General features: G+C 53.9%; 2 protein-coding genes, 1 long non-coding RNA gene and 1 pseudogene across 5 annotated transcripts; 2 read left to right on the forward strand and 2 right to left on the reverse strand.

Moving 5' to 3' along the window:
• The first annotated feature begins 5,372 nt into the window (after nucleotides 1-5,372).
• Nucleotides 5,373-20,649, forward strand: LRRC15 (leucine rich repeat containing 15). Its single transcript, XM_077930893.1, has 5 exons — nucleotides 5,373-5,582; nucleotides 10,920-12,688; nucleotides 15,344-15,462; nucleotides 16,810-16,948; nucleotides 18,616-20,649. The coding sequence occupies exons 2-5, from the start codon at nucleotides 10,925-10,927 to the stop codon at nucleotides 20,284-20,286; spliced, it is 3,693 nt and encodes a 1,230-aa protein (XP_077787019.1). The 5' UTR covers nucleotides 5,373-5,582; nucleotides 10,920-10,924; the 3' UTR covers nucleotides 20,287-20,649.
• Nucleotides 16,794-31,510, forward strand: LOC114598173 (uncharacterized). 3 transcript variants are annotated; one of them, XM_077929569.1, is made up of 2 exons: nucleotides 16,794-17,065; nucleotides 27,238-31,510. In XM_077929569.1, the coding sequence occupies exon 2, from the start codon at nucleotides 27,239-27,241 to the stop codon at nucleotides 29,852-29,854; it is 2,616 nt and encodes an 871-aa protein (XP_077785695.1). In that variant the 5' UTR covers nucleotides 16,794-17,065; nucleotide 27,238; the 3' UTR covers nucleotides 29,855-31,510. The 3 variants fall into 3 exon arrangements, with proteins under 3 accessions (XP_077785695.1, XP_077785696.1, XP_077785694.1); XM_077929570.1 differs by lacking the exon at nucleotides 16,794-17,065 and adding an exon at nucleotides 21,640-21,764; XM_077929568.1 differs by lacking the exon at nucleotides 16,794-17,065 and adding an exon at nucleotides 23,423-23,544.
• Nucleotides 31,511-34,532: 3,022 nt separating this feature from the next.
• On the reverse strand, nucleotides 34,533-37,872 carry LOC114596768 (uncharacterized). Its single transcript, XR_013393082.1, has 2 exons — nucleotides 36,100-37,872; nucleotides 34,533-35,118 (listed from the first exon to the last, which is right to left on the reverse strand). It is a non-coding gene; the product is annotated as an uncharacterized LOC114596768 (long non-coding RNA).
• Nucleotides 37,873-56,526: 18,654 nt separating this feature from the next.
• Nucleotides 56,527-56,839, reverse strand: LOC144328110 (protein S100-A6 pseudogene; annotated as a pseudogene).
• Nucleotides 56,840-68,900: the final 12,061 nt, after the last annotated feature.

A 68,900-nucleotide genomic window follows, 5' to 3' on the forward strand; every position in this document is an offset into this window, starting at 1 on the left:
TTGTTTCCACTCTCGGCGATGAATAAGCCACTGGGGGCTGTTTTTGAAAGGGAAGGGAAGTCTGCTGTGTGTGTGTGTTGAGAAGTTTGAGGAATGTGACCCCAAGAAAGAGACTGGCTCTGAACTGGAGCTGGGAGTCTCTGGGAGTCTTGTCTCCTTTCTTCCCGGCTGCCAAGAAGAGAGAGGAGCACATCCACCCTGAGGGTCAGCCAGGACTCGCTGCTCTCCAGGACCAGAAATTGGCAGCCACAGGGAGCTCCCTTGTTCACAGGGACTCTTGGCACGCAGAGCCTGTGTTGGGAGGCGAGCCCCTCCTCTGGTCCAGGGACACTCCCCTTGCTGGCCAGAGCAAGCCAGTCTTTTGGATGGGTGGGGGGTTTTCTCTGGAAGTGGGGTGGGGCTGGCTGTCAGAATTCAGGGGGAGAAGGGGAGAGGGACAGGGTCTCTCTCTCACACATCCAGATTTGGACAGCCTTGCGACCATCCTCCCACTTCCAGCTTGTTGGAACAGGGCTGATTCCTCCAATTTGTCCCCCAACCCCTGCTGTTCTCCCCTCCAGCCCATGGAGGGGGGGGGACCAGATGACCCTTTGGGTCTTTTCCAACTCTACAGGGTTGCATTTTAACTCTCTCACATCACTGCTGGAAGATGAAGGGGGAGAACGAGGCCACCTGGATCCGCACTCTGGTTTATACTACATTTGCTCTTGTAAGCAAAACCCAAGTGCAAAAATGTCCCATCTATTTATTCAGCTGCGGCAATGGAGGCAGAGAGAGATGGAGATGGGAAGACTGGGCCCTTCAGCTGAAGGAGCAAGGGCTGGGCAATGGGACCAGCTGGGCCCTAGAGAGGGGGGGGGGGGAGGAGATGCTCTGCTTCCTCTCACAGGGCGGTAGGAAGAAATGCCACCATGAGTTTTGGGAGCAAAAGTTCAACTGACTGCTGTGAGAAGTGCACAGCAAGCTCAAGTGCACAGCAACCCCTTAGCAAAACGGGGAGCTCAGAACATAGACGAACTGTGGAACTCCCTGCCACAGGAGGCGGTGATGATCACCAACTGAGATGACTTTCAAGGAGGGTTGTGTGGGAATGTTAAGGAAGGTAGGGGAGGATATATTGTTTTGATATGATCCCTCCTCACTCAATGCTAGTGAGTAAACAGCTGAGCACATTCCCTTTGCAACTTATCGGAAGCAAGTTGATGATTCGTTACATTCCTTTAATTGAGCCACCCAGCCTGGCTTGTCCTGTCTGGATCATTCCTGGTAAGTTTCTCCTTTTATTTCCCTCTTAAAATAATAACAACACAACACAACACAACACAACACAGTCTTCTTTAAAAATAAGAATAGAGTTTTGTACACATTCAGTTCACAGCAGTAATCTGAAGGCAGGTTTTATCTTGTGGTTAAAGTGAAAAGAAGTGTGAGCTACATCTCCGGCTTTCTGCTTGTGGGCTCCATCCTGTGTGAAGGTTGAGCCATGCGCTGGCTAAGAGGCAGGAGAGTCCAAGAGGAAGAGTGTCAGAGGCCAAGAGGGAGATTGTTAACAAATGAAACTGATCTGTAGAAAATGTAACATGAAAAAAGAGACATACTTTTGTAAACCAAGAAATCTTGAATAAAAATACATTTAAAAAAAAAGAGGGAGGTGGTTGTGTGGCCAGTCCTTTTACCTGGTCAGCTAGGGTCACGCCCACCTACCTGGTCACACACAGGGGGAGGTGACGCACAAGAAGTCCCCCCTGTCTGGAGCCACATTCCCCTAAGTGTCCACTCTAGGCAACAGGAAAAAGGTTGCACTTGACTGCTCTAGTCATAATACATCCCACAGATTGGACAAGATAATGGAGGAGGAGAAGAGGGCTGTGGTGGCTACCAGTCATGGTGGCTGTGCTCTTCCTTCAGCCGGAGGCAGGGATGCTTCTGAACACCAGTTGCTGGAAGCCACCAGAGGGGAAAGATGCTCTTGTGTTGGAATCCTGCTTGCAGGTTCCTCACAGGATGAGACCAGGAGGCTGGACTAGGTGGGCCATTGGCCTGATCCAGCGAGCTCTGCTCGGCTTCTTCTAGGCGCTCTGCAGCTTGCTTTCAGGCAGCCTCCTCCTCCTCCGCAGGAGGGCACTGCCCCCCACCCAGAGAAACTCAATAGAAGGTTGCTGTCCTTGCAGAGGAATGGTCCCATAATCTGCAAGATGGATCAGCCCACACATTGGGGTCCTTTGCTCTTCCCTCTCTGTGGGAGCTGGTGCATTGCACAGGACTGGTGGGGGTGGGGGTGCAGGGGCTGCCCCTCTCTCTTTCCTCTCCTCTTCCCAATCTCCTCTTCCGCTGCCCCTCCCATTCCCCTACTCCTAACCCAAGACCAGCCGTGGTGTTGTGCAAGGTTTGCTGTGCACCCACAATTCTCCAGGCAGGGAGCCTGGCACCAAACCAGCAACGGGTTTGAGTGTTGGACTAGGACCAGGGGGAGACCAGGGGATGAACCCCCCACTCACTGGGTGACTTTGGGTGCCAGTCTCTCTTCCGAACCTACCACACAGGCAAGGGGCTAGGGTCGCACAAGCCCCCGGGAGCATGTGGGGGGGGGGTCCTGGTGCCTGGCTCCATGCTCTCCCTAAAATTTTTTCCCTTACTGGCTTTCACTGGAATCCGGAAGTCAGTTCTGTCCCTGGACGGGGGACAGATAGTCGTAACCAATGCCTAAGCAACCACTCACATTATGTATTTCAATAAAGTTGTGGCCAAAATTATGCCAAAAACCTTAAACAACTTTTTTTGTGTGAATTGTGATTTATTTAGGGGGGTGTTGTTTCCCCCCCACAGGGGGTGGAAGGAGTTAAAGGTCTGATCCATTCACCCACCTCTGAGGCAGACCATACACAATCAGTTTTAAGCCATTAGCTCCAGAGCTGCCATTTTTCCCAAGCTAAAAATTTCTTTTTATTGTTACTTGACTGAACTAGAGGGGCCCCTTTAATCTGCATCCCAGGAGATTTGCCTTTGCCCTCAGAATGCCTGGAACTTCCTTCCCACATTGTAGGAACATCAGAGCAGGAGAGCAGCTCTGGAGCCCAGCATCCTGTTCTCACAGTGGCTGCCCAGCTGCCTGTGGGAATCCCCCAAGCAGGATTCGAACACAAGATCAATACTCTCCCCTCCTGTGGTTCCCAGCAACGGGGATTCAGAAGCATCACTGTCTCAGGCTGTGGAAGCAGAGCATCCCAAGGGTGGCCAGCAGTCATGGGCAGCCCTCTCCTCCTCCATGAATTTGTCAAATCCCTCATTTAAAGCTGCCCAGGTTGGTGACCCTGCTGCCTCTTGTGGGAGAGAGTTCCACTGTTTAACTCTGTTCTGCATGAAGAAGGACTTTCTTTTCTATGTCCTGAATCTTCCAACAGCTTCCAGCTTCCTTGGATGTCTGAGGTTTCTGCTGTTAGGAGAGTGGAAGACTTTTCTCCATGACAGGCATGATTTGCACACACCTCTCCAATTCCAGGGTTCCTTGGATGAAATGAATAATAATAATAATAAGTTTATTATTATTATTGATATCCCGTCCATCTGGCTGGGTTTCCCCAGCCACTCTGGGCGGCTCCCAACAGTATATTACAAACACAATAAAACATTAAACATTCAAAACTTCCCTAAACAGGGCTGCCTTCAGATGTCTTCTAAAAGTCAGAGAGCTGTTTCTTTCCTTGACATCTGACGGAAGGGCTTGCTGTCCTTCTGCCGACACCATAATAGTTTCTTGTTCCAACAGGCCTTTGGGGAGCGGAAGGGTTTTGTTTTTTTTTAACGCAAATGGCTTTAAAATAGTGCTGTGTTGTTGCCATTATCTATATTTTAAGTGTGTGTGTGTGTGTGTGTGTGTGTGTGTGTGTATTCTCTTTCATTCTAACCCTTTCTACACCTTTTCCAGCTTCACAATATCCTTCTCACAGAATCATAGATTTGCCATCTAGTCCAACGAACGCCTTGCAATGTCCAGCCTCCTGCAATGGGACAGCAAGACCAGGACAGGATACTCCTTTGGCTCTTTCATGATCTACACCAGGGGGAGGCAGCCTAAGGCCCGGGGGCAGGATCCGGCCCAATCACCTTCTCAATCTGGCCCACGGTCAGTCCAGGAATCAGTGCATTTTTAAATGAGTAGAAGATGCCCTTTTATTTAAAATGCATCTCTGGGTTATTTGTGGGGCATAGGGATTTGTTTGTGTGTTTTTTCAAATGATCGTCTGGCCCCCCACAAGGTCTGAGGGATGGTGGACTGGCCCCCAGCTGGAAAAGGTTGCTGACCCCTGATCTGAACCTTTCACCTGTTCGCCTACTTCCAAACTTCTGCTCACAGACACACTTCCAGCCCCTTCCCAGAGGACCACCATTCCTTGGGCGCTATGGGAGTTGTCGTTGTTGTTGCTGCTGTTGTTAATAACTACAGCCACACAAGTCCTGGGGGTGGCTATGGGTACAAAGTCACCCTCAGAAGAGCAAACAACACTCCAACTCATGCACATCCAGTGAAGGGTGGAAGATTGAGAAGGGGGGAGGGGTGTTATTGGGTTGTTGTTGTTTTTATTTTGATTATGTATTTTGTGGTTTTATATTCTGATTTTATTATGAGACCTGCAGGTATAGAGCGGTATATAAACTAGAAGAAGAAGAAGAGGAGGAGGAGGAGGAGGAGGAGGAGGAGGAGGAGGAGGAGGAGGAGGAGGAGGAGAAAGGACTTTTCCATGCAGCACTTAGTTAACCTCTGGAACTCCCTCCCACCAGAGGCAGGGGGGGGCCATTAACCTAGATGGCTTGAAAAGAGGATTGGGCAAATTCATGGGAGGTTAAAGGCTCTCTGTGGCCCCCAGTCCCAATGGCTGCGCTTGTCTCCACAGCTGGAGGCAGCGATGCTTCTGAGACCGCGGGAGAGGAGAGCTGCTCTTCTGCCTGAATCCTGTTTATGGGTTTCCCATTGAGGCCTCTGCTTGGCCTCTGGGAGAACAGGATGCTGGACTGGGGTGTGGATGGGCCTGATCCAGCAGCAGCCTCTTTGTCCGTCCTTCTGTCTTTGAGGGTGGCCTGTGGTCAGGGCTGCGCTGGGGAAAGTCTGCTCGGATCAGGCCGGTGGCCCCTCGCCGCCTCCTCTTTCTCTCTCTCTCCCAGAGCTGGGTTTGAGCTGGTCCCTCGACTTCATCCCTCTTTGCTCTTAAGCGAAGGCGGCCCTCGGGGGGGAGGAGATCAAGGACGGCGTCCCGGAGCCCAGCAGGCGGGGTGTGGGGCTCAGGGAGGCGGCAGCCCCCTCCTCAGTCGCTCCCACCCACCCAGCCAGCCCCCAAACGCCCACTCTCCTCCTCCTCCTCCTCCTCCTCCCTCCGTCCTTCTCTTTCTGTTCCAGAAAGGCGAATTCAGGAACCTGTGACGCTTCCCCCCTTTGCTGATTCATTGGTTTGGGAAGTTTAAATACAGGGAGGAGAGCGCCCGAGAGGCGGAGAAGCAGCCCCAGCCCGGGACGGGGAGCGCATCCTGCTCAGCCTCTGCAGCCGCCTGAGGAACCACCGCCGGACTCCGCCCTCCTCCTCCAGCAGGTAAGTGTCGCCTCCCCTCCGTCAGGGGAGCTGCTGCCTCCTCGGCCCCCGCGGGGAAGGGGACTGTCCCGAGATGGAACCTGCTGGATTCTGTAGCTGCGACTCCTGCGTCGCAGGGGGTTGGACTGGATGACCCCTGGGGTCCCCTTCCCGCTCTGCGATTCCACTCTGCACCTGGCAAATGGAAGGGCGCAAAGAGAAGCGAGAGGACCGGGAATATCCGCGGAGCTCTAGGTGTCTGAATACTCGGAGCGCCCTCGGGCTGGACAAGCTGCGAAATTCCTGTCTGCAGCGCTGCTTCTCCTGGGATGCTCCGAGGCCCCTTCCCAAGAGAGAGCCGCTGCCTTTTGAAGTTTTCCTCCCCGGGGAGGGCTCGGCTCGCTTTGCAAGCCCTTTCTCTGTAAACAAGGCTCTTCTGCAGGGAAAACCGTTTCCAGATGTGCCAGGGAAAGGGAGCCTGCGGTGGGGCGGGGGGGGGGAGCCGGGGGGGGGCTGACTCTGCAGAGATTCCTTCCTCCTGAAGCCACTGTTTGCTCTGGCAGAGGAGCCGCGGAGCAGGAGTCGGCAGCAGCAAGTGCCCCCCATTTCCGCCCCCTTCTCCTCGCTCTGGGGAGCTCAGAGGCGGCGTGGGCGACGTGCAGGATCCCACCCGGGCAGGATGCCGTGGAGTTGGAGAAGGTTCAGAAAGGAGGGCAGTGGGGATGGAGCAACTCCCCGAGGAAGAAAGGGGGCAGAGGCTGGAGGTGTTTAGTTTGCAGGAAAGGCGAGCGAAAGAGGAGGCGACAGAATCATGGAATCGTAGAGTTCGAAGGACCCACCAGGGTCATCTAGTCCAACCCTCTGCGATGCAGGAATCTCGAACCCACGACCCTGAGATTAAGAGCCCCAAGCTCCACCAACTGAGCTATCACCGTGGAAGTTTGTAAAACGTTGCCTGCCAAGGAGGAAGCGGATGGAGAGAAGTTTTTCTCCCACCCTCATAACGTGAGAAACTCCCCTGGAAGCTGGAAGATATAGGATAGAAGGATGCACAGAGTTAAACTGTGGAACTCCCTCCCACAGGAGACAGGGATGGCCACCAACCGAGGTGGTTTTAAAAGAGGATGAGACAAGTTCCAGAGGTTGCATTGCAGGGGGTTGGACTAGATGAACCTGGAGGGCCCTTCCAGCTGTGATTCATGGAGGAGGAGAAGGCCAGCCCCAAGGGCCAGGCTCCTGCTTCTGAGCAGCAGCTCTTGGGCTCGGATCCTGCTTGTGGGCTCCACTTTGGGGCAGAGAATCCTAGAAAGGGAGAGTTGGAAGGGACCCCAAGGGCCATCTAGTCCAACCCCTTGCCATGCAGGAATGGGTGCCCATTGGGGGAACAGGATGTTGGGCCAGGTGGTTCTCCCATTCATATGCCTCTCTAACCACTTCAGGGTGCGGGGGGGGGGGGGGACAACAGCCCAGAAAAGGCACTTCCAGGTCAAGACGCCCCTCCATTCACTCTCCAACTTGGGTCTCCAAATGTTGGACTACAACTCCCATCATCCCTAGCTAGTGGTCAGGAATGATGGGGGTTGTAGTCCAGCAACAGCTGGGGACCCAAGTTGGAGAAACACTGCCCCACACCGTCAGTCCAGAAGAGGGAGGGAGGGGGGTCCTTGGTGCTGCAGCCCCTGTGGGGAAACTGCAGCTGCCCTGCCTGGTAAGCTGAGCTGCCCCACGGCAGAGAGAAAAGGCTGGGGCCACAGATGCCTGCAAGTGGGGTGGGGGCCCCACCAGCAGGCAGCAGCCCCACCCACTGCAATGGCACCAGCTGCGCCCACCAGGCTGTCTGCCAGCCCAAGGGGATCCTGCAGGCTTTTCTTTCCAAGCTGGCAGGCGGCCACATAAAACTGTCGGCTCTGGCCTGGCTGAGTTTGCAGCCCTTCCTTCTGACAAGCGCCTGCCTTGAAATGGTCTGTTGCAAGGAGAAAAGCGCTGCTGCCGCGCCCCCCCCCCCCCAGCATGAGAGCCCTTCGCAGAATGGCAGGGTAGGGTGCCTCACTGGAAGGCCTGCAAGAGGGATTTGAACACAAGAGCAACCCTCTCCCCTCCTGCAGTTTCCAGCAACTGCCTCTGACCGTGGAGACAGAGCACAGCCCTCCATGAATTTCTCTAATCCTCTTTTAAGGCCATCTAGGTTTGCAGGCACCACTGTGTCCTGCAGCAGGGAGTTCCAGAGTTTAACTAGGCGCTGTGTGAGGGAGCCCTTCCTTTTAGCTGTCCTGAAATCTTCCAACATTCAACTTCCTTGGCTGCCCATGAATTCTAGCCTTGAGGAAAACTCTCCTTTCTGCCTTTTCTTTTTTTAAAGTCCCAGGTGCTGCAATCTTTTTTCACAGGGGCTTCACCCCCTTGATCATTTTGGCTGCTCTTTTCTGAACCTTCCCCGTGTCTGCGATATCCTTTCTGAGGTGAGGCAACCAGAACCGTACACCATATTTACCCTGCCCTTCCCAGCTCTCTCCTGCAGGCCTGGGGCTGGCTGGCTACTGCTGGTGCTCCTGTGATGGGGTATCTCTTGCATCATGCGCTACTCCTGGCCAGCAAAGATGAGCTCCTGGGCCCTGAACGTAGGGCGGCAGCCCATGCGCTTGCCAAGACGCAGCGCTCAGTACCGCCTCCAGAGCATGCCTTGGCTGTGTGCAATTACTGCAGCCACAAAGCCTTCTCTGACCACCAGCCTCGCTCAGAGTTTCCAGCCAGGAGCCTCACCAGCGAATATTATTCTGCTCCGAGCCCTCAAGCGCGCCAGACACTCTGGGGAACATTTTGGCCTCAGGCGCTAATGAGGAGCACATTCGGGCCCAACCAAGGCAGGCAGCCTCGTAATTTTCTCATCTTGGAAGCGCTGAGCTCCGGCGGACTTCCTGGCGGATCATTTGTGGAAATGTCCAGGTTGGCAGGAGAGGAGATATTGTTTATTAATATCCTTCCTTGCACTTGCCTTTACTCAGCAGAGTTTACATTCCCCTTTTTACATGCACAGCAGATAGCTGGCTGCAGGCTCGTGTGAGCCTCTCACTATTATACAATTCAGTCTGTCTCAGATTGAATTGTACGTTCCTGGTAAGTTCCCTTGAATCCCTCCTAGAAGAATAAAGACATGACAAACTAAGTCAATAAAAGAAGTTTACTCACATCAGTTCACAGTTGGATTCCTGAAGACAGACTTAGTTACAAATATGTACATGTGAATCTACCCCATATGGGGGAATAATCCCAGTGCTTCTGCTAGCTGAGAGCATAGCAGTCCCAAGCTAAAAAGCTGGTCCTACAAAGAAGGAAGTCAAAGAGAGAGAGAGTGCTGCTTGACTCCTTCTTTTATTACCTGGACAGGTAAGGTCACGCCCACCTTTTATCACATGCAAAAGGAAGGGTGCTCTAGCCAGGAGGAACAGGAAGTTTTGACCGGCTGGACCAACGTCCCCTTGCATGTCCACTCTAGGAAAACAAGGAATGTTGTATTTGACTGCTCCCAGTGGGTTACATCTTTGCCTCCGGCACCAAGGAAGGCTGAAGCAGTGCTGGGCGGATGGAGGTCTTCCACTCTGCCCTAAGGCACCACAATGGTGGGCTCTCCGCCCCGGGAGGTTTTTAAGCAGGGGCCAAACCTGTCAGGACACGGATCTGCAAAGTTCAGGCCTGTGCCTGGAAAGCATGGGACAAAAGCTACATGTGGATGAGCCCACAATTTTCCTCTCTCGCAACAACCCTGTGAGGTAGGTTAGGCAGAGAGGAAGCGACTGAGTCACGCCCAGTGAACTTCATGGCCCAGTGGGGGATTTGAACACAGGTCTCTCCCCGGTCCTGGTGTGAGACTGTCACCACCACTGCTCTCTGGCTCTCAGATCCAGGCCCAGGGAGGGGGAAGGGGCCTTTTCCAGGGAGGGGAAGAGTTCAGTGGCAGCAGCTCCGCCCGGCTGCTCTGAAGCGTGTGGACTGCAGGATTTCTTGCCCATTTCCTTTCCTTACTCTTTTATCAGCGTTTTTCCTTACCAAAACCCCTCTGCAAAAGCCCATAAGCAGGATTTGAGTGCAAGAGGAATTCTCTCCCCTCGCAACACCCAGCAACTGGGACTCAGAAGCATCTCTGCCTCTTGACAGGGGAGGGCAGAGCCGAGCCCCCCTGGCTAGGAGCCCCCCATAGCCCTCTCCTCCTTAGTGAATTTCCCCAGTCCTCTTTTACAGCCATCCAAGTTGGCGGCCATCACTGCCTCTTGTGGCAAGGAGTTCCACAAGTTCCTCTCTGCACTGCATGAAGTAGGGACTTTCCTTCATCTGCCCTGAATCTTTCAGCATTCAGCTTCCGTGGATGTCCAGGAGTTCTTGTGTGGGGAGAGAGGGAGAGGGGCTAGGGGACCCCCGCATCTCCTTTCTGCACTGTCCTCTGCTCTTTCCATGAATTAATACGCCTGAGCTGTCCCCACCCCCTTTCCAACCACTGGCCAAGAGACACAGAAGATCAGGCATCAAAAAAATGTAAAATTTATTAACGATTGGAACAAATTTATTACATACATGGAAACAAATTTAGGAAACATTAAAATCACAGTAGGTGTAACATAAAACCTGCGATGTATAGATAAAGGTTGTAAAAAGATACCGCAGAAGATAATGTGGGGATATAGCTCAAATCGTGGTGGAGGGAAGTCAATTGGGACGCAGGTGGCGCTGTGGGTAAAAGCCTCAGCGCCTAGGACTTGCTGATCGAAAGGTTGGCGGTTCGAATCCCCGCAGCGGGGTGCGCTCCCATTGCTCGGTCCCAGCGCCTGCCAACCTAGCAGTTTGAAAGCACCCCTGGGTGCAAGTAGATAAATAGGGACCGCTTACTAGCGGGAAGGTAAACGGCATTTCCGTGTGCTGCGCTGGCTCGCCAGATGCAGCTTGTCATGCTGGCCACGTGACCCGGAAGTGTCTGCGGACAGCGCTGGCCCCCGGCCTCTTGAGTGAGATGGGCGCACAACCCTAGAGTCTGTCAAGACTGGCCCGTACGGGCAGGGGTACCTTTACCTTTACCTTTTTAATGTTTCTCTTCGTTGTTTATTTATGTACTTTTGTTCTTTTTCTTGGTACGTTTGTGGTTTTGTTTTACTTTATGTTGTTTTTCTCTTTAAAAAACAGCTTAATAAAAAGAATTAAAAAAAATAAAAAATAAAAAAGCTCAAATAATATCGCAATAAATAATATCGGGGGGAAAGGTTGGCCCTCGTGCATGTTCACTTCATCAATTCTGGCCCTCTTTGAAAAAGTTTGGGCACCCCTGGCTTACGTCCTTCTGCTCTTAACGCCTGACCTGTCTTTTGCCCGCAGGCCCCATGGATCCCAGAGGCCGTGCCCCTCTTCTGCTGCTGGCGGGCTGCCTGGCGCTGGCCCTGGCGTGGGCTCAGTGCCCCGAGGAGTGCGCCTGCTCCCGGACGGCGCAGGTGGAGTGCTCGGGACCCCACATCTCGGCCATGCCTGGCCCCCTGCCCACCAACGCCATGAGCCTGCAGGTGATCGGCACCCAGCTGACGGAACTGGGGGCGGGGGCCTTTGGCAACGCCTCTCTGCTCATCGCCCTGCGGATGGAGAAGAACAGCCTGGCGCGCCTGGACCCGGACACCTTCCGAGGTCTGCTCTCCCTCCGCTACCTGAGCCTCTCCAGCAACCGCCTCCAGGAGCTGCCCGCCGGCGTCTTCCGCAGCCTGGACAAACTGGAGTCTCTGCTGCTCTCGGGGAACCAGCTCCTGCGCCTGCACCCGGCGCACTTCAGCCGCCTGGGCGCCCTCAAGGAACTCCAGCTGCACGGCAACAGCCTGGCGTCCGTCCCTCCGGGGGCCTTTGACCACCTGCCCTCCCTCCTCAAGCTCAACCTGGCCAAGAACCGCCTCTCCCGCCTCCCGCCCGCCCTCTTCGCCCACCTGGGCCGTCTGCAGGTGCTGCGCCTCTATGAGAACCAGCTGGCCGAGGTGGCCCCCCGCGCCTTCGCTGCCCTCCCGGACCTGCAGGAGCTGGGCTTGCACCAGAACCGGATCCGGCGCCTGCCCGACGGGCTCCTCTCGGCCAACCGCCGGCTGCAGAAGCTCCACCTGTCCAACAACCGCCTGGAGACCCTCCCGCGGGGGCTGCTTCTGGAGCTTACGGAGCTCTCCCGCCTCTCGCTCTTTGGCAACGCGCTCCGGGAGCTCCTGCCGGCCACTTTTGGCCCCATGCCGCGGCTGAAGGAGCTGTGGCTCTATGACAACCAGCTGGCCCAGCTGCCCGCCGGGGTCTTTGCCAACCTGACGGAGCTGCAGCTGCTGGTGCTGAGCAGGAACCGGCTGCGCTCCGTCTCCCCGCTGGCCTTTGAGGGGCTGGGGGAGCTGCTGGAGGTCTCCCTGCACACCAACCAGCTCCGCACCCTCGAAGGGGAGACGTTCCGGGGTCTGGGCAAGTTGCAGAACATCTCCCTGCAGAACAACCAGCTCGTCTCCCTGCCAGAGCACCTTTTCCGCAGCACGCCGCACCTGGTGAACATCCAGCTGCAGAACAACTCGCTGGAGAGCCTCCCGGCAGGCATCTTTGAGCAGCTGCCCCACCTGAGGGAGGTCAAGATGCACGACAACCCCTGGCGCTGCGACGATGCCCTGCTGGCCCTCGGGCGCTGGCTGAGGGAGAACAGTGCCCGCCTGGGGGGCAGCCGCCCTGTCTGCGCCTGGCCTCCCCCCTTGCAGGGGCAGCCCGTTGCCGAACTGGAGGAGGAGCACTTTGGTCCGGCACAGAGCCCAGAGGCCACCGAGGGGCCCACGATGGCCACCTCCGGCCAGGCGGAGGTCCCTGACCAGGACACGAGCCCAGAGACCGTGATGCCCACGCGTGCCCAGCCGCCCCTGGACCACGAAGGCGGCAGTGCAGAGGCAGAGCAGGAGTTTTCCACAGCAGCCCCCAGGGTGCTCACCCCAGGCGTTGCGCCGGCCGAGGGGGGCATCTGGGGCTTGACGCGCACCCAGACGGGGGTGGTGGTCACCTGCCTGGTGGTGGGCTCTGCCTTGCTCCTGGGGACGCTGCTGGCGGCGGCTGTCTACGGGTTCAGGAGGAAGGCCCGCCGGGACCTCGCCAAGGCATAGAAGGGCGCTCGGGAGAGCTGGCCAACCAGACTGATGGATGGGGTCAGGGGGGAGGGCAGTGGGGCGGGGGGGGGGGAGATGCCGGGCTCTGTATCCCTTTCCCCAGATGTGCCACCCTCGGGCACAACGGGCACCCTCCCACCTGCTCACACACATGCCCTCCTGAAGCAAGGGGCCGATGGATGAGCCGGAGAATTGGAAGGGGTCCCCCAAAGGGCATCTAGCCCAACCCCTTGCAACGAAGGAATCTCTTCCATAGATCCACTCATGGGGAGGCTAGCTGGGCAGGATGAGGCCCTTGTCTGTCCTGCTCCGCCAGGTGCTCTGCATCCCGTGGTCACTCAGCCATGCGGGCAACCCTCCGTGGCTGGAGAGCAGTGCTGCTCTTTGGGCAGCGGGGGGGATGTGGGCAGCTTTGCTGTCCTTGCCCTTCGGGAGAGGCAGCGGTGGCGTAGTGGTTAGAGCGCTGGACTAGGAACCTGGGAGAGTCCAGGGTTTGAATCCCCTCTCGGCCATGTGATGCTCCCCTTGGGGGCCAGTCTCTGCCTCTCAGCCTCGACTGCCTTGCAGGGCTGTCGTGAGGAGAACCACACTCACTCGCTGGAGCTCCTTGGAGCAAAAGGTGCTATATAAATGCCATGAAATATATGAAATGCAACGGGTGACACCCCCTCAGGGTTCAGTCCTGCCAGAGGAGAGAAGGAGACTTGGGCTGAGCCACATGCTGCTTCTGCTGAGGGAGGGTCCTCAGCCCCTCAGGGGCTGGTGGGGGTTGCAGCGGGGGGAGGGGAGGCCCCTGCCGGGAAGTCAGACTGGGATCCCTGCAAAGTCAGGGGGCAAAAGAAGCCCGGCCGCTGCTCTCCATCTAGCTCAATGCTGGCAGCACTGGCCTGCAGCATCTCCCTAGGCTGGGGTTCGAATCCTGCCTGTGGGTTTCCCCATCCGGTTGGCCACTGTGAAGGCAGGATGCTGGACTGCTTTGGCTTGTTCCAGCCGCCTCCTCTGATCTTATGGAACCTCCCTGTCCAGAGGCAGTCTATCTCCCTTCCCAGCTTCTTTGGGGCAGTCAGCCACTGGAGGACGGCCGCCACTCATAGAATCATAGAATCCTAGAGTTGGAAGAGACCACAAGGGCCATCGAGTCCAACCCCCTGCCAAGCAGGAAACACCATCAGAGCACTCCTGACATATATGGTTGTCAAGCCTCTGCTTAAAGACCTCCAAAGAAGGAGACTCCACCACACTCCTTTCTCTGTAGACGAAACACTCTGGACGGATTCACTTTGGGGGCGTCAAATTCCCTGGAGAAAGAACTCTCTTTCGAAGCCACTCTGTTTGTGGAATGCTCAATAAAAAACATATGTGGTTACGGTTTTAGCCCTGACTACGTTTTGTGAACTTTGGGTGGGCTTGAGGGATCCCTGCACTTCTCTTCCCCTGAAATCAAACACCCTGATCAGTGGGGGGGGGGGGAGGGGGGGAGCGTTGCACCCAGTGACGCTCAGGCCAGGAGGATATTTTTAGGTCTGCTTCACGACATCGGTGTACATATGGTGGTGAATTGGGTACAACAGCCCTGCAGTGTTTTGCAGGTTGGAGGCAGGGCTGAGGCTGGTTTGCATTTCCAGGCTGAAACTCACGATATATAAACTGCTCCTCAGACAGCCGTGAAGTTCAGGGTCCTTAAATTGCCCCCTCCCAACCCAAATCTCAGAGTGGATCTGCCCCATACATTTAAAGCGCATCCAGCACACACGGAATGGAATAATAGAATTGTAGAGTTGGAAGGGACCCCCAAAGGACATCCAGCCCAGCCCCCCTGCATTGCAGGAAACTCAGTTCAAGCATGCAGGACAGCACCCAACCTCCAAGGAAGGAGAATGCCCACCTCCTGAGTCCTTTCCAATGTTGGGTCTCCTTTCTGGTTACGTGAATCTGTTGATTTGGGTCCTCCCTTCTGGACCAGGAGAGAACAAACTTGCTCCACCTTCCATGTGGCAGCCCTTGAGATATTGGAATATTGGAAGACGACTCTTGTGCTGCCTCCTACCGTATTTTTCGCTCGATAACACGCACCTGACCATAACACGCACATAGTTTTTAGACGAGGAAAACAAGGGGAAAAAATTCTGAATGAAACAGTGGATGTACGGTACTTCTCTGGGATAATAATAATAATAATAATAATAATAATAATAATAATAATAATATATTATTATTATTATTATTATTATTATTATTATTATTATTACCCCTCTCATCTGGCTGGGTTTCCCCAGCCACACTGGGCGGCTTCCAACCAAATATTAAAAACAATACAGCATCAGACATTAAAAGCGTCCCTGAACAGGGCTGCCTTCAGATGGATTATAAATGTCAGGTAGTTGCTCATCTCTTTGACATCTGGTGGGAGGGCATTCCACAGGGCTGGCGCCACCACCGAGAAGGCCCTCTGCCTGGTTCCCTGTAGCTTAGCTTCTCGCAGGGAGGGAACTGCCAGAAGGCCCTCAGAGCTGGACCTCAGCTGGATGATGGGGCTGGTTTGACTTCCAGACCTGTGGCTGCTGTGAACTCTCTGGAGCCAAACAGTGGAGAATCTCCCATGCCCCACACTTCTCCCACCATTGCGCAAATCCCTCCTGCACGCAGGGGGCTGCCGTGGGGTCCAAGTCGAGGGCTCAGCATGCAGGCAGCAGCAGCAGCAGGGCTGGCTCTCCTGCCCACGGGCCCAGCCGAGACTCCTCTGGACGTGGCAGCAGGAGTGGCATGTGAGTGACTGTCCTCGGTGCCCAGGCGGGCATGGCAACTCCGGCTCCCTGAGATACCAGGTATTGTGGGGTGGTTCCCCTCATCCCGCAACTGGTCCTTTGAAGGCAAAACACCCCTGGGTAGTTTTAATTGAAGAGCAGCCCAGAAGTGTTTGGAGGGAAGTAATTAAGGAACGACTCTGGCGGTTTCTGCCGCATGCCAGGCCGGCCTCCGCAGATTGCAAAATCAAACCTTCCTCTGTTATTTGCTGTTCTCCAAAAAGCGGAAAACATACTGATTAAGCACGGGGTGGGGATCCTCTTCTCCCTTTTATTTTCTGCACCAGATAAGGCAGGAGAGGCCCTTTGTAGGGGCTGCTCTTTAGAGGACGCAAAACCACTATTAACTTTCCTGCTCAGAAGCAGAAGCTGCTCAGCCGCTCCCACTCGCTCCCCTCCAGTACTGAAGGCACCAAAAGTGGTTCCCTAACTTTTAGGCAAGGGCGGAGGAAGGGGGGTGCGGGACGCCCCGGGTGTCACCGCTGAGGGGGTGACAAAATGCCAGGCGGCACTCACTGCAGGGCCTGGAGTGTGCCTGAGCCATGCATCTTTCCTGGGAGTAATGCAGTGGCTTGGGCACCCACAGGCTCTGCTCTGCCCCAAACGGTCTGCCTGCCACCTCCCCCTCAGCTGTAGGGTGGCTGAGTGGAAGGAGGCAGGCAGACTCCTCAGAGATCCCGCAATGTGTCCGGCCCCGGCTCACCTGGCCCCGCCCCTGGGCGCAGGGCATGGGTGCTGCCCCAGGCGCCTGATCGACTTGCTCTGCCACTGCTTTTAGGGGCCACCCCTGCCCAGTTGCCAGTGCCCCATTCTCCCATACACACTCTAAAAAGCCCTATTCGGAATAGCAGGATTGCACAACCAGCAAAGAAGACAATCGCGCACTAAAATGCAAAGCTGTGATAATTAATTGCACATATATTCAAAATCCAATGAAAACTATTCAGCGTAATTAATTCAGCAAAAAAGTCTCGTTTTTACACCTCCAGCTCCCCCTCCTTCCCCCGCTTGGTTCTCACAGGGGCTGACCAGACTCCCCAAAGGGAAACCACAGCAGGATTCGAACACAAGAGCAACACTCTCCCCTCCTGTGGCTTCAGAAGCATCGCTGCCTCTATCTGTGGAGGCAGAGCAGAGCCATCCTGGCTGGGAGCCATTGACAGCCCTCTTCTCCTCCATGAACTTGTCCTATGATACTTTGAGAGAGATCTTTTTGAGAGAGGCAGCTTGCCAAGCCCTGGGATGGCAGGGCCTCTCTTGGCAAGGGCAGAGTCGTGCCCCCCCCCCAGGTGCCTCTGCTACCTCCAGGCAGTCCTTCCTGCTGCCTGTTTGCCCAGAGGCCAGTGCCCTCCCCGCCCCCTCTGAGGCCACCGGCCATTGCCCGGAATCTGCGGGGACCCAGGACAGGGCCTCCGATAAGCAGGGACCCCCAGGTCCATCCCACTTGGTGGGTCAGTGACTTCCCATCTTGGCTGGCAAACACCGCAGAGCGAGAGGCTTTTCTGGCAGGCAGAGGAGGGAGGACGGCAGCATGGCTCTGCCTGAGGGCCTGGACCCGCCCAGGGTAAGTGCCCTGGGGTCCCCCGAAATGGGCGGGAGCAAACCAAGCCCCCCTTTTAGCAGAGGGTGGGGTGGGCAGGGCAAAGGGGTCTGGGCTCTCAGTTGAGGGGGTTCTCTCATTGCTGGGGAGAGCAATGGGTCTCCTCAAAGGTGGTGGAGGGTTTTAAGCAGAATTGGGGGGGGGGGGGATTCTGAAGCTGTGATTCCTCCATGGCAGGGCAACTGGGCTAGATCACCCTCCCACTCTACAATTCTGTGATTTGGGTGCGACTGCTCAGATTTGAGCCCTGCCAGCTGGGAGTGAGAATCCGGTCTAAGGCTGTTCCTGCACCAGATATGTGAAGCAGGTCAGAGGATCCTGGGAACTATAGTTTGTGAAGGGTGCTGGGGATTGTAGCTCTGTGAGGGCTAAACTACTGTTCCCATTGGTGTGTGTATGTGTGTTTTAGGGGCGGAATGCACTTTGAAGGTGCTTTAAGGGCAAGTCAGAGGCTGGTGCCCCTTGTGCCACTGCACTAGGACGGTCCAACATCACGTGCCCCGATTTGTTATGGCAGGGGGTGTGGGCAGAGGGAAGCCCCCAGCCACTGGCTTACAGGAAAGGCAGGGGGAGGGGACCTGGTGCCCTTGTCCATTGCTGGCATTTTTTAAAAACTGAAATGCCCTCCTCATTCTCTGCGTTGCGTCAGAGGCCTCTCCCAACAAAGAAATGAGGATTTCCCCCTTACAGCAAAAAACCACCAATAGTGTCTCTCATACATGTAGGAAGACACAGGCCCTTGCCAGCAACTAAGTGCCCCCCTGGGGGCAGAAAAAGGGCACCTAGATGAGGATATGGATATGGGATAGAACTCAAAGCCAGAGCTAAAGGAAGGAAACGAGTGCCCTTTGGATCCGTGCTTTCGGGGGGGGGGGGGCAAGCAGAAGCCCTGACAAGCCCCCAGCCAGTGACACTGTTTAGCAGTCATGGCAAATTATTCATTATCATGATTTCATAAAATGTCTACACTTCTTAACTGTAAAGAAACCACAAAACCACCCACACCCTCAAAGTGGTTTACATAAAGATAAAACTATAAAATCAAGAAAATTTTGCAAGAACAGTTTTAAAACATATAAAAAGTTAAAATACTGAAAGAGCTTTAAATTCACAACAGCTTTTCAAGCATCTGGACAGACTTGAAGAATGTTTATAGACAAGAAAGTTTTTAGAAAGGTGTTAAAAAGAGACCCGAGAAGGTGTCTGTGTGGTATCAAGTGGCAGGGAGTTCCAGAGGGTAAGGGCTGCCACTTCTACTTCTTCTTTGGTGATTCCTCATAGCTGAGTAAGATTGTCTTCCATAAACACGGTTTTAACAGTGAGTCCGTAAGTGACTGTGGAGACCAATTCTGGATCCCCACGTCCTTCCACAGTGGGCAGCATTTTCTCTTTTGCCTCCTGGGCCAGCCTGGCCTCAGCGCTCTCCTGCGCTCAGTGGTCGAACAGCATATCCTCTCCTGCCTTCCTGATCATTCCCGCACTTACTGGCCTTCCTTTGCCTTCCTCTCCCGCAGGGCAAATGGGTGGCCGTCGGGCACTTCCTGCTGCTTTGCCTCTCGGCCCTGGCACAGCCCGGTGGCCCCGCGGTTCCCTGCCCGGCTCTGTGCCAGTGCTTTGGGAACCTGACCGTCTTCTGCTCGGATGAAGGTCTGGAGGACATCCCCGAGGGGGTCCCCGCCAGCGCCACCCAGCTCTTCTTCGTGGGAGCCCCCCTGTTCTCGCTTCAGAGCGGGGCTTTCGCCAACAGAACCGGCAGCCGCCGCCTCGCCAAACTGGCCTTCCTGGGCAGCCCCCTCGAGTCTCTGGGACGCGCGGCCTTCGAGGGGCTGCCGGAGCTCCGGGAGCTGGAGATCTCGTCCAGCCAGCTGAGCGCTCTGAGCGGAGAGGCCTTTCTGGGCTTGGCCAACCTCAGCACCCTCGCCGTCAAGTTCAGCCCCATCAAAAGCCTGGAGACGGAGCTGTTCAGCAACACGCCGCGCCTAGAAGCCCTCCACCTCCAGGGGAACGAGGTCGAGTCTCTGCCCCAGGACGTCTTCCGCCCGCTGTCATCCCTCAAGACCCTCACCTTGTCCCAAAACCACCTCGCGGAGCTGCTCGCGGAGGTCTTCGGCCCGCTTTCGGCCCTGCGGGTGCTGAAGCTGAGCGACAACCGCCTGGCTGGCCTCTCCGCCGGCCTCTTCGGCCCCCTGAGAGAGCTCCGGGAGCTCTTCTTGGACGGCAACGCCCTGGCAGAGCTGCCCCCGGGCACCTTCGCCCCGCTGAGCGCCCTGACGCGCCTCCACCTCCAGCACAACGCCCTGGAGCGCCTGCCAGCCGCCGTCTTCTCCGCCCAGCGCAACCTCACCTTCCTCTACCTGGACGGCAACCACTTGGCGGAGCTGCCCGACGGGCTCTTCCAGGGCACCCCTCACCTCACCGAGCTCTCCCTGGCGGGCAACCGTCTCCAGAGCATCCCGGAGGGGCTGTTTGGCAGCCTGGGCAGCCTGGCGTTCCTGGGGCTATCGCACAACCGCCTCGCCCACCTGCCCGCCGGGGTCTTCCAGGGCCTGAGCGCCCTTGCCAGGCTGCAGCTGAGCCACAACAACCTCACCGCCCTGCCGAGGGGCGTCTTCGCCAACCTCACCACCCTGGAGGCCTTGGACCTCTCCCACAACCAGCTGGCCACCCTGTCGGAGGGGGTCTTCGAGGGCAACGTCATCCTGGCCAACGTGGCCCTGAAGGGCAACCCCTGGACGTGCGACTGCCACCTGGCCCCCCTGAAAGACTGGCTCCAGGACACGGACCCCCTGATCAACGCGCGGGCCTTGTGCAGGAGCCCGGCTCACCTGCAGGGGCTGAGCCTGCCGGCCGTGCAGAAAGAGCAGCTGGTCTGTCGGCGGGGCCCCGCGCCCTCCCGGTGCCGGGCGGAGCCGGGGATGGAGGAGACCTCCGCGGAACCCAGCGCCCGCCCTCCCTGCACCTACCAGGATCCGGCAGGGGCCATCCACCTGGCGTGCGACCGCGACGCTTGCCGCCAGCTTAGCCTGAGTCTCCCGCCAGGAGAGAGCCTGCAGGAGGCAGGGCAGAGTTTCAGCAAGGGCTGGATCCTGGACTCGGGCTGCGGCGCCGTGAAGGTCCAGGTGGCCGTGAGCATTGAGCCCCTGCCCGGAGGGGAGGCGGTGGCAGCCCCCTCGGAAGCCCCCTGAGGCCGGCATCCCCTGCCCTGCCAGTGTGGCCCGGAGAACGGGGGGGGGGGGCCCTCCGGAGAGAGGGGGCTCCAGCCCCACCTGAGCCTTGCTGCATCCTCACTGCAGGGCTGTCGCCAGGACGTGCTTGGTATCATCACAGACGCTAACAGAAACAGAAACAGAAGCCTTTCTGAGCCAAATCAGGCTTTGTCTGTGTAGATTTATCTGCGGGTCTCCCCAGGATCCCAAAGGTCACCCAGTGGGGATTCTGAAAGCATGGATCCACTGCCTCCCAGGGCAGGGCTTGTAGGATTTGCGGCCTGAAGCAGCAATTATATATTCTGTCACTTTCATGTCATATAATAAACCAAGCTTTCTTTATTCCTTTTGTGTGGGAACTTCTTGTGGGCATGGGGTAAGGGTAAGCACACATTCATAACTGGGCATAGGTTATAACTCAAGCAAAATATACTAGAATCATAGAATCCTAGAGTTGGAAGAGACCACAAGGGCCATCGAGTCCAACCCCCTGCCAAGCAGACTACTACTACTACTATATTATGAAAATGGCCCACAGACAGTATTTAACACCTACCAGATTGGCGAAAATGTCTTAAAAAAGAAAAAGGTATGTGTTGGAAGTGTAATGAAATTGAGGGATCTTTTATTAACATGTCCTGTAAAATAATTAAAGAATCTTTGGAAATTATATATAATGAATTATAAAAGATATTTAAAAAACTTTCCCCCAAACACCTGACATTTTTCTCATGGGGATGATAACAACAGAGGTCCCCCCAAAACAAGAGAGTTTACTACTATACACTACGTCCACAGCTAGAACCTTCTTGGCACAAAGGTGGAGAAGTCTAGTACCTGTGGGATGTGAAACACAGAGCAGTCAAGTACAGCATTCCTAGAGTGGACATGCAAGGGGATGCTTTGTACCAGCCAGCAGGTCAACTTCCTATTTCCTTCTGGGCTGGGGCAAACTTCCTCTACATGTGCCTAGAGATGGGCGTGACCTTACCTGTCCAGGTAACACAAAAGGGCAAGGCACAAAGCCCCCCCTCTCTGGCTCCATTCATAGAAGAAGCAACATCTCTTTAGCTAGAGATGCCTTGTTGCTTCCAGCCAACAGAGCACAAAGGGACTATCTCCTTATGGGATAGATTCCATGTGTATAACAAATTGGATGATTAAAAAGATGTGGATTACACGGAGCAGCAGAAAAGCAAAGGAACCAGGAAAAAGGCGGAAGGGAAGTCATATGGTATATGTATAAAGTGGACGCTTGGGTTGCGAATGTGGTCCATGCGGAACGCACATTGACAACCTGCAGTGTTCTCAACCTGCAGCGGCACGTCTGCGCATGCGCGGGTTGCGATTCGGTGCATGTGCGACCACTGAAACCTGGAAGTAACCCCTTCCAGTATTTCCAGGTTTTGGCAGTCCGTAACCTGAAAAAATGCAACCTGAAGCGCCTGTAACCCGAGGTATGATTGTGCATGCTGTTTTTGATACAAAGTTTTAATTGGGACAGGGGGATGGGAGGGAAGGGGTTAAATATGCTCTCTCTTCCTGTATTTGAAAATACAAAATGAAAAACAAGATAGGAAAAGGTAGTAAGGGAACACCTAGCTATCTTAAAGGAATTCAAATCTCCGGGTCCTGATGAGCTGCATCCAAGGGTACTAAAGGAGCCTGCAGGTGTAATTTCAGAGCCTGTGTCTATTATCTCTAAGAATTCTTGGAGAACAGGTGAGGTCCCTACAGACGGGAGGCGGCAAATGTTGTCCCCATCTTCAAAAAGGGGAGAAAAGGAAGACCCAGGTTACTACCAATAGGTGAGCTTGACACGGATACCAGGAAAGGTCCTAGAACAGATAATTCCACAGTTGGTCTGTGAGCATTTAGAAAAGGCTATACTATACTGGGACGCGGGTGGCGCTGTGGGTTAAACCACAGAGCCTAGGACTTGCCGATCAGAAGGTTGGCGGTTCGAATCCCCACGACGGGATGAGCTCCCATTGCTCGGTCCCTGCTCCTGCCAACCTAGCAGTTCGAAAGCACACCAAAGTGCAAGTAGATAAATAGGTACCACTCCGGCGGGAAGGTAAACGGTGTTTCCGTGTGCTGCTCTGGTTTGCCAGAAGCGGCTTAGTCATGCTGGCCACATGACTCGGAAGCTGCACGCCGGATCCCTTGGCCAGTAAAGCAAGATGAGCACCGCAACCCCAGAGTCAGCCACGACTGGACCTAATGGTCAGGGGTCCCATTACCTTATACTATACTGAGATGCTTAAATGTTTCTTGGGTTGTCCCTGAATCTTCCTGTCCACTTGCCACCTTTTCCTGCCTCTCCAGGGTCGTCTGCCCTGTGGGAATGTTCTGGGGTGCAGGAGAGGATATATTGACTAATTATATCCTTATCCAACTTGTGCTAACAAGTTTCCAAAATATCAGCAGAGTTTATAAACATTCCCCTTTAAGTGCGCAACGGTAACGTGTGCACAGGTTCGCTAGAACCTCTATAATAATTGCCCTGGTAATTTCCCCTTTAGTTCCCTCTTAAAATACAAGACACGACACAGTCTTCATAAAAGTATAAAAGAGTTTACTCACGTTCTGTTCACAATGTGATCCCAGAAGGCAGACAGGCTTACAAAGGTTACATACATTTAGAATCTATCTTGTAGCGAAATAGTCCTTATCTCCTCTCTTGGCTGGGAGCAAAGAGAGCATCCTTAGATGTTTCCTCATCGAAGGAAGATGGCAGAGAGAGAGAGTGGCTGCCTGCCCTGTGCTTTTGTCATTACCTGCACAGGTGAGGCCACACCCACCTCTGGTCACATGCGGAGGAAGTCCGTCCCCAGGAAGTTTACCTGCTTGCTGGACAGACATCCCTCCCCATGTTCTAGCATGTACACTCTAGGAATGTTGTCATTGACTGCTCCTGTGTTTACATCCCACATGCCCCACCCTTGGAGAACCCCTGTGCTGGAGGCGTCCCATCCAACTCTGCAATTCTATGGTCTCAGAGGGACCCTTCCCAGTTACAAGGCGGGCCCAGGCCTTGGCTGATGCCCAGTTTTGTGACAAGAATTCGTCACCTGGGACCTTTATCTGACCAGACAGACCTGCCCAACATCTGCGCAGGGCAGATCTTCGCTTCCCGGCCGCTGGATGCCTCCCTCAGATAAGGCTGGAGGCGCTTCGCTCGGCAGCCTGTGCACGACTCTCCCGGCTCAGCAAAATGCCCGGCAACCGACTTTGGTAAGTGCTGAAAGGCTCCCCGGGGCTTGGAAGGAGCCCATCTCTCTGCCCACCCGGCTGCTGCTCTGCTCTGGGCTCCTGCTGCCTTGAAGGGGGCTCACAGCTTCAGAGCAGGGGTAGGCAATCTAAGGCCCATGGGCCACAAGCGACCCACGGAGGTCGTTTAACCGGCCCACGAGCCGCCCCCAAACCGAGCTGCCTGCTTGGCGAATCTCCCCACACTGCGCTAAATCGGTGCAGCACTGCATGGGGACTCACTTCCATGGCTCCAGAAATAGTGTCTGTGCAGACACAGACACTGCTGGAAATCATGGGCATGGATGCTCAGGCTCACCACAATCCACCCCATGGAGGGATCTCTGCTGGAGTGAACCAGCCCAGGCGAGGTAAACCTTGCCAACCCCTGGTTCAGAGAGACCGGCTCACCCGCAAGCGTGCCAAAGCTCACCTGCACCCACTCGGCCGCCTCCAGCGGTGGAATCGGCACTGTTCCAGGTGCCGCATAATCCCTGTTCGGCATTTGCAATATCTTCATCTATTGGTGTGGCAGCACCTGCGCTGTGGAACTCCCTGCCACTTGAGATCAAGCTGGTGCCTTTGCTGCCCTCTTTTGGGCACCTGCTAAAAAGCGTCCTTGTCTAGGCAAGCCTGCCTGGCTGTTTAGAAATGCTGCTATGAATGGGAATCCATTTTAGCATTTTAACTTTCTGTATGTCTGCCTGATTTTCTTGTTTTATCTTTCTGTAACTGCTTTGAGGTTGCTGTTTTTTAAGGAAACAAAAACAGTGTATAGATTTTGTGAACTAAATAACGGATCTCCACCTGTCAGCTCCCTTGCTGTGCACACGTGTGTGTGTGTGTGTGTGTGTGTGTGTTTTGTGTGTTTGTGTGAAGCTAGAGCAGCTGCTTTGCATTCAGAACGTGCAAGTTTCAGTCCCCTGGCTGAAATTTAGGGGAGCTGCTACCAGTCAGTGCAGGCAGTATGGAGCTATATTAGAGGGACGGCAGCTGCCTCTGCTCTTTGGGGAGGGAGGACCCAGCTGGAGGGGAAAGGGTGGTGGGGAGGATCAGGATTTTTCTGAGTATTTTAAAGCGACAGTTGCTTCTAGTGGTTGGGAGGGGAAATATAAGAGAGCCGTGAGTCAGAGGCGGCAGCCTCCCTCCCCTGCTTAACCACCATTCTTCCTCTTTGCCAGAAGTCCTGCCTTTGGGGTTGGAAGGCTGCTTGTGGGGGGAATGGAGGCTCAGGGGTCTGGAGGGGAGAGGCTTTGGCCCGGAGGCAGGGGGCCAGGTCTGCTGCTTGTTTGGACTCCCCAGTGTTAACAGAGAAATCTGAGGGCTCCCTTGGACAAAAAAACAAGGACACCAGCCAGGAAACTATCTCATAAGGAGACCGTCCCTTTGTCCTTTCTTGGCTGGAGGCCAAGAGGGCATCTTTGGCTAAGCAGATGTTGCTTCTTCAATGTTTGGACTCCCCAGTGTTAACGGAGAAATCCGAGGGCTCCCTTGGACAAAAAAACAAGGACAACAGCCAGGGATACCAGAGCAAAACAGCAGCCAGTAGGCTTGGTCTTGATTGAAGACTGTCACGACAGGACTCCCACCTGCCACCAGGTGGAACAAGATGGAATCCCTGAACAAAAGAAAACCCCCAACTTTTATTAGCTGCTAATCCCCCAAGCTACACCCCTAGAATTACATCACAACTACATCATGACTACATCATTGACACATCACAAAGAGGAGGGGTTGAGGGAGGAGTTGTGGTGGTAACCTGAGTGTCTTGTCACCTGTCCGGTTCCTCCTTTCCCCTCCCCATGATTACATTCCTGAGGTCAAAGGGGAGTTCACTGTCTCCTGCCCCAGAGGGGGGGGGGCTGGTCACTGTCCTTTGTTTCAGTCTGTGCTGAATCCACTCCCATATGCAGGTCCTTTGTGAATGTGATGGTCTTCTGTCTAGGACCATCAAGGTTGGCATGCCAACTGGGCAGGTTTCCTGCGGATGTGTTGGTAGGTTCATTATGGCTGCCCTGTATCAAACCTTCCCCTTTTTGTAGTCCTTCCTTCATGGAGTAAAATAAAAGTGGAACGGTGCAGATCCGATGTATGGTTGATTTTCTATGAATTTATAACAGAAGCCTAGCGTATGTAGTGTGTGTGTGTGTGTGTGTGTGTGTGTGTGTGTGTGTGTGTGTGTGGTTTGTACAAACTGAATGATGGCGGGGGGTGGGGTGGGTTTTCCTGCGAGTTAGATCCAGTTAGATCAGCCACTTCCAGCCTTCTCAGACGCTCCTTCTGCCCAGACGTGCATTGGGCAACCCGTTTCTTCATTTTTCAGCTTCTGGTTGAGGTGGGTGAGCTCAAATCCTGCAGGATCCGGCCATCAGTGGCTCCTAACCACAACGACTGCCTTCTGCTTCTCCTGTCAGAGCCTCACAAAGGAGGGAGAAATCCCACTTGCAGGCTTGTTGGTTAACAAGTTGCCTTTCCACCCCTCCTTTTTCTCACGGTGGTCTACGTGGCCCTCTTCCCTCTCCTCATTTAATCCCCCCAACAACCCTGTGAGGTGGGTTAGGCTGGGAAGCAGTGACTGACCACCCCCCAGTGGGATAGGAGAGGTGGGGGGGAAATCACATCTGGTAACTAATTTCCCCCTTTGGTTGCAAATAGTACATGGGGAGAGAAGTCTAAAAATCCCGGGACCCAACTTCTCACAAATTTGTGAACTATATTAGCCTTCTTTTCAGCTCCCCCACCCGACTACCAAGGTCAGATCCAGTGAACTTTATGGCCAGGTGGGGGATTTGAAGCCTGGCTCTACCCACTAGACCCTCTCCCTCAGGGCATCTGGTGGCCCCTGTGAGAAGAGGACTCTGGACTCGATGGGCCATTGGCCTCATCCAGCAGGACTCTTCTTACGTTTCTGATGGCAATTTTGCTTGGAATGAGCTCTGTGAGGGAAAACATGTGGGAATGTTCAGGGATGCAGGAGAGGATATATTGTCTGATAATAGCCTTTCCAACTTGTGTTAACAAGTTCACAATTTAGCAGAGTAACACCCCCCTTTTTAAACTCGCAGTGGATGCGTTTGCTCAGGCTCGCTAAAGCCCCTGTAATAACTGTTCTGGTATTTCCCCCTTATTTCCTCATAAAAGGTAAGACACGACACAGTCTTCTATAAAAGTATAAAAAGAGTTTACTCACACATCATTCTGTTCACAATCGGATCCCAGAAGGCAGACTTAGCTTAGAAAAGTAACACACACCTGGAAACTATCTCATAAGGAGACAGTCCCTTTGTCCTCTCTTGGCTGGAGCCAAGAGGGCATCTTTGGCTAAGCAGATGTTGCTTCTTCAATGTCAAGGTGAGAGAGGTGGCTGCCCTGCCCTGTGCTTTTGTCCTTACCTGCACAGGTGAGGCCACTCCCACCTCTAGAGGAAGCCTGTCCCAGCCCAGAAGGAAACAGGAAGTTGACCTGCTGGCTGGACAAACATTCCTCCCCATGTGTAATCATGTTCACTCTAGGAATGTTGTATTTGACTGCTCCCACAAAACAGCAGATTGTGAAGGAGCTGAGGGTGTGCATGATGCAGCAGACCCCAGGAATCAGGATGCTCCAGCTGCAGAGAGGCTCGCCAGATGTGCGCTTTCTTGGTGAAAAGGCTAATGGACATCTCTTGCTTTCTTCCAGGATGGTGCCCACAGTGGCCATTGTCCTCCTCCTCTGCCTGGCCTTTGGAACTGGCCAGAGCCCGCCCACCTGCACAGGGGCCTACGACTGCCCCAAGGCCCACCAGGAAGTCTACACCAAACTAAGGGACGTGACGGAGATCCCAAAGATCGCCAGCACCATCATCACCGAAATGATCTTTGTGGAAACCAGCCTAACACAGATCAAGAGCGGAGCCTTCCGGAACATGCCTGGCCTGCAGAAAGTCCTCTTCATTGGCAACAAGATCAAAACTGTAGAGGTGGGGGCCTTTGATAACTTGGAGAAACTGGATGAGCTGGAAATCACGCAGGCTGAGCTGGGCGACCTCCCTGTGGGCACCTTCCACTCTCTTCCTCGCTTGCAGAAGCTGAATCTGCGGGACTCTCAGATCAAGGGCCTCCAGAGAGGACTCTTTGAGGATCTCGGGGAGCTGGAGGAGATCTACCTGCATATGAACGAGATCCCTTCTCTCCCCGAAGGTGTCTTTGATGGGCTCTCCAACCTGACCTTTTTGCACCTGGCCAAGAACAAGATCGCTGCCATCCCAGAGGACGTCTTCAAGGAACTTCCTCGGCTGAAGGTCCTCCGGCTGTACGAGAACGAGATCGGAGACCTCCCGGAGGGGAGCCTGGACAGCCAGCAGGACCTGACGGAGCTCGCCCTCCAGAAGAACAAGATCCGCACGCTGCCTCCCAGGGTGCTGAGGAACAAGCCCAACCTGGAGAAGCTTTTCCTGGAGTACAACCTCTTGGAGACCCTCCCGGATGAGGCCTTCTTCGGGCTGAGGAAGCTGAAGCAGCTGACCCTGGCTTCCAACCGGCTGAAAGGTCTCCCCGGCCGGCTCTTTGGGCAGATGCCTTTGCTCACCCAACTGGACCTGAGCAAGAACGCTTTGCAGGCTCTTCCAGCGGGGGTCTTTGCCAACCTCACGGGGCTCACAAAGCTCACCTTGTCCCACAACCAGCTGGCAGGCCTCCCTCTCGGTGTTTTAACAGGCCTCCGCAAACTCTCTGAGCTCAACGTGGAGGCAAACAAGCTCTCGTCTCTGGAGGCTCTCCTGCCCCCTTCCCTCCCGGGGCTGAAGACCCTGAGGCTCCGCCAGAACCAGCTGGAGACCATCCCTCCGGGCCTCTTGGACAGCTTCACGAAGCTCACCTCCCTGTATCTCGGGGAGAATCCGTGGAGGTGTGACTGCCTCCTTCTCTACCTCCACCGATGGATGAGCAGCAATCCCAAAAAAGTGAAGGATGCCACAAAGGTCATGTGCGGAAGCCCCAAGGATCTGCTGGGCAAAGCAGTCAGTTCCTTGGCGGAAGATCAGCTGGTTTGCCCAACGACTCTGCCCATTTCAAGCAGCGCTCTGCCCACAACCACTTTCCCTCCTCTTGTCACAACAAGGATGAGCACAACACTCCCCCCATCTCCTAAAAAAGCCACTGTTGCTGCAACCACCTCCGTTTCTGAGACGGCCACCACCACAAATGCAGCCACAACCCTCAGAACCACAGAGGCTCTGACCTCAACTCCTCAAATCACCACCTCTGAGAGTCTCACTGAAACCTCACAGACCATGACCACCAGCGGGACATCCTCTGAAACCACCAGCACCACCAGCACAGGGGCTCCAACTCCAACTCCTCACATCTCCACCATCACCACTCCAAGTCCCACCTCAGCCGAGACAAGCCCTGAAATTGCCACCACCGCTGAGATCTCAAGCACAACCTCTGTGTCCATCACAACCCCGGCCACAACCCCCGAGGCAGCCACGACCATCGCTCACCTGCCACCCACAACCCCTCAGATCACGACGACAACAAAGGTTCAGACCACAGCCCCTGAAATTACCAGCGCCAGGACTGCGGCTGCCACAGCTGGCTTCACAACTGGGATGTCACACACCACCCCTTCTGGTGCCACCACAACTGCTCAGATCTCCACAACCATTGCAAGGACAACCATCGCAACTTCTGAAGCCTCCACAAGCCGCCCTGGTACATCGGCCACCACACCTGTGCTCCCTGGGACAACCAGCAAGGCCACTACACCTTCACCGCTTGAGACCAACCCTACGGAGACATTCTCTTCGGTGGCGGCTTCCACAATGTGCCTTGACAACGTCAGTCTTCCAGGTGGATTCAGGTCCGGGTCTTTGTCTCCAGAACCGACAGCCAGGCTGGACCCGACTACACGTCCTGAGACGCCCCCGTCGCCCACCTCTGCTGTGACACAGGCTCCCCTGCCCACCACTGGCTGGGTGACAACCTCTCCAGCTGCTGTCAGCTGCACCTTTTGCTCCTCGGCTGTCACGCCAGCCAGGGCTTCCCTTCCTCCGAGCCCAAGGCCTGGCCGTCCAGCCAGCCCCCCTCAGCCCCTGTCCCAGAAAATCCAGGCCTGGGGCTCTTCGCTGAGTTCCAACTACCGGTACTGCAAGCTGTCTGCGATGATGTATTTGTCCATGCTGTGTCTTGAAATCTGCTGCACCGCTGCCTTGGCCAGGTGTGTGTACGCCCTGCACAGAGCCACGCGTTCCATGGACTCGCCGACCGTGCCGGTCAAGCTGGTGAAGGTGAAGCCCAGAAGGATGAAGCTGTGATGGTTTGGCCACAGGAGAGACCTTCACAGGATGCTAGAAACTAGGGCTGTCAGGGAGTCCAGGGGTCATCTCGCTCAAGCCCCTGCAATGCAGGAATCGCAGCTAGAGAATCCCTGACAGACTCTGTTTAGAAACCTCCAATGGATCCTAGATTGGCAGAGTTGGAAGGGATCCCCAGCGGTCATCTAGCCCAACCCATGCAATGGAGGAATCATGGCAAATTAAATGAGGCAGGTGAAGCAGCAGGGGTGTGCAGAGACTTTGGGTTGGGGGGCTGACATTGCTTTAGGGGTGGATTTACACACAGGGGGAAATGCCATGTCAGCCAAAAATTAAATTCTTACAAAAGAAAAAAAAAAAGCTATGTAAATATCACATAGAAATAATTTGCTCTCTGGCGTCATCTGGTGTCGCATGTTTATAACGCATTCAAAATGTTGTTTTTCCTAATGTAGCTGAGTCCTAGGGGTCTCTCTCACCAGTGTAACAATTTGCTTAAATCGTAGGCTTATCTTAGGTATGACTATTGAAATAAAAAATTAAGGTCATATATATATTTGCCAGGCAAACACGTACATAAATGTATGGGCCACATGTCTGAGGCAGCACAGGAGGGCAGTCCTGGAGCCATTTTGGCTCCCAAACTGACCAGATGTTTTCTCTGCAAAGTCAAAGGAAAATGGAAAAGACTCCCCATTGTCTTTTCATTCACAAATCCTGTCTTAAGGGTATGTCTGTGTTTGAATAGGGTGTGAGCCTGTGACCTGGCCCAGGAACTAAGTATTTATCATTACAAAAGACTGGCCAGGTTCCCCAGGGTATCCAATCAAGTAAGCATTAATAGGTAACCTGCCAGACAGGAGATAAACAACGCACTCAGGTTTCTGCTGTAGACCACCCTTTCTGTGATGTAGGTATGATGTATCTGGGGTGGTGGTCTTGAGCTCCAAGGTGGACTCCAACCTGGGTTCTGGGTCCTCTGCCTCCTCCCTCCTGCGTGTAAGGGGAGCACCCTGTTGCAACAGTTCAATAAAGATCAGGCCTCCGAGCTGCTTTCGTTCTCGATATTCTCTGCTTGGTCTCTGTTATTTTCTCTGACCAATGGAGAACCTGCAAAGGACTCTGAAAGAGCTATTGTGTCCCCCATAAGGAAATAAGGGCAGATTTCCATTTATTACACAGGTCCTGCTGAGTGTGATCCCAAGAGACTCTCTCACAGGCACATTTGCACCCAGGGTCATGCCCTGCTGCCAGCCTGTGCCAGGAGATGATTCTGTGGGGTGTGAAACACAGAGCAGTTAAACACAACATTCCTAGAGCAGACATGTTTAGACATGAGGAGGGATGTTTGTCCAGCTAGTAGATAAACTTCCTGTTTCCTTCTGGGCTGGGACAAACTTCCTCTGCATGTGACTAGAGGTGGGCGTGGCCTCACCTGTGCAGGTAACGACAAAAGCACAGGGCAGGACACCACATCTCCCTCTTCTCAGTTTTGCTTTCGTCAAAGAAGCATCAGCCTGAGATGCTATTGGCTCCAAAGGAACTATCTCCTTATGGGATAGATTCCAGGTGTATGTATTTTGTAACTTAAGTCTGCCTTCTGGGATCCATTTGTGAACAGAATGTGAGTAAACTCTTTTATATACTTTTATACAAGACTGTGTCATATCTATTCTTTTTAGGAGGGAATAAAAGGGGATTTACCAGGGTACTTATTTTAGAGGCTTAAACAAGCCTGGCAAAGACACTATCCGCTGTGTAAGTTTAAAAGGGGGGATGTGACTCTGCTAAATTGTAGAACTGGTTAACACAAGTTGGGAAGGATATAATTCAACGATATATCCTCTCCTGCCTCCCTGAACATTCCCACAGATTCCTGGCCAGATGCCTGGGGAGCCTGAGCTGCCCCCCCCCTACTTCCATTGAACAGCTCAGGCTCCCCAGGGGAGGGGAGAAATTTGTAGTTAGAATCCTAGAATGGTGGAGTTGGAAGGGACCCCAAGAGGCATCTAGTCCACCCCCTGCAAGGCAGAAATCACAGCTAGGGGCAGTCATTTAATGCAAGGCTGGCAAAGCGTGGGTGGCAACAAGGCAATGCCAGCAGGTGGGAACTCGTTGCACAGCAAGGTGGAAGGGCCTGTTATTATTATTATTATTGAATTCAAGATTAAACTGAGAAAAAGTCATGCCCTTTAAAAGCATTTAAATTCAGCCGCTTTCTGTGGTCTTGGTGATGTTCCCTTGCAATAACGAGAGATGTCGGGGGGCTCACAGCAACTGCAGCAGGAGGTGGGTTAAGGAGCACCCCTGAGAATACACAAAGGGCGTCTCAACAGTTCTCTCCCAATGACTCCTGCCTGGAGGCTTTAAGCTGTGCGGCAGCGCCTCCCAGTGGACGGAGGACAAATTCCAACGAGGGAAGGATTACTCTTGTTTCGAGCAAAAGTTCTGGAGTTAGAATCAGAAAATCATGGAATTGTAGAGTTGGAAGGGGACCCTGAGGGTCATCTAGTCCAACCCCCTGCAAGGCAGGAATCTGTGTTAGTCATTGTTAAGACAATGCCCATCCCTGGATAAATATATTGCTGAAGGACCTTTTTTTTTTAAGTACAATATCCCTAAGCCAAGCTTCTTTCTTAGAATTATTATGGGTCAATTAGCATGAAAATGATCCTTTCCCACCTCATTGCAAGCTGTTACGGAAATTACGGGGGGGGGGCACATCTTTAAAGTTAAATATTACAAATATTATGCCTGAATATATCCTTTCAACTTGACAGCTCAGGGAAGTTACCTAGCTTTAAAAATAATATAAAATCAACTCCTTTGCCAGTTTCCTCCATTCCAAAGTTATTTTCCCCTTGAAAAGGGACTCCAAGAAAGTGCCCAGAGGTGACAATTGCTGAGCTGATTGTTGGCCAAGGAAAGCCTAATCCCATCACCAAACTTGCCAAGGGGCCAGACATGCAAAGGAAGTTCTCTTGTACTTTGGGTGGTGGGACTTCAGAGGTGTTTGCCTGTGCTCATCTTATACCTGGGTCTTGCCCTGCCATGTCTGCTTATGCTAATCTTGGACCAAGGACTTGTCTGGACATGTTTGCCAAGGTTAAACTAGTGTAACCCCTGTCTACCCCTCCCCTTTGGTGACATGTCAGTGATGTAGCAATGATGCTGTACAAACTGTATTCTGGGATATAGTGGGAAAGTTTTAAAAGTCTTTGTCACTCCATCCTCGGGGTTCAAAATTTGCTCTTTGAATCTGTTGCGCAATAAACTTTGGTCTACAGCTATTTGCTCCGGTTGGGGGCTGGACTCCTTCCTTTATTCCGCAGGGACCCACGACCAGCTGGGGGACTGAGCAGCCTCGCACCTAGATTTTTCCTTAACACAAGCTAAGCAACAAAGATTGTAATCAGATTTGAATTAACTGGGAAGAGACTTCAACATAGGAGCATAAGAAGAGCCTGATCAGGATCAGGCCAGTGACCCTTCTAGTCCAACATGCTGTTCTCACAGGGCCCAACCAGATACCCCAAAAGGAAACCCGCAATCAGGATTCGAATGCAAGGGCAACACTCTTCCCTCTTGTGGTTTCCAGCCACTGGCATTCAGGAGCATCGCTGCTGCGACTGTGGAAGCAGAGCAGAACCGCTCTGGCTGGCAGCCCTCTCCTCCTCCATGAATTTGCCCAATCCTCTTTGAAAGCCATCTAGCTGGATGGCCATTCCTGTCTCCTGCAGCAGGGAGTTCCACAGGTTAACTACGACTCCCAGCAATTCTATGGCCTCAAAACACACCAATGGGAAATGCCTTGAGGTCCAGCTGCAGGATCAGTCCCTGCTCCAGGAGGACAGCCACAGGAACAGGCTGGGCAATGATAGGACCCTGTTATGAGAATTATAAGGTCTAAGATATAAAATAAATGTACCAGGCAAACACATACTGTACATACATAAATATATGAACCGCATGTCTGAAACAGCACAGGAAAAAAGTCCTGAAACCATTTTGTCTCTCCCAAATTGACCTCAAATGTTTCTCTGCAAGGACAAAGGAAAGGGGAAAACCTCCCAATTGTCTCTTTGCTTACAAATCCTGTCTTAAGGGCCTATCTGTGTATGAATAGGGTGAACCTGTGACCTGGACTCAGGAATTAAATATTTTCCATCACAAAAGAATGGCCAGTCTCTCCAGGTAAACCCATTAACAGGTTTTTTGCCGGACAGGATTCTGCTGTAGACTGCCACTTCCGTGATGTACGGTATGTATGATGTTTCTGGGGGTGGTCTTGGGCTCCAGGGTGGGCAATTTCAAAAGTCTTTATAAGGTCTTGCACACCATCTTTCTGGGTCCTCCTCCTCTCCTGCGTGTGAGGGGAGCACCCTGTTGCAACAGGTCAATAAAGATCAGGCTTACTAGCCGCTTTGCTTCTCAATATTCTCTGCTTGGCCTCTGTTATTTTCTCCAACCAATGGAGAACCTACAAAGGACTCTATATGGGCTTTTGGGTACCCCATAAGGGAAAAGGAGCAGTTTTTTTCTTATAACAGACCCCAATACCAGCTGATGCCACGACTGGCACCCTTAGTATATTTCCTAACACTTATACACTGGTTGATTGCAAACAGACAAACCTCAAAACCTCAAAACAGTATACAAAAAGAAAAAATAAACCAGGAAAATTTACAACAATACTTTAAAACATATGGGAATGTACAACACTAAAGAAGATTAAAATTCACTTTCCAAGCCTCTGGGTAGCCTTGTCTAAACATGAATATTTTTTAGCAAGGAGCCAGCAGAGGGCGCCAGCTAGCCATGTATGCTGGCTGCCCCGCTCCGCAGGGGTGAATGTTGCAAGCCTGGGCGTGCTTGGGAATCCAGGTCTCTCCCTGCAAAGCCTTTCCTCCTGTAGTTCCCAGCAGAGTCGCCCTCGAACCTGGCTTGCTGGTTTCCATAGGCATCCTCTACCCAGGGCTGCAGGTGCACAGCATGTCCAGGGGTCCACTCTTAGATGTTCACCCTGGGATTCAATTTGGGACGCAGCCCCTGGAGCTGCTGCGCTGCTGCCAACCTCAGAGAGGGGCAGGTCTCCTAGGTGGGCAGAGGGAGGGAAGGCTGCCTGAGCTCAGGTCCAGGTGCCGTGGGCTGGAGCGCTTCTTGGGAAGGGCCTGGAGACCGAGACCCGACACTCACCTGCCCTCCACCAGGTGGCAGAAAATGGTCTCAGGGCGGCATTGCTGATCCCTCAGCTCCAACAACATCTGGAAAAAGCAGAAGCCAAGTTGGGGGGGGGGGGAGAAGAGGCAAGAGGAGCAGGTAACCAGAGCCAGGTGGGATGATGCCTGGCAGCTTATCCATGTTCCTCCCCAGCCCTTGGGGGTGGGTGGGTTGCTCCCTTCAAGGGGCTTCTGGCAAGCGGAGCTGAGCCCAGGTGAGAGAGGCCTGCAAGGCCACCTGGACGCCTGGGGAGCGGAGCGCGGCCGGAAGGGGGCCGCCTCTCGCCCTTGGCGCACCGCACGTTCGTGGGGAACCCGGTGCTAAATCATTCGTAGACGACCTGATTCTGGGTCAGGGTTTCGTACGTAGCAGAGCAGCTCCCTCGCTGCGATCTATTGAAAGTCATCCCTCGACACAAGCTTTTGTAAAAAAAAGAAAGAAAAAAAAAGCAAGGCCACCTGGACTTTTGGGGCGGAGGCGGGGGGGGGGGAGCATTAGCACAACATCATCACATCCAGGGCGGGTGGGGTGCTCAGGAGGCAGGCAAGGACCTGTAAAGGTTTCAGGTGGGTGGAAGAGCATCTTTTCTGGAGGTCTGCAGATGGAATGACCCCCCCCCTGAGGAAAGGTGGGAGGGATTTTTTTTAGTTTAGAGAAAAGGCGAGGAAGGACTCCTCCTCAATTCTGTTTGCTGCTTTCCTCCTGAGGTTTAGCTCTGAATCGGAACAACTGCCAACTGGGCTTCTTGCAGACTGCTGTTTGTTCTGATTGAACGCTAAAGAGCAGGTTTTCCAGAGGCAAGTGGCAGGAACCCAGGCCTGGAAGCACAGGACAAGCAGAAAACGGCTCAGACCCTCTGCTTCCTGCACACGGGACAAGGGGAAGCGTAGACGAGCCCAGAGAGAAGAGATATGATAGAAGTTTATAAAATTGTGCACGGCATGGAGAGGAAAATTTTCCTCGCTCTCTCCTAACACTAGAATTGGTGGACGTTTGTGGAATGTTGGACAATTCAGGATGAATACCTGGAAAGACTTCTTCACGCAGCGCAGAATTAGACGACGGAGCTTGCTTCTGCAGGAGGCAACCGACTTGGACGCCTCCGAAAGAGGCTTGCCCTCCGCCCCAACCAACCAACTATTTACGATAACTAGTGGGAAATGTTGCTCCGGCCTCTCTGATGATTGTGTAATGAAGCCGGGCGAAATGTCCTGCCTTTGTCCCCCCAGGAACCATGAAAGTCCCTCCCCTTGTTTCCAGGCAGCTCTGAAAGGGCACAATGGCAAAGAGGCCTAACGCTGGGGCGGGCGGAACACCCCCCGGCCCCCTGGAGGCGGAGGCCACGGAGGGAGAAGAGATCCTGGGGTCATAAAGCGAGGAAGCCCTGGGATGCCCCGCCAGGGACGGTGCTCTGCAGATGCGTGAAATCACTCCCCAAACCAGCGGTGCAGGGGAAACAGGAGCGTCTACACAGCATAAGCTGATTTTTTAAGAAAAGATTTTGGCAAAATGCATCCATATTTTCTTTAAAAGACAGGAAAAATAGCACAACATCTCCCCACTCTCCTCCCACAGCAACAACACTGCCATGTTTCAATAGCGATATTTCTAAATGTAAAGAATGATACAGTTCTGATTGCCGTTGGGCAACGTATCAGAATAAAATTATGTAGAGCTTGCAATAGATGGTTAAGATAACCAAATGCCTAATGTCACTTGTGGGAGTTTATTGGCCTATTGGTATAAGAAGTAAAGGACCACCATATTGCCAAAAATAATGAGTTTGGTTTTTCTTTTCCATGGGAAAGTTTGGTTTTATGGGCCGTGTTTTCTGCAGTCGCTGTTATCCTTGCATTCTTATACCAGAGTCCCACTGCAAGGCCTTGAGAGTCTCTCCAGGCTCAGGCAATTGAGAATCTCACGGTGGTTGAGGAAAATCTATGAATCCTTTATTCCCACGTTGCCTGTTGGCATCCTCCAAAGTGTTCAGGAGAGTCAGCTGTGGAGAGCACCAGCTGATTCTAGCTGTGATGGTGCGTTATTTTTAAAAGCATGCTATTGACCTGTTACCGCACTGACTGGCAGCAGCTGCCCAGAGTTTCAGAGGAGAGGCATTCCCAGCCCTGCCTGCAGGTGCTGCTTGAACCTGGGACTTCCTGCATGCAGGGCAGGGGCTCTCCCACCGAGCGATGGCGGCTTTTTACCCATTTTATGTCACGCAGGCCCCGAGGTGGTTTCCACAGAAGTGTGCATGGAGTACAACGAAATCCGTAAAATGCCATAAAGTACAATCTGGACACGCAAACTGATGCCTTGTCATTCCACTCCCATCGTCAGCAGTACACAAAGGAGAGAAGAAACAAAAGGCGGTTTCCAAAGGCTTTGAGAAACAAAGGGGTTTTCAGCAAGTGGAAAGAACCCGTTAAGAGCCCCCCCCCAGCACCCAGTCCCACTCACTGACCCTTGCCTCTTGCCCTGCTCTCTCCAGGCAAAGGCCGGCGCATCAAAGCTCTGCATCCGAGAGGGTTTTTGTTTCTGCCCTGCGAAAACCTGCTCTTTGGCGCTCAATCGGGGCAAACATCGATTCGGGTTTTCTGCAGATTGCTGTTTGTTCCAACTGAGCTTTAAAGAGCGGGTTTCCATGGGGAAGGCTACGGAGCAAGAAAAAGGGCGTTCAGACATGGAGCTTTAAATCATGGACCATGCCTGGAAAGCGTGGAGGAAAGGAAAGGGTGGAGAAGGCTGAGGACAGTGCAGAAAACCTGGAATGCTAAGAGGGGTGTGTGTGTGTGTGTGTGTGTGTGTGTGTGTGTGTGTGTGTGATGACGCCACTCAGATTCTCTGTAAAAACCAACAGACTGGTGCCCATTCCAGAGAAAATGCCATGCTCAGCATTTTCCAACTTGGAAAGGTGCCTTGTCAAGGCCAGTGTCCTCATACAGCTGTGCTAGCAGAGGCTGATGGGAGTTGTGGTCCAAACATCTGGAGGGTGCCATGTTGGGAAAGGCTGGGCTGACAGGGAAGGCAGCCACTCCCCATCACTGCAGGAGCCCCGGAGGACAAAAATCAGGAACGGCCCAGGAATGCAACAGAGCGGTGGGAACTTTGTTTGCTGTTAACTCCTAAACTCAGCTTTAATTCCCAACTGATTGCAGGTGTCTTTTTGTAAATGGCTTGCATTAATGTTGCCTGCTTTAAAATCATCATTATAACATTGAAAATCATCATGTTAACATTGAAAATGCACTTTTGGGGGTCAGAGGGCAGAGTTGACTTTGCAAATAAGCAGTAAATAGGGATTCAGAAGAAGCAAACCTCTCCAGGACAATAAATCTGAGCGCTTTCCTTACAGGACTGAGACGACCAACATTCCCTAAGCAGGGCCTGCTAGGAACAGTTTTATTTGTGACCTCCCTGGGTTTGCTGCTTGGCCAGCGCCGCGCAGAGAGAGCCCTCGTTGTGGTCCCTGCGTCTGGGCTGAGGGCGGCTGAAAACATGGCCAAGAAAGGAACGGGTGGCTAATTGCCACATAAATTGTGTCTGTTCCCCTGGAGAGGGTGAAGGGCCAAGGGCTCCTGCCGTCCTGCCATCACCTTAATCAAGTTATCCCCGCGTTGTCGGGGCGTCCAGGCCTGGCTGCTCCCGTCTAGAGGGGGGAAATGCCCTGACAAATTCCTAGCAGCGGGAAGTGGCAGCTCTCCTGCGTGGAAGGATGAAAAGTACCTGCAACCTCGGCTGGCCTCCCTGCTCCCTCACTGGGAGAAGGCCTCTGCGACCAGCGCCATGCTGCTTTCGGAGCCGGCTGGAGAATGGGATGCGCCTTTGAAGGGGAAGCCTCTTCCCAGGGACACGAGGCAGGCGGAGGCAGCACAATGGGGCTGGCAGTGAGGATGCTGGAGAAGGCTGCTTGGCTGCCCCAGACGCGGCACTTTCTCTCCTGTTATGGGGCCCATGGGGACAGGGGGCAGCCGCAGTGCTGGATTTACGTATAAGCTAAGCAAGCTATGGCTTAGGGCCCCACTCTCTTGGGCCCCCCGAAATAATTAAAGGAAAAAAATGGATGTACATTTCCAAAATATAAGATAAAAAACAAATAAAATAAAACCTACATACAATGTTTTGTAAGGGACGCAGGTGGCGCTGTGGGTTAAACCACAGAGCCTAGGACTTGCTGATCAGAAGGTCGTGGTTCGAATCCCCGCGACGGGGTGAGCTCCCGTTGCTCGGTCCCAGCGCCTGCCAACCTAGCAGTTCGAAAGCATGTCAAAGTGCAAGTAGATAAATAGGTACCGCTCTGGCGGGAAGGTAAACGGCATTTCCGTGCGCTGCTCTGGTTCGCCAGAAGCGGCTTAGTCATGCTGGCCACATGAGCCGGAAGCTGTATGCTGGCTCCCTCGGCCAATAAAGTGAGATGAGCGCCACAACCCCAGAGTCGTTCGCAACTGGACCTAATGGTCAGGGGTCCTTTTTACAGTGTTTTGTGTTGTGTTGTCTCCTATTTGCTATGTGCAAATGGCTTGAGATACCTATGAGGTCCATCAATTACCATATAGCATATATTCAACACAAAAAACAGTGACAATTTGTTGTTGACAAAGGACAGCTGGGCATACAAAGGTCCTCATTACCTTCAGTAGCTGGGGGCCTCATCCAACCTCAGTCCAGCCCTGCAGTCTACCATTGTTCCCATTCGTGCCTACTCAGGCCCACTGGGAGAGGGGTCAGGCGGCAGAGCTTGTGGTGGGCTGTGGTAATCAGGGGTGTCTCTGTGACCCAGTGGCCTGCTTGGTTATCCGTGCCAAAACTGCTCCATTTGAGGGGGATTCTGCTGAGAGTCTGGCCTCATCCACATGTTGAGACCACCTGCTGCTTGCCAGGACCCCCACCCCACATAAGAACACAAGGAGAGCCCCCTGGATCCGGCCAGCGGCCTATCTAGTCAAGCATCCTGTTCTGAACCCACAAGCAGGATCCGACCACAAGAACCCTTTCTCCTCTTGTGGTTTCCAGCAAATGGGATTCATGGCTGCCTCCAGCTGTGGAAGGCAGAGCCCGGCCCTCCTGGCTAGGAGCCATCGATAGTCCTTTCCTTACTCCTCTTTTACAGCCATCCAGGTCGGGGGCCATCTCTGCCTCCTGTGGCAGGGAGTTCCATAGCGCTGCATGAGGAAGGACTTCCTTTTATTTTGCAGAATCATTAAACCCTCGAATTGCAGCTGTCCCAGATGGAGATTGCGCCTGCAACCTTGGCATCAGCGCCACACGCTAACCAACGAAGCTAGCCAACAACCATACCACGGTTTGCTTCTCTAGTCCAACGGCGGCAAAATCTGACGGGCATCAGCTTTGGATAATACAGGAAAGCTGTCAAACATGGTTGCGCACTGAAATTTGCTCCTTGGAGCATTTCCTTTCCCATCTCTGGAGGAGTTAATGAGGCAGTGGTTGTGCAGAATGATTGCTGGAGCACAGCTTTCTCTCCTAGCCCAAGAGCAGCAAAATCTGATGGGCAGCATTTTTGGACAGACAGGATGCCTGCAGACAGAGGGCCTTTGTGTGGGATAGTCAGGAGCCGCGAACATGAATTTCCAGGGTGGGTGAGCTTCTTTGCATCCCTGGGGTGGCCAATTAAGGGGAAGGCTGCAGGACCACAGGATTCCATGGGGTTAATGTCAGCGCTAGTCAAGGCCTGAGCCCCTTTTGTCTCCAAAAGGTGATTCCAAATACTTTCCTAATGTTTAACTCATTCTAAGGGGCAGCTTCTTTTTCTTCTTGCCTCTCCAAAACAGGATGCTGTTTGCCAGCCCATTCCCCTTGTGCCCCCCTCTGCAAGGGGGCTTCCTGAGTGCCCAATTAGGGGAGAATGGCCCCTTCTTAACAGCTCACTCCGGGGGAGAGACCTGGGCTTTCTCTCCTAGCTCAGGTGCAAAACACCCCAGACATCCACTAAGAGGCCACTCTCAGGTATCCAACATAGATAAGAAGGAAGTCCTTTACATTGGCTAATTGGGGGCCAAAGGATCCCATTCGAGTCAAAGCACTGAGGTCATTAATCAGATCCTCAGATCAATTTTCTTTAAGGTAAAGAAAACAAGGCAGGGATGACTCAGGCCTGCTTTTTACTGCCTCTAGACTTCAGACTGGGTGATCCAGAACTCTTTTGAGGTGCCAGTTTATTAAGATCTTAGGGCATCATTTCAATGGTCCTTGGACCTTCACATCAGAGGATGCAGAAAAAACCCAGGTAAAGAACTAGGAACCAATTGGAGGTTTCTAAGCAGAGCAGTCCCAGCGCCTGCCAACCTAGCAGTTCGAAAGCACAAAGTGCAAGTAGATAAATAGGTACCGCTCCAGCGGGAAGGTAAACGGCGTTTCTGTGTGCTGCTTTGGTTCGCCAGAAGTGGCTTAGTCATGCTGGCCACATGACCCGGAAGCTGTCTGCGGACAAAAGCCGGCTCCCTCGGCCAATAAAGCGAGATGAGCGCTGCAACCCCAGAGTTGGTCACAACTGGACCTAATGGTCAGGGGTCCCTTTACTTTACCTTAAGCAGAGCTTGGAGGGACGCAGGTGGGTTTGTGGGTTAAACCACAGAGCCTAGGACTTGCCAATCAGAAGGTCGGTGGTTTGAATCCCCGCAACGGGGTGAGCTCCTGTTGCTCAGTCCCTGCTCCTGCCAACCTAGCAGTTCAAAAGCACGTCAAAGTGCAAGTAGATAAATAGGTACCGCTCAGGCGGGAAGGTAAACGGCGTTTCCGTGCACTGCTCTGGTTCGCCAGAAGCGGCTTAGTCATGCTGGCCACATGACCCAGAAGAGCTTGGATGGCCATCTGCCATGGATGCTTTAGCTGAAATTCCTGCATTGCAGGGGGTTGGACTAGATGTCCTTTGGGGGACCCCTCTGACTCTGATTCCATGATTCTAATTCCAAATGTCAGGAGAAGAGCCCCTGGCTGCTCCCACCTCCTGTTTGCACATGGTCCAACTCCTGCACAACCTCAGAAATCGGGGGAAGCAGCGCTGCCGTGATCCTCCTGAGCTCTTGGCTCTCTGCTCCCCTCCCTCCCTCCCTCCCTCCCTCTCCATGCAGATGTTACAAGCAAGGCTCCTTCCCTCCTGCCCCAGCAACTGCTTTCCAGCAAATTATTTCTGTAAGATCTCTCCAGCTCTGGAGACAAAGGCCCAGGTATGGCGCCACGGCATGCGGCTGACCTTTCGCATCTCTGGACAAATGTGCAGCAAGTGAGAGGAGGTGGCACAAAGGGAGCCCCCCAGGGCTGGACGGGGCAGTGACCTTGCCGGCCCGCGGCTACCTGCTGCTCTGCCACAAAGGAGACCTCGTTCTGGGGAGGGTGAGAAAGGAGGCCCCACATCATCGTGCGCCTGGCAACGGCCGCTCTCTTCATTATCCCAGGCCGGTTTCTTCAGAAGGGAAGACACCCCCCCCCCCCCCCGGGATAATAAAGAAGTAACAAACGCGAAGAAAGGGCTTTGGAAGACGTCTTAACCCAGGGAAAATGCCAACATCTGTGCGTCTCTGGGCTTCTGCAGAAAGCAGGCACAGCTGTAAGGAGTCAATTCTCCTTCCCAAAGGCAGGAGGGGAAGAGGCAAAAGATGGTGATCCTGGCCTTTCCCCAGCACTGCGGGACCGAGTGCTAATCATGCTCCCCCCCTCCATCCTTCTTTATTAAAGAACTGGGAGCAGAAGGCGGGGGGGGGGGGGGGGAGAGCAGTGGCCAAAGAGCTGGAGGGCCCGGGACACCCTGCCTCGTCAGAAGGAAAGGACGCCACGGGCTTCAGAGGGAAGGCTGCGGAACAAGAGTTTCTTTTGACAGCCCATTTGCAAAGAGAAGGGCAGGCCAATATCTCTAATCCGCTTAGCCCCACTGCCGGGGGTGTTGTTACAAAACAGGGGCACCTAATGCGAGTGTAATGGAGACTTTGTCCAACATGCACCATCAAAAGGCGAAAGTTCTCTGTTTTGATCTTGAACTCCGATGGAGGCAGGCCCATCCGTTTCTTTTTAAAAGCCATTTCGGGGTGGGGCAGGCCTGGCTTTAATGCAGGGGCTGCCTCTCCCCAAGGGGGTCCTTAAGCCACTGATTTTTCACACTGGGAAGGGGGGGGGGGAGCTCCTACATCACCCGCCCAAGTTTCCAGGATGAACGGCCACCTCTGTTTCTCACAGCTGGACCCTTTTCGTCTTGCACTTCCAACAGAATAAGAGCCTGTCTAGTTCAGCATCTTGCTCTCACAGTGGCCAACCAGAGACCCATTATGGGAAGCCAACAGGTAACACCTGAGCACAGGTGAAAAAACAAGAGACAAGCAGAAGTGTGGATGAGCCCTTAGATCAAGGGAAGTCACAGTCCCACCCCAGTCCTGCATCCTGTTCTAGGCACCACAATTTTAGAAAGATGTTGACAAGCTGGAAGGTGGGCAGAGGAGGAAGACCTTGTAGGATTTAGGTTAGGGCAAGGCATGCTTTATGTTAGGGGGCATCACCTCAGTTAGTGTTTTATTAATTTACTTGATTTAGGGGGCTGCTGTCTCCCTGCCTCCCCGGCTATGCCATCGAGGCAGACCAAGAAGATAAAGGTCTGCAAACCAAGACTTATGAGGAGCGCTGGACGGAGCTGGGTATGTTTAGCCTGGAGAAGAGGAGACTGAAAGAAGATATGAGAGCCATCTTCAAATATCTCAAGGGCTGTCACGTGGAAGATGGAACAAGCTTGTTTTCTCCTGCTCCGGTGGGCAGGACCTGAACCCGTGGCTTCAAGTTACAAGGAAGGAGATTCCGCCTCAACATCAGGAAGAACTTTCTGACAGTAGGAGCTGTTTGACAGTGGAACAGACTCCCACAAGAGGGGGTGGACAAGGGCGTAGGAAGGAGGGGCGGTGGGAGCGGGTTGCCCCAGGTGCCCTCACTGAGGGGGGTGACATTCAGTGCGCCGCCACCCTGCGACTCTCAAGCCCACCACGAGCTGTTGGGGTAAGGGGGGAGCTGCGCCGCTTTGCCGGCGGCATTCCCCCCATCCCCCTTAATTTTGACAGCTTGATGGAGGCTTGGGAGTCATGGGCGGGGGGCACACCAAATGTCCACCATCGGCGGCTCGCTCTGCCCCCGGCTGCAGGGTGTGCGCGCCACTCTGGGCCCCCAAGCTGCTATCCCACGCCTGGGAGCGGCCCTGTCCTGGGCAGCGAGGGCATATGTTCTGCCGCTGTTGGTGGGCTCTCCTTCCTTGGAGGTTTTTAAGCAGAGATTGGATGGTCAAATGTCAGGGATGATTTAGGTGTGATTCCTGCATTTCAGGGCTTGGACTAATGACCTTTGGGGTCCTTTTAACTCTACAGTTCTATGATTCAAATGGTAGGAATGTATGGAGTGTGGTTGTGAGACACAAATATTGAAAGTATCAAGTGGAAGCAAATGATTGCCATTGGCCCCCATCCCAGCCCCTGTGTGTGTTATGCGCTGCTCCGACTATTCTTCCTTCATCTCAGGGCATCGTCCTGTTTATTACCTGAGCTGCAATCACCCACCAGGTCATCAGTGGTCCCACCTGCCCTGTTGTTCCCGACCAGGCCTGGAGTCCTGAAATCCAGCTTCAAAGAGTGTGTAGGCCCAGCAAGCTGAGAATTAAGCCGAGATGAGTTGGCTGGAGGGATTGGGGCCCCCTGAGGAGCTCCTTTTGAGGCTTTACGTTCTTCTGGCTTAATCAAATCTACTCTTTTGCTCACAGGGAAATCCTCAAGGCAACCACAGGGCAAGTCAGAGGGGGAGGCCCTCAATATTGGTTTTGTGGGATGGGGGACGGGGGGGGGGAGCAGTTGCTCCGGTGAGCATGTCTGGCAATTTGTAACACCCCCCCCATGCACACCCACCCACCCTCGTGAGTTCTTCTATGGGTATGGCGGCCCCACAGCCTGGGGCTGCTACAATTTCACACCCACCTGTTTGCAGATGAAATTTAATTTGCTCGATTCTCCGTGCTCCTTTCCTGACAGAAAAATCAACAATGAACTTCAGTAAGAAGAGGGAGGGAAAGAGCCGTCCTGGACAAATGAGGAAACGCTTCTGGTTGTAGCCACTGGGAACAGCTGGGAAGGAAGGAGCCAGAAAGATCTATTCCGTCCAAGAAGGATTTCCTCAATTGCTGATTTTTCTTCCAGTGAAGCTGAAGGTTGGAAGATTCACAACAGGTAAAAGGAAGGGCTTTTTCACTCAGCTAAGCTGTGGCATTTGCTCCCATCGGAGGCAGTGATGGCCACCAGGAGGGCAGAGGGCTCTCGCATTTGGGTTTTGCTTGCCTGTTTCGCACAATAAGCATTTGGCCGGCCTCTGCAAGAACAGATGGGCCCCCTTTGGCCTGATCCCACACCCTCTTCTGATGTTCCTCACCAAAAGCTGAGAGTCCACCACCTCCCCTTGTGCCCCGTGCATCTGACTGGGTTGCCCCAGCCCCCCTGGGACAACAGAACACAGCAGAACATCAAGCATTAAAAACTTCCTGCAAGTGGGGAGACTCCTGGAGGAAGAGTCTATCAAGCTGTTTTCTGTGGTGGCTAAAGGGAGCCTCCTTCCACCCCAGCCTGAATCTCTTGAAACCACCCCCAGGGAGATTCCGCTGTCCTGGGTTCTCACACCTTCTGGCCGGCCAGAGGGAACCCAGATGTGCTTCCAGAGCCTGGCCTGCTGCTGGGCTTGGCTTCCTCCCCCCAAGTTGGCCAGGAGCAAAGTGAGGTCACATGTGGCTGAATGGTGGCTTCCTCCCTGCTAGGTCCTGGGAGCTGGGACGTTCAAGAGAAATCCAAGTTCTGTTGGGAGGATTGTGAATGGGCTGCAGCAGCTCCTCCTCCTCCTCTCTTTCTCTCTCTCTCTCTCTCCCACCCATGTGTGTGTGTTGGCTTCTGATATCTCCACTCACCAGATGCTTGGCTTCTCCCAGATGCAGTCGAACTGGACCCCGAGCGCAGGCTGCAAGAGGAAGGGTGTGGTGGCTCAGAAGGAAGGAAAGTATACATGAGAACATGAGTAGAGCCAGTGCTGGATCAGGCCAATGGCCCACCTAGTCCACTGTTCTCACAGCGGCTGAACAGCTGGCTGTTGAGAACCATCAAGCAGGATTCGCACCCAAGAGCATCTCTCCCCTCCCACAGCAAGAGGAAAGTTGAGCTGAGCTGGGCCGATCACGTTGGCTTCTCTCCCTGGAAGATGGTCAAGGAGCGCAGCCTCCTCCCTTGTCAACCACCCACTTCCTCGGCCTCATGGGCCCCAGAGACCAGATGCACAAGGAGCTGAAGACTCTCACTGAACCCCATTCTCTCCCTCCCTCAATGCTATCTGCCCTGCAAGACTGGGTGCAAAGCAGGACTGGTCCTCCTTGTCTGCCTGTGAGCCCGTGTTATGTGCCAGGTTGATAAGAACATAGGAAGAGCCTGTTGGATCAGGCCCATGGCCCATCTAAGTCCAGCATCCTCTTCTCACAGGGGCCGACCAGGTGCCTGTGTTGAAACCAGCAAGCGGCATCTGAGCTCCAAAGCAACTCTCTCCTCCTCTGGTTTCCAGCAACTGGGATTCAGAAGCATTGCAGCCTCTGACTGTGGAAGCAGAGCAGAGCAAGAGTGACTAGTAGTCAGCAGCCCTTGATAGCCCTCTGGCAGTGGCATAGCGTGGGTTGCCAGCAGCCAGGGCCACGTGGAGGGGAGGAAAACAGACACATGCACATTCAGCTGCCTAATGCAGGCATCCCCAAACTCGGCCCTCCAACTGTTTTGGGACTACAACTCCCATCATCCCTAGCTAACAAGACCAGTGGTCAGGGATGGTGGGAATTGTAGTCTCAAAACATCTGGAGGGCTGAGTTTGAGGAAGCCTGGCCTAATGGCGTCCGCATTGCCCAGAAGACCATAGCAGCAGAGATAAGAAAAGAAGAGTCGTTCTGTTGTCTGTTGAGGTCACTTCCTGGTTCTCATGGATAAGCCGTTTTCTACAGAGCCCAGTGATGGAAACACACAGCTGTATGGAAGCAGCCCTGGGGGTTGAGGTTTTGTGCCTTTAACAATTTTGCGCCCAGGACAGCCACCCCTGGGTCCCCACACTGGGCCCTTGTGCCAGGCCAGTCACCCTTTCCACACCATGTCCTTAAAGGATGTTTTGGGTGCAGGCTCAGTCCAGGGGCAAGAGCTTAGGGCTTCTCCATCTCTGGTTGACAAGGGCTTGGAGAGTCATCTCATTTCCAGCCTGAGTGGGACACTCCTGGGCTTCTGCAGATGGGAGCTTCCTCTTGACGCAGCCCTCGGGTTTTCTCTCCACAGGAGCATGAAGCAGCCGCTGGAGAAAAGGTCTGCAGATCCATGAAATGGCAGAATTCGCGAGGTCATTCTGAAGGATTCAGGGCAGATGAAACAAGTCCTTCTAGATGCAGCTCATAGTCAAACTATGGCACTTCCCCCAGGAGGCAAAGATCATCACCAATTTGGATGGCTTTAAAAGAGGATTTGGCAAAGTTTTGGAGGAGGAGAGGGCTCTCGATGGCCATTAGCCCTGATGGCTCTGCTCTGTCTCCACAGTCAGGGACAACAATGTTCCTGTTATTGTTGTTGTTTAGTCGTTGAGTCGTGTCTGCCTCTTCATGACCCCCTGGACCAGAGCACGCCAGGCCCTCCTGTCTTCCACTGCCTCCCGCAGTTTGGTCAAACTCATGCTGGTAGCTTCAAGAACACTGTCCCACCATCTCGTCCTCTGTCGTCCCCTTCTCCTTGTGCCCTCCATCTTTCCCAACATCAGGGTCTTTTCCAGGGAGTCTTCTCTTCTCATGAGGTGGCCAAAGTCTTGGAGCCTCAGCTTCAGGATCTGTCCTTCCAGTGAGCACTCAGAGCTGATTTCCTTCAGAATGGAGAGGTTGGATCTTCTTGCAGTCCATGGGACTCTCAAGAGTCTCCTCCAGCACCAGAATTCAAAAGCATCCATTCTCCGGCGATCAGCCTTCTTGATGGTCCAGCTCTCACTTCCACACATCACTGCTATCAGTGGCTAAACAGTACAGGAGGAGAGGGGCTGCTTGCTCTTGTTCTCAAATCCTGCTTTTGGGGTTCCTGGAAGAGGCATCTGGTTGGTCCCTGTGAGAACAGAATGCTGGGCTGGATGGGCCCTTGGCCAGATCCTGCAGCCTCTTCTCATGTTCTTAGGAGGCGAGAGAGAGAGAGGTGTCACCTTCTGGAAGGGCTGTGGAGGAGAAGGGGGTCCAGGATGGGTGTGTGTGTGTGTGTGTGTGTGTGTGTGTGTGTGTGTGTGTGAAAGAGAGCGAGCGAGCGCAAATCTCCTGCTCATGTGTCTTGGCTGCTGCCTTTGGGACTGCAGCCCAGCTGTTCTCCAGCCAGGGAACATCCGCTGTGGAAACCGAGGAGGAGCTGACAAGGCGTGAGAGCCACTGGCGCACAGCCAGCCTTGGCGCAGCGCAGTGAGCGGCCACAGCATGTGTTTCGGATTTGTGTGCTCGGAGGGGAAGGTGGTAGCCAAGCCAGGGCAAGGCGCGCGGGGGGGGGGGGGAGAGATTGGGAAGTTGCGCAGCTCACACTTCCCATTTTAAGGGGGGGGGTAGACTTTGGAATGGACCCTGATGTGGTAGAGCTTTGGGCTATCTGAAAGGGACCCAGGATGGTTAGACACATTCATGGTGTGGAGGCCTCAGGATGGCTTCTATCTGGGATGGCTCTACCAGAAGCACCGAAGGAGAGAGCAGCTCTTGCACTCAGGTCCTGCTTGTGGGTTCCACACAGCTTGGCTACTTTGAGAAGAAGGTGCTGCACTAAAGGGGCTTTGGGCCTGATCCTGCAGCCTCGCCTCATGTTCTGCCACTTCTGCAGAACATACTGCATCACGGTGTGGGACGCTGGATTGACATCATCTGATAGGAAGTGCCTACAGAGGGTGGTGAATACAGCACAAGATATTATGGGCTGTCCCGTGAATCTGCTGGATGACATCGCGGAGGAACGTTGCCTCAGGAGAGTAAGGAAAATTATCAGGCATGATTCACACCCTGGCCGGCACTTTCTTGATCTCCTGCCCTCGGGCAGAAGATATAGAAGCGTGATTAGTCACGCCAACAGGGTAAAGAACAGCTTCTATCCGTGGGCTGTTAGGCTGCTGAATGAAAAGATAACAACAGGGCAACGGACTTTCGGGTTTGGTGGGTGTACATCAGTAAACGAAGGGAATTAAGACTAAGAGAGTGGGGGTGTGTGCTTGTGTAATCTCACTGTACAAGTGACAATAAAGTACCATATTTCAATTTCAATTCAATTTCTGCTTGCACATTTGAAGTGGCAGCTTGGACAGAGTCTCCTGTGTGCTGCCTGGGGCTGCAGCTGGGCTGGTGTGCTTTTAAAAACGCCCTTCCCAAATTGCGTTTGGAAAGTGTGGCACAACGCGGACCCTCCTGGCATTAAAAGAAAAAAATTGCAGAAAGCAAACATAGTTCCTCGGGGCTTAATTAGCCAGGAGTCCATCACAAACTCCTGGACACACCCACACCCTGCTGTCCCCAGCACCTGCAATAACATATTTTATATCCCCCTTCTCACAGGAGAGGAATGGAAAAGGAAATGACTGAGCAAAGGGACCGAAAGCAGCCCAGTGGGCTGGAGAAACAGAAATGTCTCCCCCACCCCCCCGAATGGGCTCCCTCTGATGGGCTTTGTTTGGGGACAGCTTCTCCGAGGGTGAGGGGGGGTGCAGGGGACCAGAACCCCAGGACCTTGGAAGCTGCCTGAGGAGAGGCTGAGCCACAGGCACATCCCTGGCCGGGGAGGGGGGAGGAGTCAGACATCTTTAGATTTTGGAGTCAGGATGATGTAGAGGTTCGAGTGCTGGGCTAGGACCTGGGTTTGAATCTCCACTCGGCCACGAAGCTCACTCGGTGTCCTTGGGACAGTCACCGCCTCTCAGCCTAAACTGCCTCCCAGGGTTGTGTGGGGAGAATGGGGAAGGGAGAAGCAAGGCGGCTGTGATGGTCTGGGACTGGGGCTCGGACTCGGAACCAGAGGAGTCTTGGTCTGCACCGGATCCTTTGCCTCAGGCATCACCTGAACCAAGTCAGGGGCCTGATCCTGCCCTGGCTCCAGATGCGAGGATGACCTCGTTGCCTCCAGCTGGGCCATCACTTACACCTGCTCCACTGCTGGTTGGGTCAGGGGAGGCTGAGGCGGCCCCTGGGTCTAGTAACCCACCGACGTCTCCCGATCTGCAGAGACTGAGGTCTGAGAGAAGAAGAGACCTAAGAACTTGCAGGAGGAGTGCTTGCCTTTGGGCGAAACAGGGAGGTGAGTCACTGGGGGATCAGGACCCTGACAAAGATAAAAGGCTGTCGGACCCCGCCCCAGGTTGTGGGAGCAACATTGCTGTATGCCAGATCCTGCGCCTGACCTAGCCTGGTTTTCTGCCTCGTGTCTTGGCCCTGTCGGACTGACTCCTAGCGGAACCGTTGGATTCTGGTCTGGTCCTGGACCACGTTTCACGGGTTACCTCTGGGCCCGGCACAGTGCCATATGAATGCAGTAAGTAAGTAAGTAAGTAAGTAAGTAAGTAAGTAAGTAAGTCAATGTCTGTTACATCATTCAGTTGTTCTGTTGTTCAGCAGTCAGCAAACCCAGAAGTGGGACCCATTTGCCCAATGCAGGTACCTTTTAATGTCATCTTCCTTCCACCCATGACTAGGTCTTACGTGGCATGCCTGCCATTTTGGGGCTTCCTGGGGCTTCTCTGTGTTGGCACCGCAAGCCTTTGCCTCCTTCCCTATGGTGAAGCCTGATGCGAAGGATTTGCTCTGCTTCTCTGCCATCCCCCTGTTCCTGACTCTCCCGTAGGCGGGTGCCAGAGCTTTGGGCATCGCAGTCTTCCAGATGTGCTCCTTGGACACCCCCGCAGTGGCACCCATGGGCTGCCTGTGGCCGCGCGTGGAGGGTGTTGGGATGAAGCTCCCTGGGTGGCCACCCAAAAAACCCTCTCTCTCTCAGGCTAACCCTTCTCAGATGTTTGCCGTGGGGACAAACACCAGGAGATAAAAACAAAAATTCTTTGCACACCAATACAGTTGCTGCTACGGAATTGCTGGGAATGCTATAAAGCTGTCCAGGGCAGCTGAGAAGGACTCAGCAAGTGAAAACAGAGCAACTCTGGGAGAGGCATTTGAGGGTCTCTAATCCTTTCAGGCTGCACAGGAGCAGGAGGCGAATGAGAACAAGGCAGGGCGAGGTGAGGAGGATGGGAGTGAGTCAGGCCAGGCCATCCCTCCCACTCAGATCTCTCCTGCTCTGGGGTGAAGGTCCAGGGGGGCGGTCTGCTGCTGCTGCTGCAATGGCCCCCCAGTGACCAAATTCCTATTCAGTGTGGGTGCCCTCTCTGGCAATCAGTCATGTTATATTGGTGACAAAAAATGTAGTCTGTCTGCACCTCTTATCGTGATTTTTTTTTAAACTCCATTTCCTGTCTTTGCCCAGACCTCTGGGAACAGATAACCCAAAAGGTGTACACAAACACCCACCCACGACTGCTTTGCACAGCACGATTCTGGCTGTCGGTTGTCCTTGCTGTGGTGCCACGACCCAGTTGTTGCTGATTTGGCCTCTTGCAATGCAAAGGTGTAACTCGGAGATTCTGGGCATTTTCAAGGAGCACCCAAGTGCCATGGTCAAGAGTGGGCGAGATCCAATGCTCCTCTCAGGGAGCTGTCAAGGGGCTGCACTGCCTCTCTGCCGGGGTGGGGGACAGTTCCTCAGCTGCAACTCTTGTTCCTTTCCTGTAGGCTGTTTATCCAGTGGGTTTTCATGCCCTGAAGTGGTCCTGGGAATGCTCTGACCTGTGTTGGGGTCAAGGCTACTCCACACGTCCTGGGGTGGGGCGGGGGGAGGGGAATCCTAACATCATAAGAGGAATCTGTTGGATCCAGCCAATGGTCCATCTAGTCCAGCATCCTGTTCTCACAGTGGCCAACCAGATGTCCCTATGGGAAAGCAGCAAGCAGGATTCGAACACAAGAGCAACCCTCTCCTCTCCTGGAACTCAGTAGCATTTATTTTTTTTGGCCTTCATTTTTTAAAAAAATATTTTTATTAAAGTTTTCAAAATATTACAAAAATAAAAAAGAAAAAGAAAAAATACAAAATAAAAACAGTTAAAAACAGTTCAATCTTTCCATGTCTTATCTTTCATTCGCTTGTTCCCCAGACCTCCTCACACCTCCCTTTTTTGTATCCAGTTCAATTAGTTGGTTCAGCAAATCCTTTCCCTCTTTGTTTTTATCCTAATCTTTAATCTTAATATATTATAACTTTAAATTATCCCCTGTTAACAATCCATTTTTACACATCTTTATAACATTACTGCTGAAAACCACTTAACTTCATTCCAACATCATTCTAACATTCATTAATTTTGCAGTATTTCTGTAAATAGTCTTTAAATTTCTTCCAATCTTCTTCCACCGACTCTTCTCCCTGGTCTCGGATTCTGCCGGTCATTTCCGCCAGTTCCATATAGTCCATCACCTTCATCTGCCATTCTTCCAGTGTGGGTAGATCTTGTGTCTTCCAATACTTTGCGATAAGTATTCTTGCTGCTGTTGTGGCATACATGAAGAAAGTTCTATCCTTCTTTGGCACCAATTGGAACTCAGTAGCATTGCTGCCTCTGACTGTGGAGGCAGAGCAGAGCCATTCTGTCCAGGAGCCATCGATGGGCCTCTCCTCCTCCGTGAATTTGTCCAGTCTTCTTTTAAAGCCATCCAGGTTGCTCCTGCAGCAGAGAGTTCCGCAGTTTAAAGGGTCAGGAGGTATTGCGTGTGGACAGACTTTGGCTCATATCTGCAAAGCCACGGCTTTTAGAAAAAGTTGGCGGGGTCTCCACAGGCTCCCTGAGACCCCCCCAGGGGTGAGCCTGCAGGGCGGCCAGTGCAGAGGGAGGTAGGGAATGCCTTGCTTCTCCTGCCAGGCCCAGAAGAGCTTTGGGCTGCCATGTGCTGAGCAGAAGATGCAGCGGCGGGGGAAGCATCAAAGCGAAGTCCTGGGAGAGAGCTTGCCTTTGCCTTCTAATTGCTTCCAGATGCAGAGCTCCGCCTGCCTCCTCTCACCTCCTCGGAGGGAAGGAGCTGCCTGCCTGCCTGCCAGACTTGCACATCCCGCCCAATTAGACTTCCATCTGAGCCCCAGGAGGAACAGCTGGGAACTTGCTGCTGCTGCTGCTGCTCCTCACCCCTCTCCTTCCTTGGAGGTGCTTAAGCTGAGGTTGGGGGGCCATCTGTCCGGGATGCTTTACCTTGGATTCCTGCAAAGCAGGGGGTTGGACTAGATGGCCCTTGGGGTCCCCTCTGACCAAACAGTTCTATGAAACTAAGCCTTTGCCTCCACTGCTGGTGAGGTCTCTGAGCTTCGCAACAGGATGGCACCCTCCCTCCAAAAGAAGACTCACAGAATCAGAGAACTGCAGTGCTGGGGAAAACGCCAGGGGTCACCCAGTCCAGCCCCCTGCAATGCAGGAATCACAGCTGGAGAATCCCTGACAAGCCAGAACAGAGGGCAGGAAGGTGGGCCACTTGGTATGGACCCCCAATTTTGAGGGGGCCTACTTTGAGCCCCCTGGTAGAGGCAAAGGGGGACCCTTTGGTGAAGACTACTGAAATGGGCTCCACGTTTCCATCTGGCTGGGGTCTTTTCCAAACCATCCAACCTCTGCTTAAAAACCTCCAAGGAAGGAGAGTCCATCAGTGTGGTGTAGTGGTTAAGAGCAGTGGACTCGTAATCTGATGAACCGGGTTCGATTCCCTGCTCCTCCACCTGCAGCTGCTGGGTGACCTTGGGCCAGTCACACTTCTTTGACGTCTCTCAGCCCCACTCACCTCACAGAGTGTTTGTTGTGGGGGAGGAAGGGAAAGGAGAATGTGAGCCGCTTTGAGACTCCTTCAGGTAGTGATAAAGCGGGATATCAAATCCAACTCTTCTTCTTCTCTTCTCCTGCAGGAGACCTTTCCACTGTCAGAAAGTTCTTCCTGATATTCAGTTGGAATCTCCTCTCTTGCAACGTGAAGCCGTTGGTTTGGGTCCTCCCCTCCAGAGCAGGAGAAAACAAACTTGCTCCCTCTTCCATGGGGCAGCCCTTGAGGAATTTGAAGATGGCTCTCCTATCTCTTCTCAGTCTCCTCTATTCCAGGCTAAACATAACCAGCTCTTTCAGCTTGATTTCCAGACCCTTGATCTTCCTGGTCGCCCTCCTCCTCAGACCTTCCAGCTTGTCAATATCCTTCTTAAACTGTGGAGCCCAGAACGGGACACGGTATTCCAGGAGGGGTCTGACCAACCGGGCCATCTGCTTGGCCACTGTGAGAAGAGGATGCTGGACTCGCGGGGTCATTGGCCTGATCCAGTCGGCCCTTCTGGTGATCTTATGTTAAAGTTGCAGGGCCAAGCTCTGGTCTTTTGGCACCTGAGGCAAGATGTGCTATGGATGTTTCTTCCCACCCACAGATATGGCCCCATGCCCTGGTGGGGTGGGAGGAGCATGCTGCCCAAGGTGGGTTGCCTCATTGGTACGCCAGCCATGCCAGGGCAGCAAGCTCTCCTGGGGCTGCAGACACTGCCCACCCCTCAGAATTGGCCACCTGAGGCAGCTGCCTTAGTCTGCCACATGGTAGGGCTGGACCTGGGAAGCTGGCATTGCAGGGGACTTCTTCCACTGGTGGGTGGGGATTTCGTCCCTTGGGAGGACACCCTGAGGGCCGTGGGGTCCTGCCCCTGCTCTGGGTGCTTCTTGAGGGGCATTCTTCTCCTGCAGTGTTTTGGAGACCCCTGGAATGACAGCAACCTCAGTGAGGCCACATTGTTTGCAGGCGACAATTAAAAAGCCCCCCCCCCAGCCACATCAGAATCCCCTTTGCTTTCCAGGGAGGGGACAATGGGGGGAGAAGAGAGACAGCGCAGAACCCGCCTTTTGTTTTGTCCTCTTTGAGCCGCCTCAAAAGGCCCCTTCCAAGGGGGGGGGGGTGCTTTGGCGTCTTTTCAGCCGCCCGCTCTGAACTCAGAATGGGGCCTGTTGTTTAGCAACACAGAAATGTGACCTTAATTGACTCCACTCCTGGCTGAACTCCGTAAATCATTCCAGCCCCAGACTGGTGTTTTGTGACTGGAACCTGATTTTGGCAGGGGGGGGGAGTTCTCAGAGCAGAGGCTTCTGACCGGGGCAGCCGTCCAGCCGTGCCCAGCTGAGAGTCACATCTGGGTGCTGCTTTCATTACCTCCCTGCTCCCCTGAGCTCACAGGACCCGCCTCAGCCTCTCGCACCCAGAGAACAGTCGCGCAGCTGTGGCAAGAGGGTCTTGGACAAGGCGGAACGGAGGACGCAGCCACACTTCCCTTTTGCCCTGCACTTTCTAGACGCAGGTCTGAGCTTCGAAGTCCCGTGTCCAAACGCTCTTTGCTCTGATTCAGTGGGAAAGAGCAGGTTTTCATGGGCAAGTTTCATGGGCAAGTGGCAAAGGGGGGGGGGGAAGGTTTTCAGAAATGGAGGAGCATTATAGACTGGGCGTGTGCCTAGAAACACAGCTCAGAAGGAAGTCTGGATGAGATCTGAGTCTCGGGTTGTTCTGGGCAAGTTCTCCCAAGTCATTGCTCCTTCGTGGGAGGCTGATGGTGCCAAGAGAGATCCAGAACATAAGAGGATCCCTGCTGGATCAAGCCCAGGGCCATCTAGTCCAGCATCCTCTTCTCACAGTGACCAACCAGATCCCTCTGGAAACCTGCACGCAGGATCCAAGCCCCCTCCCTCCATGGTTTCCAGTCTCTGGTGTTCAGAAGCAACGTTGGCTCCAACTGGGAAGGGCAGAGCAGAGCCATCCCAGTGGGACTGTGGGTCCTGTTGTGGGAATCCCTAGAGGCATCCGGTTGTCCTCCAGGAGAGCAGGAGGCTGGACTAGGTGGGCCTGATCCCACAGGGTTGCTCTCATATTTCCAAAGCAAAACTGTGATCCATATGCCCCCCTAAAAATGTTTATTGGTTTGAAATATTTACGTACTGCCTCTCTTTGTCCAATCCAGTGTGGAATACAAAATGCAATGAAGTAGCAATTCATGAAAACAATAAATGCACCAGCCCACAGTTACGCAGACCCTGGAACCTCCTTCCTTGCCCCCCCTGCCCTGTGCTGCCCCCTCCCAAGTCCTATATGCCATCTCTCCCCCCCCCCACAGCCTTTTCATCTTGGAAAGGGGAGAGAGGGTCTTCCTTGGGGTGGCCCCCTGCGCCTACCCTTTGCTCCAGCTCAGTCACCTTTTCTGGATCTAGATGAGAACAAGGCTATTTTTTATTTTTTTAATTAAGAAAACTTAAATTTTATTGGACGTGAAACCGCCTACAGAGGTATAATCCCGAACCACAAAACCTTAACCCACCAGGGTGTACATTTATGAAGTCAAAGCTTCATTGTAAATCATTGCCAGGGCACCCGGGAAAGTGACGTATTCCTGGAAGTTCACCACTTGGTCCCTATTGCGGGCCAGATCTTTCATTAATGCCTGTATCTCTGAGTCCTGCAGTTTCGGTCCAGTGGTGAGCTCCTTCTGGATCAGCTCCTTCAATTCCTTCTTGCTTAGGGTGTTCTTATCGCCATCCTTGCCGGCTTATTTGTGGAAGGTGACAACCAGCAGGCCAATAGCTTGGTCAAGAGGTGCTGCCATGGCGAGAGATCAGAAGCAAAATGGTCTAGTGCTGAGTGGCAGGAAGTGATGGGGAAAGTGGTCAAACAAGGCTATTTTTGAATGGCCAGTAATGAAAACGGAACCTTAAAGAAGTTGGAGAATAATAATTCTAATGGGGCGGGAGGGAGTTGTGGACCCATTCGCATGGCCAAGCTAACCTGACATTCCTTCCGTAGGAGCAGAAATCGTTCTCCTAAACCCTTTTAACATTTGTAGCACAAACGAGTCAGCAATGGAAAGAGACCATGAAAGGCTGCACCGCAGAGCAGGCCTCCTTCATGTGGGTGACTCTGGCCCGACCTCCCTGCAGAGCAGACATTTCCCAGCCCCGGGAACTTCCCTGCGTTAAAAGCGAGGCCACATAGCCCTGCTGGGTGTGATGGATGTGCATGTGAGCGAGCCGGCGGCCGATTTGTCTGCATCCAGGGGGGCTCCTGCCTTAATGCAAACTCCCGAGGAGAGGTTAAGGGCCAGGAGCACGGCTCCCTTTGAGGTGGGCTCCGCTCATTGGCGCTCGGCCTTAATCAAGTTATCCCATCGTCCTCTGGGCTGCCAGGCCCCGCTGCTCACCCACGTGGACGGGGAAAGGGAAGACAAATTCCTAGCAGCAGGGAGTGGCTGCTCTCCTGCGTGGAAGGATGAAAAGTGCTGCAACCTCTGTGGCTCCTCACGCTGGGAGAGAGCCCCAGGCAGCTCCCTGCCAGAGCTGGCCCAGCCCCTCCGACCTCCATCTTTGCAGGCACCTTCCATTCATCCGCGAGGCATGTCCCAGCAGCCACGCTTTGGGCCTCGCCTATGGTTAAGCCCCATGGAGGCAGCAGGGCTATTTGGGTCGGGGAGGAGGGAGAAGAGGGAGAGAAAGGAAAAGAAAGGGCTTCTTCGCACGGTGGATGGTTGAAGTGCAGAAACTGTCTCTCATGTCTTGTTTCTACGGGGATATACGCTCGGTATTTATCACTCCTGTTATACCAAAATCTCCAAATGGGTCCGAACTTCAAGGTCTAAAACTCCTGGTAGAGGACAAGGATCTAGAGATCACGCTCAGGGTGGCCAAATTCTGTGTGTCTGCCATAGAAATTAGGGAACAAGCTGTACTACCAAAATGATTAAGGTTTTAAAAGATAATTTTAGGTTATATTTTAGTGATCAAGATTTAATATATATTTTTAACTGCCACCATATCTGAATTGTCTCTGTTATACCCAATTGCAATTCAATGTATCCCTGTTGTGTTTTATGATTTTCCAGATATTGTAAGTGACCCGGAACTGGTCTGTGACCGTAATAATAAAATTCAATTCAAGTGCAAAACTCGCAGCGCCTGGCTGAACGACGGAACTCGCCATGAAAAGTTAAGCTGTGGAACTCTCTCCCACTGGAGGCCACCTAAGCAGATGGCTTTGGAAAAGGACAAGAGAAGACCATCGATGGGCACTGGCCAGGATCAGGGCTGTGCTCTGCCCTCCTCAGTCGGAGGCAGCGATGCTTCTGAACACCAGTTCCTGGGGGGTAAATGCTGGAAGGAAAAGTTGCTCTTGTGCTGGGATCTTGGATTTCCCAATAGAGGCATCCGGTTGGCCATGGAGAGAACAGGATGCTGGGCTAAGATGGACCCCCCAAGAGTCATCTAGTCCAGCCCCCTGCAATGCCGGAACCTCACCATGGCTAGTAGCCATCCATTTGGGGAGTGGAGGGGACATTGCTTTGTTCTTTACAGGGGAAGAACATCTGCTCTCCAGGCTCAGTCCCTGCAGGTGGGGCTGGGAGAGACTCCCTGTCTGAACTGCTGCCAGCCTGTGCGGACAATACTGAACTGGATGGTCTAACTCAGTATATTAGGCACTGGGGATTCCTGAGGTCCTTCTGGGGAAGCTGATCTGAAGCCGCCATTTGCAGGATTCCAGAGGCTGCCTCTGCTTTTCATGGGATGCTTCAGCTGAGATTCCTGCATTGCAGGGGTTGGACTGGATGGCCTTTGGGGGACCCTTGGGAGTCTGCAATCCCATGGCTTTCTGAAGGGCTCTCCTCGGACGTTCCCTGTGGAAGCAGAGAAGCTGGGTCTGGTTCAGCTGCGGGAGCAGAGCCTCCGTTCTCCCGGCTCACGAAGGCCTTTCCCCGCCTTTGCGTCCTGGAGCCTCAACGGTTAAAGGGCTCTCACTGCAGAAAAAGCAGGCGGTGGTAATCTGGAAATAAATGTCGCTTTGGCGAGGCCTCGGCCACAAAGGCGCAGGTACGGCGCCCCGGCAGGGGGGTGACCTTTCCGAGCGGCCAGCAAAGCGCCTCTCCGTTGGTCGGCACAAAGGGAGCGTGGGGCTGGGCGAGGAAAGGGGTTTTGCCTGCCAGGGCGACCCGCTGCTCTGCCACAATGAGGGCCCAGCGCTGGCCTGGCCCAGCCACAAAGAGAAAGGAGCGCGGACAATGCGGAGGCCGGGCACCTTCAAAAGGGCCGCCGGGGGCCGTGTTTCATCCGCCATGAATAAGTGATGCGGGGGCTCCCTGCCCTCCCCTCTCTCACAGGCTGCGCTCTTTGGAGAGGATTTCGGGGCACCCCCCTCCCCTCCGACCCTGGAGGCAATGGACACAGCAGTCGGGGGGGGGCTGTGGGCAAACTCCACAAAGAGAAGCAACAGATGATTATGGGGTGTGGGGGGTGTTGGTGGGGTAGTTCCTCTGGTGGGGGACACATTGTGCTGTTTCCGGGGTACTTGCCCCACCTTTGGTCTAGCATTCAGCTCTCCCCTGGGGCTCCTAGAAGATGTCCCCAGGGAGCTGGAAATGCCTTTGGCCGGCTGGCTAAACCAGGTGAGGGGAGCTGATGGGTCTCAAACCCTCAGTGAGTTAAGGGCTTCCCCTGCATGTGAAAACAGGCTCTGGCGGGTGGGGTGGATAAGTCCAAGGGTGTGTCCAGTAGTCAAGAAGGCGGTTTCTACCCATTATGTAGAGGGAAGTGAGGGGCAGGTGGGGCTGGGAAGGGAGCCCACCTAGGAGAAGGAAAAACCTCCTGACCCTAAACCTCCATCGTCTTGACTGTAAAACAACAACCTCAAAGTGGTTTGAAAAAAGGATAAAACAATAAAATTATCAAAAACTTAAGAACACTCATTTCGAAAAGTTTTTTTAAAAAACCGAATATGAAAACAGATTAAAACTCTCACCAACTTTCTAAACATCTGGGGAGGCTTTTCTAAACAAGAATGATTTTAGTAGGCACTGAAAAGAATGCAGTGAAGAAGGCATCAAGAGGCAGGGAGTTCCAAAGGGTAGGTGCTGCCACACTAAGGGATCGAATGCTTACAAATGCAGAACAGCGCATATGATGTGGTGCCATTTCTGCCACTGAAGCAATGAGAGGACAATCTCCCAGGGAAACTGGTCCCACCTTGCTAAGGGCCTTATGCTCCTGCCTTGCCTGTGGGCCTCTCTCCCAGGGGAAGCGCAGACTGGGCTGGGCTCTGCCGTCTTTGGTCTGATCCACATGTAGCCGGAAGCCTCTTCCTCCTCACATTCTCCAAAAGAAACATTCAGCAGGAGAGCAGCAAACCCACTTGGAAATGTGTGTTTGTTGGCATCCCCTCCAGCTTTCCTGGTTTTGGTTTACAAAGGGCAAGGAACCTCTGAGCATATGCAGAGTACCTTCCCTCCAAGGGGAAGGGACTGTTGGTTTCAAAATACAAGCCTACCTCTAAGAATGTGCAGAGCGCTTCTCTGGCTCTGTAAGAGCACAGGACTGAAGATTCAGGAGAGAGAAAAGAAAGTCCTCCTTCATGCAGAAAATAGTTGAGCTGTGGAACTCCCTCCCACTAGAGGCAGTCATGGCCACCAACCTAGAAGGCTTTAGGAGTGTATTAGACAAATCTGTGGAGGAGGGGGGGGCTGGGGGGGCTGCTAGCCATGGAGGCTCAGCTCTGCCTCCTCCATGAATCTGTCTAATCCCTGTTTCAAAGCCATCCAAGTTGGAGGCCATCAGGGCCTCCTCCAGTGGAAGAGAGTTCCATAGTTTAACTTTGTGCTGTGCAATGGAGGCGCCAGGTGAGGAGGAAGCAGCCAGCCTCTCCCTGGGTCTCCAGAAGAGGCAGGAGGAGGAGGGGGAAGGTGGTGAGTTGAGAAATATGGCCTGAGAAACCATCTCTCAGCAGCACCGCCAAAAGGGCCCATTTAATCTCTGCCGGCCTCTCTTTATCAGCTTAAAATATGACCTGCCAAGTGGGAAAGCTCCCCGAGATAAGAGCAGTCTGGCAGCCAGCAGGGAGGGAGGGAGGACTCCCAGATAAGGAGATATTTATTGCTTCCAATTTATGAGTAGAGATGGGGAGGAGAGGACCACCCCCCACAGCCCGGCCCACCCTTTTCTGGCCGTCTGCTGTTAGGAGCTCAGCCCCCCCCCCCCCGCTCTGCCCACCAGGGACCCAGCAGGGCAGCCACAAACACAGAGGCCCACACACAAACTCCCCACTTCACCTGAGCGGGAGGAGCAATGAGGGATCCAGAAAGGCCTAGTCTGATAGGGAAGCCCACTGGGGAGACGGGGGGGCTGTGCAAGGCCACCGTCAGCAAGGCCAGTTGGTTTGTGGGGCCCTTCTGGGGCACCAAGGGGTACTGGAGGCACCAGAAGCTGTTGCCCAGAGGAGGTGGGGGACCAATTCCTGTTTCAAAGGTGCCATATTGACCATCATGGAAGATGGGAGAAAAGAGGAAGATCCTAAAACTGCCCATCCCGTCCAGCCTTCTCCCAGGGATGAAATGCCGCTCAGAACCTAGGAAGCTTGATAGAGGGAGGTTCCATAAGAAGAGGTTCCCTGGCCAGCGGCCCATTGACTCCGGCCTCCTGTTCTCCAGAGTGGCCAACTGGAGGTCCCAATGGGCGGAAGTCCACCAGCAACCAGACCCGAGTGCGAGAGCAGCAAAGCCCTCCCCACTTGGGATGTTATTCCGAGGTCTTGGAAGGCAAACAAAATACACTGATGGAGGGAAGAGCAAATGAGGCCATTATCAGCCAACAAAGGACCTTTGAGTTTGTTAGCTGATGGGAAATCCAAGACCTGAAAATTGGGCAATCGTTTCGGGACCTTTAGAATAAACAGAAGCCTTAAAACACCTTTGATGCTCCTTGACTCTGAGAAGTATCCCAGTTGTGGCCTCCAGAGCCAGTGTAGGGTCTTGAGGCTCCGCTGCAGCCAGCCTGCCCTCGACCCGGGGGGGGGGGGGGGGGCTCTTGTCTTGCCCCACCCAGCCTCAGGATTACTTGCACGGCTGCAGAAGGCATCTCCGATTGCACAGGCTGCTCCATTAATCCATTGGTTAGATTAATCCAGAGATCTTTGAATCATAGAAATGTAGGGCTGGAAGGGCCATGCAGCCTGACCCCCAGGAATCGCAGCTAAAGAACCCCTGTGTAATAACCTCCAAAATATGACATGGCTGGACACTTTTGCAAGTGGGTTGGGCGGACTGTGTGTTCAGTACACCACTTCTTACAGCTTCAAGGAAGTGATGTGAAAGGGAGATGCAGGAAGGATGCTTTTTTAAAACAACAGCAGCAGCAGCAGCAGCTGACCAGAGGTTATCCTAAAGCCTAAAGTAGTTGGCTCCCATCAGTTGATGAGGACAGCATTTATCTGGGCTGATAAAGAGGGGGCGGAACCCCCCTCCATCTTTTAACGCTGCATTCCAGGTGGGGGTGGGGTGAGGGACAAGGCGGGGTTCAGCCAATGGGAGTGGGGATGAAACCCTGCTTGGCACAACACACAAGAGATCTGCCAGGATCCCTCTCAATTGACCCATTAAGTCAGACAAAAGGCGTGAATTGGAGGGTGCTTTTCTGGGTTTCCTGCTAGATGGAGGAACCTCTCCTTGTACATTTGGAAGAGGAGAGAGCGGAGGGAGGTGCCTGTCAAACTGTGGCTGAGGAGGCAGCAACAGGGAGCCTGGGCTTGGGTTTGGGGTGCAGGTCCCTGATCCCAAAGAGCTTACAATCTGAAACAGACAATACAAATTGGTTAGTTGGTGGGAAAAGCACAGGGATGGGAGGAGCACATGTCAAAATGCAAAATAAAGGAGGGGGAAAGAGGAGGAAGGAAGAAGAGGCCCCCCAAGTCCTGGGTCAGAAGGAGACTGAGCCAGAGGAAACCTGGAAGAGGCAGCGTCTGTGAAGGGACTGGGCAGGGGGGAGTGGAATATGACACATTCAGAGGCATGCTGGGAATTCAGAAGGTTCTGGGGTGTCCCTTCCAGCGGCGTAGCATGGGTTGTCAGCACCCGGGGCAAGGCAAGTAATTTGCGCCCCCTAACCCCCTAACCTGCCGCCGCTGCCAGCTTCTTCTTGCTGCTGCCTGGGCTGGGGTATTTACGGTAAGGTAGCCATGGCGACGGCGGCGGCGGGTCCGTGTCAGGTGATCTGAGGCGAGTTGCCGCTGGCGCTGCCGCCCAAATGACGCCGCTTGCCCGGAGGAGGAGGAGGGCAGAGAGGCGAGGAAAATGCAACATGGCCCAGCAGCTGCAGCAGCAGCGGCAGCGGCGGGGCTGTGAGGAGGGGCTGCCTGGCGCGCCCTCTGCGGCCCTGACGCGCGGGGACCGCGGCGAGCTCTGAGAGCCGCTGCCAGCTCGTCGGTTCTGCAAGACATGGGGCTCTGCTACAGCCTGCGCCCAAAGCTCTTCGGCGACTCCGGAGGCGGCGAGCGCCCCCCCCAGATGTTGCGCCCGGTGCAGCCGGCCCCCCCTGCACCCCCCACGCTACGCCACTGGTCCCTTCTCCCATGTTCCCAGACTTTCCAGAGCAAAAAGTAGTTGCTGCTGCTGGTGCATTTTTTCTGACTCTCCACACATTATAACAGGGTCTCTCTTTTCCTCCATTTAGATCAAAACTGGTTTGGGAAGAAATGCACCCAAAAGCAGCATTCCTGAAGTCACAGCAGGAAAGATGGATGCCAACAAAAAGATGTGGATTGGGGCTTCCCTCTTGTGTTCCCCAGTCCCAAAGGGGGGTGTCTACACTGCCTGTCTTCTTGTCTCCACAGCACCCTTGGGGGGAGCTCTGACCCTGCCTCCCCCTCCCCCTGAAGACCCCCCCCCCCAGAGAAGCAGCAAACAGAGCGCCTCTGCCTGCCCTACTGGCTCCCAGGCTGGAGAGCTCAGGGTAACTTTTGCCAGGCTCTGAGCCCATGGTGCCAGGGGGCTGAGGGGGAGATGGTGCTCAGGAACAGAGAGAAGCTGGCTTATCACAAGTGAGACCAGTAGTCCACGCAGCCCAGTGTTGTTGGCACTGACTGGTATCAGCTCTGACTGTGTTCTTAGCCTTGGCTCCAAGCAACATCCACACCCACTCCAGTTTGTGGAAACTGCAGGGCAACCCTAATGTGGGGGAGACTGTTGCAGAGACTGGCCTGCCCTGGAAGGGTGGGGTCCCTGTTGCAGACTACAACACGGACCCTTTACTTGGCCCCAGGAAAGCCATCCTCTCTTAGCCTCCATTATCCATCTGTGCAATGGGTATGAAAGCTGCTTGCCACTTGGGACTATTCCAAGGGCAGACTGCTCAGTCTTCCAGCTGAGGGGCTGAATCCAGACATGTTTTGCCTGAAGCAGAAGGCAGGGTGTCCTTGCCACAGGAAAGGGCCTACCGCCCACGGAGCAAACTACTCTAGGGGACCCTGACCCTGTTTGCATTCAGATGCATCAGCAGGTGGAGAAAAGCTCCAGCAGCAGGTCCCTTGTGCAGTTACAGGTCTTCTCCCACCGGGTGGTGCTGCTGCTGAAAAGGTGCCCATTCAGAGTCCTGCAGGCATCTCCGATGGTTGCCATCCTGGTATGCAAACAGCAGGAACTCGATCAGATTTTTCTCTCTATCCTGCCTCAAAAGAACATAAGGAGAGTCTGCTGGATCAGGCCAAAGGGGCCCATCCAGTCCAGCACCCTCTTCTCCCAGTGGCTGGCCAGAAGCCCAAAGGGAAGCTGGCAAGCAGGATTTGAACACAAGAGCAACTCTCCCCCTCCTGTGACTTCCAGAAACCAGGATTCAGAAGCATTGCTGCTGTCCTAAGATTTCACTGCCTCCAGCTGTGCAGGAAGAGCAGAGCCTGCCTGGCTAGGAGCCACCCATAGCCCTCTCCTCCTCCATGAATTTGCCCACTCTAACATCTAGGTTGGTGGTCATCCCTGCCTCTTGTGGGAGGGAGTTCCATAGGCAAAGACACACAAACCCTGGCACACTTCCTGGAGGGCCAGCCAGAGCCTTCTCTTGGGGCATCTCCCGTGCCCGTTCTGAGTCCCCCAGGACTGGGCTGCTTCCACTGAATATTTGAGGCTTCGCTCCCAAACGGAGCCACCACGATGCCCCCCTGCAGGAAGGGCTTGTTCCCCTGCCTGCCTCCCCGGAATGCGATGAGTCCCCCAGGCACTCTGCTGCGATGAATGGAGCAGGGGCTGCGTGGCTCAGAAGGCGTTTCTGGCTGCCAGCCCAGGCCTCTGTGCTGGGCCTTCCAAAGCCCAGACCTCTTCCTTGGAGGGCAGCCGCAAGGTCCCCGCTGGAGGCTGAGCATGGGAGCCTTGAAATGATAGTGAGAGGGCACAAGATCCAACCTTCCAGCCGCAGACAGACATGAACTGAGCTTTGAGCAAGCCAACCTGCTTTCCAAAACCTGCCCCATCTGCAATCTGGATGGTTTTGTCCTTCTAAGGGTTGGGGAGGGTGGAGAGACCCTCAGTTGACTCTTCTCTTGATCTGGAATCCCCCCAACCCGAAATACACCTTGTCCAAACGTTTCCCGACATTGTTTTGGGATGGTGAGTGGGTAGTGATCCTGTTCCCTTAGTGATACTCCAAAAAGGCTACAGATTTCGAGACCCAGTTGAACTCCCTTCAGTTTTCAAAAACGGTTCTCCACTGCCACTGGCCCTCATCCACTTGGCTGGGCAACTGGACCTGGGGGTCAACCTGGCCCCCCAAAAGCCTTCTGTGTAGCTTTCTAGCTTGCTTCTGGAATTCTGAACTCCATCGGACTACAAAAGAAATAATTGTAGTGGCTTTCTATCTCTTCTCTGGCTACCAAAAACTCTGGGATGGCGTGTGGGGCTACGTTTGCAGCATGGGTGTGCATTTGTTTCCAGGGGTAAGATTTCGGGGGGTCTGGCAGTTTTGCTGAGCTGGGAAAGGATCTGGTGGTGAAGAGATAAAGGCCAGGTAACCTGACTGCCCTCCTCCAAGTTGCTTTGTAGAAACCAGATCCCCCCCCTCCTCCTCTTCCTCTCCCAGCCAACCTGAACCTCCTTCTGTAAACATCCTGCAGATAAGTCCCTGTGGGGGACTCTGGCAGATTGCCTGCCTGATAAAAGGCTGTCTAAATAGGTGGGGAGTCGCAGAGCAGAGAGGGAATTCCTCTGGCCCCCGGGGCGTCTCCAAGCTGGGCAGGGAATTCGGAAGCACTGATGGGGAACAAATTCTCCAGCAAACGGTCCTGGCTTGAGCTTACTTGCAAAAATAATTAATCTCCATCTTCCTCATCTGATTCACCCATCCATCCCCAAGTAACATTCTGGTCTCAAATTGAGAGCTTCCAGAAGAACAAAAAAAGGAGGCACGTCATTAAAGCCACTGCGTCACACTTGATGATTTATGCAAAAGATGCCGGATTTAGATTGCAGGGGGCAATACACAAAATCTAAGTTTAAAAATTGAAGCGTGCAGAAAATTATCTCTTCGCCTAGAAAACGGCTGTCAGAGCCTTTGAGCACAGGGTGGTTTTGCAGCCACAAGGTGCAGCTGGGTACAAAGAACCAGCTGGCAAACCCCAAAGCCAGCTCTGGAGAGATCAAGGGCCAATGCAGGGGATCCCTTCCCTGTGAAAAAGACAGGCGAGGCCAGCAGCGCCCTAAAAGCCAGGAAGAACCCCTTTGTCCTTAGACTTGGGAAGGAGAATGCCTTGGGCCAGTCTTGCAAGGTGGAAGCTCTAAGGAAAGCAGGGGTGGAAGGAAGTACAGTGGCACCTCGGGTTACAGACGCTTCAGGTTACAGGCGCTTCAGGTTACAGACTCCGCTAACCCAGAAATAGTACCTCAGGTTAAGAACTTTGCTTCAGGAGGAGAACAGAAATTGTGTTCCGGCAGCGCAGCAGCAGGAGGAGGCCCCATTAGCTAAAGTGGTGCTTCAGGTTAAGAACAGTTTCAGATTAAGAACGGACCTCCGGAATGAATTAAGTTCTTAACCGAGGTACCCCTGTACTTCTCTCAGGGAGGAGCAGAAGGCAGGCCAATCCTGCATGCTTCTGAATCATCAGGAATAACTTTCTGAGAGCTCTTCCACAGTGGGGTGGAGGGACTCTCCATCACCTGAGGTATCCAACAGAGGCTCTGTCCACGATTCTTGAGCTGCGAGTCCGACATTGCAGGGGGTTAGCCTAGATGACCCTTGGGGATCCCTTCCAACTCTACACATCAGTGATTTGTTGGAGAGCTTTCAAGCAGAGCTTGGATGGCCACCTGCCCTGAATGCTTTAGCTGAGATTCCTGTATTGCAGGGGGGGGGGGGTTGGGCTAGATGACCCTGGGGGAGTCTCTTCAAACTCGACCATAGTAGGATTCTGGGGCTCTGGGCAGGGGCTGGGCAGGGGCTCGAGCGCTGTCAGCCGGCTGCCTGCCTGCCTGCCTGCCTGCCGGCCCAGCATAACTTCGCGTGGCGGGAGGCGCTCGCTCCCTGGCCGCCTGCCCGGCGCTCCTTTCTCACGACCTCGCCCGGGACGGAGTTCAACGCGGAGCACTTAGCAGCCGGCCGGGCGCAGCGACACACAGAGAGGCTCCCGGGCTCCTCGGCTGCCAGCGCGCACAGCCCAGAACCAAAAGCTGCGCCGAGGCCGCTCCAGCCGGGAGCCTGAAGGCGGCCGGAGGGAACGGGCAGGTGGGGAGGGGCAGCGGGAGCCGGGCGGGCCAAGGGGGCGCAGAGTCCCCGGCGGAGTGAAGCCTAGAGGCAGGGGCACCTGGGGCAGAAGGGGCTCCGGGCGCCCGGATTCTCAGCCAGGTGAGCGGGAAACGTGGGCAGCAGGAGGCGGCCAGGACTCAAGAGCAGAGCGTGCCGTAGTGGTTAGCGTGTTTGACTAGGGCCTGGGAGAGACCTGGGTTCAAATCCTGGGTTGCCTGAGCCAGTGGTGAGATGGGAGGAAGTCCTCAGCTGCTTCCATCCAGCCTGCTATGATGGGACACAGCAGGGGGGGGGGCGACCTCCAAGCTCAGGCTGGCCCCCTCTTCATAACGCCCGCCACCTCGAATAAAGCGATTTATTTTAGAGAGCAGGGGCGCAACTGGGCAGCCCAGGGCCATCCTGCACACGGCCCAGGCCCTGCGTGGCCCCCTGGGTGCTGCTAAGGCAGCGGTTTGGCTTCCCCCTCGGAGGCAGACTCCATTGTTTCTCGCGGCAGCCGGATGCCAGCAACAGGGGCCCAAAACTGTCCCAAAATGCACCCTTGACAGGAGGGGCTCCTTTGCCTGGGCGCCTGGGGCCTTTCCAAGGAGGGAGGCCCGTGGGCCTGTGCTGACAGGGGCTGGAGCCCCCCTCTCCCCCCGCCGCATTCCTTTCCTCAACACCTGAGCGCAAGGCAGGCAGGCACCTGGTCTCTCCAGCGGGAATTCGGCCGCCTTTGTTGGGGGGGATTTGCGAGGAATTCTCAGCACGGGCTGAGTTATTAAGGGGGGCACTGAAAGGCAAGCCTGCCCTTTATCCGGCTCTCCCCCATCTCGCCTGCAAATGGGGCATGACTAAGGGGCGGGGGGAGGGCTGCTGCTGCTGCTCCGAAGGCAAGCGCCCCTCTCCACATGTTTTATCCATTAGGGGGGGGGGCAAAGGAAACGCCAGGCCTGATCACAACCAGATGTGGCGGGTGTTAAATCATCGCCGCCCGGCCAGGCCCGGGGGCGGAGGAAAGGAGCGTGCAAAATGACTTAGGGGAGGGGCGGCTGCGCCTGCTTTCCTGGGAGGTCCGGAGCTGCATGGAAGTGGGGCGGGCCAAGGGCCGTGGGGCGAAGCACACAGCAGCCCGGCCTTCGCTCAGGAAGCATTGAGCCGGGGGGGCGGGGGTCGAGGATGAATGGGGTGGGGG

This window comes from Podarcis muralis, chromosome 6 (assembly GCF_964188315.1).
Source record: "Podarcis muralis chromosome 6, rPodMur119.hap1.1, whole genome shotgun sequence".
NCBI classification, from domain to species: Eukaryota; Metazoa; Chordata; class Lepidosauria; order Squamata; family Lacertidae; genus Podarcis; species Podarcis muralis.

Excerpts from the sequence above, each read along its gene's own strand:
- LRRC15 (XM_077930893.1), top strand. The coding sequence starts at position 10,925 with ATGGATCCCAGAGGCCGTGCCCCTCTTCTGCTGCTGGCGGGCTGCCTG. Across the intron at positions 15,463-16,809 it reads CGTGGCAGCAGGAGTGGCAT|GCAGTCCTTCCTGCTGCCTG; the intron begins GTGAGTGACTGT and ends TGCTACCTCCAG. Across the intron at positions 16,949-18,615 it reads CCCCAGGTCCATCCCACTTG|GGCAAATGGGTGGCCGTCGG; the intron begins GTGGGTCAGTGA and ends CCTCTCCCGCAG.
- LOC114598173 (XM_077929568.1), top strand. The coding sequence starts at position 23,525 with ATGCCCGGCAACCGACTTTG. Across the intron at positions 23,545-27,237 it reads ATGCCCGGCAACCGACTTTG|GATGGTGCCCACAGTGGCCA; the intron begins GTAAGTGCTGAA and ends GCTTTCTTCCAG.